The sequence below is a fragment of the Ranitomeya variabilis genome, chromosome 2 (assembly GCF_051348905.1).
Source record: "Ranitomeya variabilis isolate aRanVar5 chromosome 2, aRanVar5.hap1, whole genome shotgun sequence".
In the NCBI taxonomy this organism is placed as follows: Eukaryota; Metazoa; Chordata; class Amphibia; order Anura; family Dendrobatidae; genus Ranitomeya; species Ranitomeya variabilis.
In genome coordinates this window covers 45,032,162-45,104,250 of record NC_135233.1, presented here as the reverse complement: position 1 = coordinate 45,104,250, position 72,089 = coordinate 45,032,162, and the positions used below count along the sequence as shown (strand labels likewise).

The 72,089-nt window shown below is 45.1% G+C and overlaps 1 protein-coding gene and 1 long non-coding RNA gene across 7 annotated transcripts; one reads left to right on the top strand and one right to left on the bottom strand.

Moving 5' to 3' along the window:
- Positions 1-14,750: 14,750 nt before the first annotated feature.
- On the bottom strand, positions 14,751-25,938 carry LOC143804353 (uncharacterized). 6 transcript variants are annotated; one of them, XM_077282372.1, is made up of 6 exons: positions 25,876-25,938; positions 19,159-19,277; positions 17,158-17,217; positions 17,008-17,086; positions 16,084-16,931; positions 14,751-15,972 (listed from the first exon to the last, which is right to left on the bottom strand). In XM_077282372.1, the coding sequence occupies exons 5-6, from the start codon at positions 16,176-16,178 to the stop codon at positions 15,066-15,068; spliced, it is 1,002 nt and encodes a 333-aa protein (XP_077138487.1). In that variant the 5' UTR covers positions 16,179-16,931; positions 17,008-17,086; positions 17,158-17,217; positions 19,159-19,277; positions 25,876-25,938; the 3' UTR covers positions 14,751-15,065. The 6 variants fall into 6 exon arrangements, with proteins under 6 accessions (XP_077138487.1, XP_077138485.1, XP_077138483.1 ...); XM_077282370.1 differs by having other exon boundaries at positions 16,084-17,086; XM_077282368.1 differs by having other exon boundaries at positions 16,084-17,217.
- Positions 22,020-51,963, top strand: LOC143804355 (uncharacterized). Its single transcript, XR_013221014.1, has 3 exons — positions 22,020-22,821; positions 41,639-41,825; positions 50,683-51,963. It is a non-coding gene; the product is annotated as an uncharacterized LOC143804355 (long non-coding RNA).
- The last annotated feature ends 20,126 nt before the right edge of the window (positions 51,964-72,089 follow it).

The window sequence follows — 72,089 nt, the reverse complement described above, 5'->3', positions numbered from 1 at the left end:
CTTTCGAGAGGACACTCCTACATATAATAATACCCGGAGAAAAACAGAGTACTCAATCCAAAAATTGTAAAAGATGTATATAAATTTTATTAAACAGTAACAAACCAAATCAATATAACGAGCATGTACATAAAGAGGGATCAGATCAACCTCGGGTATCCTGGCCTAATATCATAATAATATAAGGTGCTCTTGAAAAAGAGCAGCGAAACGCTCGGCGGTGGCGGCGGGACACGGGTCCTGCGGTGTACTGCAATATGGGTAAGCACTCCTAAAAACAATGGTGTGTATATATATATATATATATATATATATATATATATATATATACACACTCACCGGCCACTTTATTAGGTACACCATGCTAGTAACGGGTTGGACCCCCTTTTGCCTTCAGAACTGCCTCAATTCTTCGTGGCATAGATTCAACAAGGTGCTGGAAGCATTCCTCAGAGATTTTGGTCCATATTGACATGATGGCATCACACAGTTGCCGCAGATTTGTCGGCTGCACATCCCAAAGATGCTCCATACAAGGCAGGATGGATCCATGCTTTCATGTTGTTTACGCCAAATTCTGACCCTACCATCCGAATGTCGCAGCAGAAATCGAGACTCATCAGACCAAGCAACGTTTTTCCAATCTTCTACTGTCCAATTTCGATGAGCTTGTACAAATTGTAGCCTCAGTTTCCTGTTCTTAGCTGAAAGGAGTGGTACCCGGTGTGGTCTTCTGCTGCTGTAGCCCATCTGCCTCAAAGTTCAACGCACTGTGCGTTCAGAGATGCTCTTAGGCCTACCTTGGTTGTAACAGGTGGCGATTTCAGTCACTGTTGCCTTTCTATCAGCTCGAACCAGTCTGCCCATTCTCCTCTGACCTCTGGCATCAACAAGGCATTTCCGCCCACAGAACTGCCGCTCACTGGATTTTTTTTCTTTTTCGGACCATTCTCTGTAAACCCTAGAGATGGTTGTGCGTGAAAATCCCAGTAGATCAGCAGTTTCTGAAATACTCAGACCAGCCCTTCTGGCACCAACAACCATGCCACGTTCAAAGGCACTCAAATCACCTTTCTTCCCCATACTGATGCTCGGTTTGAACTGCAGGAGATTGTCTTGACCATGTCTACATGCCTAAATGCACTGAGTTGCTGCCATGTGATTGGCTGATTAGAAATTAAGTGTTAACAAGAAGTTGGACAGGTGTACCTAATAAAGTGGCCAGTGAGTGTATATATATATCATCTAACTTATTATGTGGTATGCCTTGGATGCTTCCTGAATTACTATGAGCACTGAGAACTTTATTTATGTATGATATTAGGCCAGGATACCCGTGGTTGATCTGATCCCTCTTTATGTACATGCTCGTTACATTGATTTGGTTTGTTACTTTTTAACTGTTTAATAAAATTTATGTACATCTTTTACAATTTTTGGACTGAGTACTCCGTTTTTCTCTGGGTATTATTCCCTCATTTATTTGTACATTGCAAATAATGAGATGCCCGTGCTCCGGACTGTAGGCAGAGTGTTAACTTCCTGTTCTAGGCCAGAGAAACCAAGGAGAGGCCTGGCCACAGGCTGCCCCAACGCACAAACAGTATGTATGATGAGGAACATGTTTGTGCTTCAGGGCGGCCTGTCAGGTCTTTCCTTGGTTTCTCTGGCCTACAGTAGTTCACCAAGAAAAGACTCTGCCTACAGTCCTGCCCTGGAGCATGGGCATATCATTAACTGAAAACTAATAACACTGATTACACAAGAACCACAAGACGGATTTCTTGAACCCAGGTATCATTTTAATCAGTATAACAGCGCCAACCTGACAATGCCTCTAGTTTACTTAGCAAAATCCTGCTGACAGGTTCGCTTTAAGGAAAATTTGGAAACAAAGTCTGTGATGTAGGAGAAGCCACCTCTTCCCTGCATGAAAGTATCAACATTTTGATTGTTTGATTTACTGCACTATATTATGGAATGATCAGGATTAATCTGTGCAATAAATATCAGCGGTAGACCGGATTACTGGTTGTCATGGAGCATAAACATATCACGTAACACAGAATTCGACAACTTCCACAAGCAATCACTAGGTATGAAACACAAGATCTTTTTGCTTTCGTTATAAAAAAAAAAAAAAACTTATCGCCTATCCTGTGGATAAAATGGTGATCACCGGTGGTTTGACCACAGCACTATATACCTAGCTACCCTGAATCCAAGGCTTCGCGAAGCCCCATCTTGATTACCATGGAATCGTGCACGCTTGCACTCTCTTCCATTCCTTGTCTATAGGGCTGTTGGCAATGGCCAAGCGCTGTACTTAGCTTAGGCTACTTTCACACTAGCGTTAACTGCATTACGTCTCAAAACGTCTTTTTTCCGAAAAAACGCATCCAGAAAAAGTTTTTGCTGGATGCGTTTTTTCCCCATAGACTTGTATTGGCGACGTATTGCGACGGATTGGCATACGTCGTGTACGTCGTACAACGGATGCGTCGAAATTTGGCCACACGTCGGCAAAAAACGTTGATTGTAACGTTTTTTGTCTCCGCCTAAAAAACGTGTCGCGACGCATCCTGCGGCATGCGTCATTGGCTACAATGGAAGCCTATGAGCGACGGATGCGTCGGGACACGTCGTACGACGCAATGCAGCGCTGCAATACGTTTTTTTACACTGAGCATGCTCAGAAGCTGGATTTTGTTGCCAATTGGCCAGACACCCCCTGGCCTGGGCCTTCAACCCCACATATGCCAGCAAGACCCAGAGAGAAGACTGCCAGCCACAAGACCCCAGCCAGCCACGTATTTAAGTGCCACGTATTTAAGTGCCACGTATTTAAGTGCCACGTATTTCACGTAAATGCCACGATATTTCAGTGCCATGTATTTCAGTGCCACGCATTTAAGTGCCATGTATTTACGTGCCACGATATTTCAGTGCCACGTATAACCACGTAGTTATAGTATTTATAGTACGTGGCACTTAAATACATGGCACTGAAATATCGTGGCATTTACGTGAAATACGTGGCACTTAAATACGTGGCACTTATATACGTGGCACTTATATACGTGGCTATGACTGTCAGAAAATGTTCATTAAACGGTTAGGGGTGAGGTTAGGGGTAGGGTTTGGATCCCTTTATCATCATCCGTAGTTCATTAATCGGATGTATCCAGAGTCGCCTCCGTCTCCATTGCTGCAGAAGCATCCTCCGTTTTTCCGCTGCCGCCTCCTTCTCCCGCACTAGGATATCCAGGCGATTCGTCTCAAAGATAACGTCGGTAACCAAACTCGCAATCCTCACAAGAACACCTTCCATCGCTGCCACAAAACTAAAACCCTCAAAGATGGGCTGTAAAAACAGTAACTATATAGTTTTCCATATTTTCCAGTAGCCAATCAAATTTGGGAGCCTCCCATTTTAAAAACGGATCCGTCGGAAAAACGGATGCAACGTATGCAACGCATCCAGTATTTTGACGGAAACGTTTAGACGGATTTGCGACGGATCCGTCGAAATGCTGTATGCGTTGCACACGTTTTTCACTTTTTTGACGCATCCGTTTTTTTGGCCAAAAAGACGTTTTGAGACGGTTTGCAGTTAACGCTAGTGTGAAAGTAGCCTTAGGGGGTAGCTTGCTATTTGGGAAAAACCCTGTAGTCAGAAATCAAGAATTTGGTCACCCAATGTTGTTTGCCCCTACATTGTAGAATAGAGCCCTGATCAGACAGCCACACATGTGCTGGGTTTATGCGGAGCATGGAAAATAGTTGCTCAGATGTTTATTATGAATGATGCAAACATTACTGTTTTGACTCACACTTGTATACATTTTCAGCAAGAGAATTACCGTGTGCTGCGAGCGTCATGCAAGAGCATTTACCATCCAGTGCACAACGGATGGCCATCCGTCACAATCCGTCGCTAATACAAGTCTATGGGAAAAAACAGGATCCTGCAGAAAAATTTGCAGGATCCTGTTTTTTCAAAACTCGACGGATTTCGATGTGAGACAAAAGACGGAAGTGTGAAAGAGGCCTAAGAAACAAGTAAGCGCGGCTCTAAGTAATTCTTTAGGGAACAACACTTGTTTTCTGTGATCACAAGTGGAAAGTTTCTACTTGTCAGATAATACATAGGATAGAATTACGCTGTGCCCAGGACTGTTAGCACGCGGGGCTGTGAGCTTGTAGATACTTAGATGACACTGGTTGTTGTTGACATGCAGGAATTTAGGAATGTGCCTTCGGGAGCGTATTGGCATTATTTATGTGTTTCTTATATAGCACCATCATATTCCACAGCCTTTTACAAACATCATCACTGTCCCTATCGGGGCTCACAATCTAAATTCTCTATCAGTATGTTTTTAGTATTGGCAGGAAACCAACACAAACATGGGAAGAACATGCAAAGTCCATGCAGATGTTGTCCTTTGTGGGATTTGAATCCAGAACCTCAGCGCTACAAAGCTAGAGTGCTAACCACTGAGCCACCGTGCTGCCCAAAACTATAAGTGATCCATTCCCCACTGAAGTAAACATGCATGCTTTTTTGAGCAGATTATGTCTCTAGGGTAAATGGAAGATGGCTGGTAGGTCAAAAGGTCACACATTTTACAGTCAATTTAAGGATTTTTTACTAGCGCTGAAGGGTCTATTGGCAACAAGCAGATCACAAAGTGTTTCCCTGAAAGAAGCGCCAACGATCAACTGTGATCTGTGGAGAAACCAGGTAATAAGTGTTTACCGTAATTTCCTTATAGCACCACCACCACGGAGAAATTAAGAATTACACCATAACTATTCAAATCAGTGGGATGTCTGTGCAGTGCAGAATGGGACATGACCTCCAGAGCGAGACACTCTTACCATCTAACTAACAAGAAGCCATGGTATCTCTGGAGAACTTGTGCAGGATGTGCCATTAATGAGGAGAAACTGCCATCTGCTTGCCAGCCGAAATAGAGAGGAACCAAAGTGTGCTGGACGATTTGCAGGGGGAGTGACCTCTGGTGCTGGACTACATCAGGCGACCCACAGGAAGGACTTCCCTGATATAAAAGCCCTGCGCTCCCAACCAAGAGGAGATTTGGGAAGAGAGCAGGGCAGGCGTGCTCCAGAGATACCGTTGGCACCAATGCGGCAGGCCTCAGCGGGTAGTCTGCACCACCCAGGTGCCAGTCCGGATTCCCCAGAGGATATCCCCAAGTACCACATACGCTTGTCAGAGCCAGGCTTTGTGCCATGTGCTGGTGAAACCTCCGAGACCCGACTACGCCTGTCAAGAGCTGAGGCCCAGTCCTCTCTGCCCCGAGCCTGAGAGACGTCCGCCGACGATCAAGCCGAGAAAAGCCGTGCGGAGACTGAGACAGGAGAGGCACGCCTGCGATTGCGGAGGAGCTGCGCGAGTAAGCAGGGCCATCCCTTCCAGCTATCACCTAGGGTACCGGGGTCGGCTAGAACTATGATTACAGGTTGGGAGGAGGCCGGTTGGTGCGTGGGAGGTTTAATGAGCTTTAATAGACTACATTACTTCAGGAAGAGACTTCTTGTGGCCTAGCGGGAAAACCCAGTGACCCCCACTTGGGCCAGAGCTTCAGAGAGAACCTACATGGTGACTCCCATGACTGGACGCACCATGGTTGTGAAAAGGACATTAATGTGAAATAGTAAAAGACTTTCTTGATTATTCTAAACTGATTGTTATTCCTTTTACTGTTGATTTGCATAATTACTAACACTAATTGTTTAAAGTTACTGTTGTATATAAGCAGCATTATGTCAACCCCTGAGTGTTTCCGCCTCGTGATCTCTGTTCGTTGTATCCAGACACCTGCATTACATAACCACTCTGTACAGAGATGAGAATCCTAAACAGAAAACCCATCATTTTAATTAATTCCTAAATCAGATACTATATGCAAATGAGTTTTCGCAATGACCACAGTACCCCATGTATCAGTCTGGGTCATGCAGTAAATTATTTCACCCCATATGTACTTCTTCGTTATTAGTGTCTGACCTAAAAAACATAAAAGTTAACCCAGTGAAGCTACCTAATAACCAAAAAAAAAAATCTACATTGTGAATTATTTCCAGTGCCAGTGATTTAAGATTACACAAGAGTTAAAGAACATTAGATTTCTGGGGGAAACTTAATAATCCGATAATCTGCATCCACTTGATCATCAAATAAACCAAACTCAGAATAAAACTTTATCTTATTTTTTTTTGTTTTCATTCCAGATAAACAACATAATCCTCCAAATAATCCCTGCTAGACGATTAAGCAAATCTAATGATGGCAGATTCCTGGTGCGTTGCAATAGTTTGGAGAATCAGACTGAGAAAATCTGATCCAATGCTAAAATATAGAATAATGTCCTGTATTAGATGCTCAGATCGAAACTGCATTCCCTTATGAAAAGCAAATCGCTAAAAATAAGAGGTTTAATCCAGATTTTGTCCTCCTGTCACCTGCAAAATTCAGGAATGCAGAGCAGAGGGGTCCCATAGCAATAGCCAACATGTGGAGGACCCCATAGTCTGCGTGCTCAGATGTGCCCTTCTTTATTTTTGCTTTTGGCTTGAGATGTCACGAGATGATTAGCGACAGATGGCCAACTTTGAAAAAGAAAACCTTTTGGGTTACTCTCTCAGACATTGTAAGTAATGCAAAAATTCTTTTTCATAGTTGAACTATTCACCTGGGGATCTCTCAGATGAAGGCCACATTCACACGGTCAGTATTTGGTCAATATTATACCTCAGTATTTGTAAGCCAAAATCAGGAGTGGAACAATCAGAGGAAAAGTATAATAGAAACACGTCACCACTTCTGCATTTTTCCTCCACTCCTGATTTTGGCTTACAAATACTGACATGACGTGAACATGGCCTAAAAGGAAGAGTAGGAAGAACGAATCTGAGTTTACATGCTATGGATGGTTTCCCCCAGTGAAGCATTGTTAGCATGGAGAAATATAGGGGGGAATTCATCAGGAGTGTCGCAAGATATTTGTCACATAAGACTTCAATCCAGAACGGGTTTTCCACTTTTTATTGCACCTGTTACTGGAGTGAATTCGTAATTCATAAATCTGCCTAAACGGTGTTGTCTATTACCTAAAATGTGTTTTCTAAACATCTATCCTTACACCCTAACCACTTTTGAAATTTACTTTATTACAAAGTGCCCTACACCAGAGGTGTCAAACTGCATTCCTCGAGGGCCGCCAACAGGTCATGTTTTCAGGATTTCCTTAGCATTCCACAAGGTGCTGGAATCATTCTGTGCAGGTGATTAAATTATCACCTGTGCAATACAAGGAAATCCTGAAAACATGACCTGTTGGCGGCCCTCGAGGAATGCAGTTTGACACCTCTGCCCTACACCTCTTCCTATCTAGCTAATCTCTAAATTTTTTTTTTTTTTTACTATACTTCGTGTGACGTTTTGTTTGAGAGCAGTTTCAAATGTGACATCACAGGAAGCTGGAGCTGCACTCACGCCTCAAAGCATCCATCGCCTCTTTTGGAACATGACGTCACTAGGAGGCTGCGCTTCAGTTATTTACTAGATTTGTGCATTGCAGCCCTCTCTGAAGACGTTCTGGATCCTGGGTGATTCACGCTGTGGGAGATGTGAGTGCAGCCCCAGCTTTGGACAAAAATTGGGTGCAACAACATTTTTTTTTTACAAGAAAAGGCTAATGCAAAATCATTGACAAAGCCCTACAGCCTGATCAGTGATTTTTGTAGAATGCAAAAAAATTGACCGATTTTCATCAGTGTTTTAGATCTGCTTTCTAGGCATTTTTTGGATATGGACACGTAAACACTCCCGTAGTCTATAACAAGTAGATGTTCTGTCCTTGAAAAACGTGTACATGAAAAAATTAATTTAGACCCAATTCTACAAATTTACTGTCAGACTTTGATTTGACAGCCTTGTAAAGAACATTTCGCCAAATTTTTCATTTTAAATTGGACAAATGATGTAATGGCAGCTGCAGAGCATAATAAAGCCTTTTTTGTTTCTCCATTGCGGAGATATTATCCATCAAAGTATTGGCACGTAATGAATTAAGACCAAGTGGGTGATATCAGGGACTTCTCCCTGTAGGAGTTGCTATCTGGTAACAGCTACTTGGATTTAGGCCAGTCTCACACGTCCAGATAATTCCGGTACCGGAAAAATCGTTACCGGAGTTATCCGTGTCCGTGTGCTCACGTGGCACATCAGTGTGGCACACGTGCGGCAGCCGTGTGCCGCCCGTGAGCCGACTGAGGACCACACGGACCGTGCAGGAGACAGTGCTAGAGTTAAGCGCTGTCCCCTGCTTTGGGTGCTGAGTATTGGTTTTGAGTATTTTAATGCAAGCGGGCGGGCACACAGGGGGTGGGAGGCGGGAGGTGACCACAAACTTTATTTTAAACACACAAAAAAAAAACCTTGATTTTTCATTCCTTCTCTCCAGCGAACGCTGCTGGGGAGAAGGAATGCCGGCTTCAGCACCCAAAGCAGGGGACAGCGCTTAACTCTAGCGCTGTTTCTCCTGCGGCGGTACGTGCATACGGAGGAGAGTGCACACTGTTCTCCGTGTGCACGTGTGCGGGACACTTTGCGGACCGTGCTGCCGGAGAAAAACGGACATGTCTCCATGTTTTGCACACGGTCCGCGAAAAATCACTGACATGTGCAGAGACACATTGATTTTAATGTATCTACGTGTGTCAGTGTCTCTGGTACGTGAGGAAACTGTCACCACACGTACCGGAGCCACTGACGTGTGAAACAGGCCTTACCAAAAGTTAACTCATTAGGTATAAAATACTTTTGATTGCTAAAATCTCTGCAAAGGAGAGATGAAATTTAAAGAAAAAAGTTACATTCTGCTCTGCAGTCACTACTACATCCTGTGTCCTCTGAAAAAATTGCTGAAAGGTCCTCTTTAACCAAATGAGAGCAGGTGAATCAAAAACGGGTCTTATACGCATTCTTTTTGTCTGTTCTAATGATCGCGGGGGTCACAGCAGTGGAGCCCCCAATAATCAGATACCTTCAAGCAAAACCAACACTTGGCAACCAAATAATATCTCCATAAATAAAACTAATCTAATAACAATGCAATCTCATTTATTTTTCTCACTAAACAATTTTAAGATTACCGGTGACCATAAATATTCGATGCCAGGTCTTCTGTTGTGCCTCATTTATCAGGGGCACCCCCTAAGGCTGGCCACCATGTGTTTAATATTCCTCCCCTCGTTTTATGAGACAGAGTGCACATGCCAATACATTTACTGCGAGCTCTCCCACATGCCTTCAATATGGTGAAACATCGTCTTAATTAATATGTCTTTAAGCAATTTGTCTTGTGTGCATTCATTTTAATTAGTCCAATTTTCCCAAGTTCTGCAGAACGGCTTCAGAATTAAAAGTTTCGTCTGGAAGTATGTGTAACTAAGAGAGACTCGTCATTGTAAGCTAATAAATGAATGGAATAACGTTAGATAAAATGGATTATACAAATATTAGAGCCGCCATGGAGTAAATGACGCAAAAATACCATCCATTACTAAGCAAATATTAGTACCTTGCACAGGATGCCAGCAATGTTATATTTTTGCAGGAGGGGAGGCTACAGTAAATAGTAATATATTCAGGGGACACAGTAGCTAGTTATATATTTGGTGGGGCACAGTAGCTAGTTATATTTTCAGGGGGGCACAGTAGTTATATATTCGGGGGCACTAGCTAGTTATATATTCTGGGGCACAGTAGCTAGTTATATACTCAGCTGGCACAGTAGCTAGGTATATATTTGGATACAGTACAGTGGCTAATTTGATATTTAAGGAGCACAGTGGATAATTTTAATTTTAGGGGCGTATTGTCAGAACTTTATATTCAGGGAGTATCAGCCAATTCAAGGGTTATAAAAAATGCCAAGGCATTGGATATACCATTGAACACTGAAGATTTGACTAGGATTTTCCTGCTAATTTCTTAGTTGCATTTTACAGCAAAAGCCATGGTCTAAAAACAGCTTACAACACAGCAAAGGGATCTCATTGTTGAAAGTTATCAGGAGAAAGGTACAAAAAAATTTTTCAAGATATTAGATATACCATGGAATACTGTGAAGACGTCCTCAATGAGTGGTGTAAATTTAACACAACAGTGACATTACCTACAAATGGACTTCCCACAGAAATAGATGAAAAGGCAAGGAGAAAATTGGTTTGAGATGCTGTCAAGAGGTCTACAGCAACATTAAAGGAGCTGCATCTATTTGTGGTAAATACTGATTGCGTACTACATGTAACAACAGTCTCCCACATTCTTCATATGTCTGGCCTGGGGTGTAGGCTGCAGAGACGGAAGCCTTTTCTAACAAAGAAAAACATTCAAGTCTGGTTTTGTTTTGATAAAACCTACATCAAGTCTGTCAAAAGCATGTGGCAAAAAGTGTTATGGTTTGATGAGAGCAAAGTTAAACTTTGGCCATAATTCCAAAAGTTATGTTTGGCAGAAAGCCAACACTGCCTATCAACAAAAGAACACCATACCCACAGTGAAGCATGGTGAAGGCAGCATTATGCTTTGGGCTGTTTTTTGGCAACTAGAACTACTGAGCCACCATTCTTTGAACTGTGAGGACTTCATAGCTGTTGTAAACATGGACCAATGAGTGACCTGCACTGTATCAGGGTAAGTGCTGTGAGGTGATTATCACTTGGTTTGCTATTTTTAACATACCAAGCCATCAGGAAATTTTTTATTTTGCCCGGATAACACCTTTTAGTGGACATAATGAGTAATTTATTCAGGGGGAAGAATGTGGTGAAATTTCTATTTAGTGGAACATTATCGAGCAGATTTGTTATTCTAGTAACATTTGAGTGTTCGGGGGCACAGTGTGGGGAATATTTATATTTAGAGGTAATAAATCAAGCATTTTTCATTTTGGGGACATATATAGTATATGTTGCACTGGTTTGTTCAAGGGCACAATGTGTGAATCTGTGACAATAGGAATCAGCCAAAGTTATTTGAGCTATGAACTCTGCAGAGACGAAACGTGGCAGGGAGAAGTAATTATGAATGCCTGGAACAGATAGAGTATAAAATAAAACAGAAGGAAACCTGATTAGGCATAACCTGTAAGCGTAAGCAGTTTCCTCTCTTAGTATATAAAGCATTGCTACTTATTACATGCAATATCCTACCCTAAAACTATATAGAGTGTCATCCCTTAATTTTGTATGCAGTTGTACCTTATTATTCTATACAGTGTCTCCCCTTATTATGTATAGTGCCATTCCTTATTTAATAGGTCCCCAACCTTTTTGACTTTGAGAGCCATATTTAGCTCTGAGTGAGGGTCGCAGACCACATTCAGCTCCTGCCCTACTCACAGTAGTGACATCCAGAGCCCATTATTAACGGTATAATGACAGCCAAAGCTTTTCCACTGAAATCACACCAAGGCAGTATGCCAAGCTCCAGGGTTTCCTATCTTACCCCCATTCAGATCCGCTCTTCTGTGCAGGGGGGCTACACACAAAAGTCACCATCTAGAGAGCTACTCTTAATAGCCATTTGCTACACCTGGTAATAAATCAACCAAGCCAGTAGACAGTCGTGAGCCACATGCGGCTCTCAAGCTACAGGTTGGGGAACCATGCCTTATTACATAGTGTCCTCCCTTATTATTACATATAGAAACTGATACTTCTGTGTGCTTTGCATTTATTTAGGGAATCTGGGACGTGGTATATCTTTATTTTACAGCGATTCATTAAAGAATACATACCGGTACCTCCTGGATACAGGGAGGTGCTTGGATAATATTCTGGCCCCTCAAAGTCAAGTATTGAAGAGAATCTGGCACTCAAAAGTAGGTATGGTGAAGAAATAGCTTTTAGTTCAGTGGTCCACTAATGGTGTATATACAATAGGTAACATTTCGGTCATTACAGACCTTTATCAAACCAAGACTAATAGTGGATCGCCACAGGACTTGGATGCAAAGGAGAAGCTGCTCTGACATGAATGCGACCACCATTGCTTGTCAGGAGAACGCTGTCCTGTCATGCGACGGTGGTTTTATAAAGGTCTACAATGACCGCAAACGTTGCCTGTTGTATATATACCTCATTAGTGGAACACTAAAATAAAAGCTATTTCTTCCCCATAATTACTTATGAGTGCCGAATTCTCTATAATACTTCATTTTGCAGCATAATCAATCTGGTCCTATATACTGTCAAGTACTGTTGGGCTGTAGACAACGGGCAAATGGGTAGCTTAAAAAACTGTAAATGTGACACTGCAGAATCTCCGAGATGTCCCCTCCAAAAGTTTTTTATATGCCAAGTTACCATAAATGCATGGTCTCATATGTTACATGGTAGTTTAGTGTAGAAATTAAAGCTATGGAAGCACAGAGTAATAATTGCATTGCTTTCATGGCTTTTGGATGCACATACAACCACCATCATATATTACTTTGCACACATGACTTGTCTCGCTCGCTATGGCCCTCAATCCCTTTGCCCAATTTAATTTTTTGGGTACCACCAACATCTGGTAATGTTATGACATCGCTGGTACCATCAGTATTCCCAGCTGAGAAGCCACATTCACCGAGAGGCACATGTGGATCTTCCGCCACTGGTTGGGATGCACCAGTCTAAGGCTACTTTCACACTAGCGTTAACTGCATTACGTCTCAAAACGTCTTTTTTCCCGAAAAAACGGATGCGTCGAAAAAGTGAAAAACGGAGACAAACGTATGCCACGCATACAGCATTTCGACGGATACGTCGCAAATCCGTTAAACCTTTCCGTCGAAAATACTGGATGCGTTGCATACGTTGCATCCGTTTTTACCATCCGTTGCATACGTTTTTATGACGGATCCGTTTTTAAAATGGGAGGCTCCCAAATTTGATTGGCTACTGGAAAATATGGAAAACTATATAGTTACTGTTTTTACAGCCCATCTTTGAGGGTTTTAGTTTTGTGGCAGCGATGGAAGGTGTTCTTGGGAGGATTGCTAGTTTGGTTACCGACGTTATCTTTGAGACAAATCGCCTGGACATCATAGTGCGGGAGAAGGAGGCGGCAGCGGAGAGGCGTAGGATGCTTCTGCAGCAACGGAGACGGAGACGACTGTGGATTCATCCAATTAATGAACTACGGATGACCCGGGGTGTCCAGTCCACTCTGTACCTGGAGTTGCGGCACAATCCACACAAATTCTACAATTACGTGCGGATGAGGATGGAACATTTCGACTTTTTGCTTCAAAAACTGGAGGATGTCATCCGAAGGCAGGACACAAGGATGAGGCTTGCTATCACACCGGCGGAGCGGATGATGGTGACCCTGCGGTAAGCCTCTATTTTTTTTATGTTATTGGTGATTTTTTATGTTATATTACATGCTGCAGACAATAGTGTGCTGACATACTGCGCACTATTTTCTGCAGCATGTAATTTTGGTTTTCTGGGCGGACATTCCACTGCTTTTTTTACACCGGTTTCATGCTTGTTTGATTGTGTCCCGTCCTTAAAAAAAAAAAAAAAAACACAGTGAAATTAACAGTGCCATATTGAAACTTGTTGGTCTGTGCAATTTTTGCTAATTTTTTTTTTTTTTTTTTTTTTTTTTTTACAGTTTCCTAGCTACGGGTGAATCTATGACTTCGCTCCATTACCAATTCCGGCTGGGCATTTCCACTATCTCTGGAATAGTGAAGGACACATGTCGGGCTGTTTGGACCACTTTACAACCAGAGTATATCCCCCAACCATCCATGGAAATCTGGTTGCGAAGTGCTGAAGAGTTTCAGCAAATTTGCAATTTCCCTAATTGTGTGGGTGCAGTTGACGGGAAACATATAAGGATTTCGAAACCGGCAGGAACAGGATCGGAGTATTATAATTATAAGAAGTATTTCTCCATCGTCCTTATGGCTATTGCAGACGCCAACTGCAGGTTCCTTGCCGTGGACATCGGAGCGTTTGGACGGTCCAACGATTCCCAAGTGTTTAAAAACTCACCAATGGGTCGTTGCCTTTATGGAGAGACCTACGATTTCCCGCCAGCCAGACCACTGCCAGGAACAACTGAACCAGCCCTGGAATATGTCTTTGTAGGTGATGAAGCCTTTCAACTGTCGCTGCACCTACTGAAACCGTACAGTAGCCGGAACTTAAACCATACCAAGCGGGTCTTTAATTACCGGCTTACTAGGGCACGAAGAGTAGTGGAGTGTTCTTTTGGCATATTGACAGCGAAGTGGCGAGTTCTGCTGACGGCTATAAAACTGAAAACCACAACTATAGACGAGGTGGTTAAAGCCTGTGTGGTGCTCCACAACTTTGTCCTTTCAAAGGAGCCCATTTCCTTGGATGATGAAGAGTTGGAGACCACCTTGTGGGACTACCGCAGCAGCTCGGTTCGCTCTACAGGTTCTGTTACAAGGATGAGGGACCAGTTTGCCGATTATTTTGTGTCACCTGTCGGGCGGATCCCGTGGCAAGACATGATTGTGTAACCTGTTTTCCATGTGTTTGTTTATGTAAAAAAAATGTGTTTCTTCAGAAAAAAAAAAAAAAGACCAAAAGCGTGGTTTTCTTGTTAGTAAAACCAATATTTTATACCTTTCACAAGTCTGGTGTTTATTTTTATTTTACCTTTGTTATTAGTTACCATATGACCTTAATAAATCCACACACACACAGAGTAGAATTGTAATCCAAAAAAATTTTAATTTGAACTCTTTTATCGATTTTTTTTTTTTTTTTTCAAAAAACATACATATTTTTTATGTTCAAACTTTTTTTTAAATAAATAACTTTTGAACAAAATTACAAATCTTGAAAGTGTGGGGTGGAGATACGAGGGGAGGAGGGGCTGGAAGGTTGGACCACGTCGATAGGTGGGGAAACCCTACTTGTTTGGGGTGCAGTGGAAGGGGGGGTAAAACCAGGAGGCTGACCAGAGGGGGGTGGTGTTGGGGTAGGGCGAAGACTTACTGGGGAAGAAAAGCTTGGCAAGGAGGAAAACATTGGGGAAGAAATTTGGTTTGGGGGCCGGGATGGGTGTGGGGACTGGGTTGGGTATTGGGACTGGGTTGGGTATTGGGACTGGGTTGGGTATTGGGACTGGGTTGGGTATTGGGGCTGGGTTGGGTAATGGGGCTGGTGTGGGGATTGTGGCTGTGTTTGGTATTGGGGCTGGTGTGAGTATTGGTGATGGGTTTGGTAATGGGGGGTATGGTGTGGAAATGGGGCCCTTGGTGGTGCCTGGGGTGGAATTGTAGTGGAGGTGGGTGGGTAGATTGGGGGTCATTAACGGCCTGCAGTAGAGCATTATGGCAGGTATTCATTACCCGCATCTGTTGCTCAAAAGAAAGTTTCTCCATGGTCCTGAGCATGGAGTTAAAAAAAATATTGGCCGGATCTTGACTTACAGCTGAATGCAGCCTATCCAAGCGACTGCTGGTTTCCTGGCTTGTTTCACTGATGCGTGATTGCACCATGTTGAAACCAGCAGTCACTTGCTCTCCCAAAATTTTGAAAGAGCCTTGGAAGGATGCATTCAGGTGTAAGAACTCAGGAGCATAGCTCCTTTCCTGACCCCTCTGTCGCTGACGCCACGAACCTAATGGTGGTCTCAAGGTGGCAGGATCAGAGGGGTGGGGTAAAGGGAACGCTAACTGTTCAGCATCAGATGCGAGCAATGAAGGCTGCAATAATGCTCCACTGCTTGGGGCGGATGAAGTGGAGGGGACAGAGGGGTCAGAGGAGGGGACAGAGGGGTCAGAGGAGGGGACAGTGGTGTGGGGCCTACCGACGTGGCCCTCAGTGGCGGACTCAGGAGGGATCGCTCCAGAGGGTGCAGAGGAAGATGCAGGCGCCCGGTGGCTGGAGAAGGTGCTGTGAAAGAAAAAACAAAAGGAATTAATACATTGATATGAAAAAGCCCTGACTGAAAGCAAAATAAGTAGACAGTTTAACATGGTTATTAGTGGGCTGTAGAATACTTACACTCTGCTCAGCATGGTTCGCCTCAGGAAGGAGAGGGCCTGGCCATATTTGTATTTGCTCCTCTTCCTTCCTGCAGAGCCACTTGGGGCCTGCATCTCCAGGTTGAATTCCCTCTTAAAGCGATCCCTCAGTGACCGCCACCGCTTCCTAACCTTTCCACCTGTGAAGACAAGAATCAAAAGAAAAAAAAAAAATTTGGTAAATGCAATACATTACAGTCAGCTCAAAATATCACGTGAAAGTGAATACTTACATAGTTTGCTCAGCTGCTGAGGATGAAGGCTCTCCCACCTTGGAAAGAGGTTGTGACACACTTCGTCCCAGAGCCGACGGGTGACACCGGTATTGGCATGCCTGCGGTCAGCCATGTTCCACAGCGGCTCCCGCTCGCGAACCTCCTCGATCAGACTATCGATGTCTATGTCATCATCATCATCATCCTCTTCTGCGGAAGCACGCTGTGAAGCCTGTGCCAAAAAAAAAGAAGAAAAACAAACAAATTAGTACACTGAAACACTAAAGTACCAATAGAATCCCCCTCCCCCCAAAAAAAAAACTCACTGATGGCCGACCGCGGCGACGAGTCCGCCGACTCTGGGAGTGTCTGGGAGAACCTTCAGCGGTAGCAGCAGGAGCAGCAGCAGCAGCCTGAAATAAAGGAAACAAATTCTCAGTTATGTAGGCATATATTTTCGGTGTTTAGCTATGTATGAAAATCTGTTTTGTGTATGGTGCAGTGTGATGTGCGAAGCAACTGTTTCACCACTACTTACACTTGGTTCCTCCTCCACTTGCATCTCTCCACCCATCTTGCCCCCTTCTGACAGCTCCTCATCTGATTCAGCTTCCTGTTGAAACCTAATTTATGCATGTAGTGATCAAGATAAATATAAATTATAAAAAAAAAAAAAAAAATTTACTTACCGATACACGCTGTTGCTGTGGAGGAGGGCTGTCAGAAGAGGACATTGTTGTAAGGCCGGCGGCTGTGGTCCTGGTGTCTCTGTAAGTTAAAAGACACTTGCAATCTGCTCTACACATTGAAGCAGCAGATTTGGGGTCTTCAAAACTTACTTAGAAAGATGTGTGGCTGTGGTCCTGGTGGGCTGGTCAGTGGCTGCGGTCCTGGTGTATCTGTAATATGTGTAATTGATTTATAGTTAGACCACCCCTGAACTAGGTAATGTTTAACGATAAACACCCTGCTAAAATGATGTCAGAAATGTTCATTACAGGTGAACACCAAAACCCCAAAACAGGTGCACGTTATAGTATTCATTTCCATGTCCCAAAAAATAACACTTTGAAATGTTAACCCACCATGCAAAAATATATTTGCCACATTTTATTTTAAAAAATAACCTCCACCCCCTAAAAAAAAAATGTACAGTATAACCTTTATTAAAAAATAAGCCCTCAACCAACTCTGTATTGTATGTGTAACCATTGTTACATACACCAGTTTTAAATTTACCTTTATGAAATGATACTACGGACATTTTTTTTAACAAACATTTTATTATTTTCTTTTTTTCTCTCTTTTTTTTTTTTAAAATCACAATTAGGAGCTGAAATGCTCTTTATTTTAAATACAAGTACATCAACTGCAAATGGTTTTAACAGTAAAATAAAATCAACACTTTTAAATAGAAAAAAAAAAAAAACACACTCACACATTCAAACCACAAGCTGCAGACCACTAGACTTTTAAAAAATACATCAGATTTAAAAAAAAAAAAAAAAAAAAAAAACTAAATCACATGCTGCACAGACCACTATACAGTCAATACATCAGAAAAAGGCAAATAACCAATTAAAGCCTGGACAAATGCACATGCAATCAACAAGACGCACACAAACATGCATGGTATGTGTCCACATTCCGGATTGCATCAGGATTTGGTCAGGATTTTCCATCAGTATTTGTAAGCCAAAACCAGGAGTGGAACAATTAGAGGGAAAGTTTAATAGGAAAACAGGCACACTTTTGCTTTTATCACCCACTCCTGGTTTTGGCTTACAAATACTGATGGAAAATCCTGACCAAATCCTGATGCAATCCTGAACGTGGAGACATACCCTCCCACATGAACAGGCATAAGATTGGCAAAGGCATAATAAGGTGCAGGCACATGATATACTTACAAAAGCACACAGCCGTACAAAAAAAAACAAAAAACACACATGCACGCACATAGGCTTTATGCAAATACACATATATACAACAAAGGCAGAAAGGTGAACCCAATCAGAAGACACATACACACACACACACACACACACACACACACACACATACAAAAGGCTGACAATCCTTTGGCTGGAGCTGCAGGTCTTCACAGTGGCTGGCATCAGGGTGGATCTGGACTCTAGCATGGCACTGGCTGGTGCAGGACGATGGCAGGCCTCAGGTTCTCTTCAGGTTTTAAGCTCTTGCTGTAGTCAGTAGTACCTCATACACACAGAAATGCACACAAAAATTGCAATACTCACACTGGCTCTATGGTGGCTGGAGTCTTGCTGGCAGCCTGGAGTCTTGCTGGCAGTCTTCTTTGCTTCTCTGGGTCTTGCTGGCATATGTGGGGTTGAAGGCCCAGGCCAGGTTTATATAGATTTGGGGGTGTCTGGCCAATTGGCAACAACATCCTGCTTCTGAGCATGCTCAGTGTAAAAAAAACGTATTGCAGCGCTGTATTGCATCGTACTTCGTGTCCCGACGCATCCGTCGCTCATAGGCTTCCATTGCAGCCAACGACGTATGCCGCAGGATGCGTTGGGCAACACGTTTTTTAGGCAGAGACAAAAAACGTTACAATCAACGTTTTTTTGAGACGACGTGTCGCCAAATTTCGACGCATACGTCGTAAAACGTACACGACGTATGTCAATCCGTCGCAATACGTCGCCAATACAAGTCTATGGGGAAAAAACGCATACAGCAAAAAAATTTGCTGGATGCGTTTTTTAGAAAAAAAGACGTTTTGAGACGTAATGCAGTTAACGCTAGTGTGAAAGTAGCCTAAGGTATTATCAGCTGCTCCCCGGTCAGGACATAGTTAAAGAGAAAATAATTACCATAATCCTAGAGTTGTGAAAATCCTTAGAAGATGTCTCACGTCGTATTGACTTTCTGCTTCTGATACTCAGATCCAAGGGCATTTTATATCACAAACCCTTTCTTCTCCATATGAGCTCTGAAAAGAAAGTCACAGTCATGGCCTTTGTAAGTAATGGAGCTTCGGATTAATTTCTTCCTTTTTGCGATGTCACATACGTTTATCCTTTTTCACAGACTTAAAAAGAATCACAATCTTGTTGCTTTAAGCTTTGTATGTAAGCAAATATATTACTGATCTAATATGTTCCATCAGATTTTGTAACTGGAATTTCTGATTAAACCTTAAGTTTAGAAAGACTCGCTTCTCACATTGCAGTCTGGGCTAAGAAATTACACTTGACTGCAAACCGCACCTCAAAAACTGACAGCCATTTGCTTGCTACATAAATTTCCACTATTTAACAGCAAGTTCAGATGAAGCATTTGTGCTTTGAGCCATCTGAGCTCATCATAAATCAAATCAGAGACATGAGCCCAGCGGCTGCTGCAGCTTAAACATCACTAACTTGATTTATGATGAGCTCAGAGCACTGGAGACACTGCAGAAACACTCATTCCTGTGATAAAACAGGCAGGGAAATGTGTTACTTCACAGAAAACAGCAGCTGCAAGCCACAGTTGTCATCTATGTACTCACTAATGCTTCGTCGCTTGGGCATAAGCTGTAGTATGTGTAGACCATGAACTGGAGCAGCTCTGCATGGTCAGACACAGCCATTACACAGTACACAGCAGGGGATCATTTATAAGATTATCTCAGCACAGGAACAGTTTTTTAAATACATCCAATTGTAGAACTTATTATTATTCCAAGATCTGTTGCTTAAAATTTACTTTGTTAGTGGTATAACCCCTTTAATTTAGAAGATGGACGCAGAATATATTTAGATATTTATCCAACTTGATGAAACAGGATAAAATCAAAACAAAGAAGGGAGAAATTGATGGGTTTTGGAAGAGTGTTGTGGAATATTTAGTTCATGCTCAATGAATAGATCCTTTTAAAAAGTGGTCACAAGATAACATCTGTTTATATGTCCTATTAGGACACGTCAATGTCATATGGGGGCAGCTCAATTTCTTGTGACCCATCTGTAGGAGCTACAGATGGCTATGTAGCTTTGACATTTAGGGGATTCTGACTCTCTTGCTCTTTTTGGTTACAATCATTGCAAATTTGAAGCTTTTCCTGGACCAAAACGTGGGTAGTCTTGTCCTGTTTTGGGACTAGTCCTGAGTGAGGTCAGGACATGCTTTAAAGACAGGACTGAGAGGCAAGTCTTAAACATCCCTATTCTAGCAAAACCAATATTACTAAGTATAAGAACAGAGAACTTTTCGGCACATCAAATGAATCCAAGTGGGGCTTATTATTAGTCTTTGGGTTCAGTTTGGCACCATTTTTGTGGATTGTGAAACAGCTCTTACGGCATCTTTTATAAACAGAAGTTTTAATTCGAGCAGATCCCATTCTGGTGGATGCAACCGGTCCATGACCTCAGTAGATGTCCATCATCTAAAAGGGCAGATCTACTGTGGACAAAGTGGGGTACATGGGACTCCAGTTGGAGTTGGCAAGAACAGTTAATTACCAGGGACAGCTATCAAGAGTAGGGTCTATCCTCTACAAAACCCCTTCATTGTATCCAAACTGGACTCAAATCCCAATAGGCCAAAAATGTGATTATAAAAGTCATCGACGAGGATAAAAAAAAAAGGCAATGAATTGCTTTAAGGATCATGTCCTTGTAGCAGTCTTGCCGCAGTATGACATGAATGAAAATTTTGCAGCAAAAGTGTTAAAAGAAATAAATGGTTGTCTTGATAATCATCTCCAATGCCCAAAACCAACTCAAAAGGGAAAGAAAAACAAACTGTCATTTACTGATTTACATTCTGTTCAGCAGATTCTTGGATGCCAAGAACATCGGCTCTCCTAAAACTATATGGCATCGTACTGATGCTTTCTTGGCGTTCACAACGTTCTAGATGGGATTACGGTAATTAGTATTTTGTGCCAAATTTACTGCTAAAGTTACGACAGGCGAATTTGAAGACTGTTTATGATCTAGATCGTGTCAGTTTTCTCATCTATTTTCAAAGTGATTATTTTTAGTTTCCTGCTCTAATTATTTGATTAAGTTACAGATTACTAAATGTAAATTTATCATTAAAGGGATTGTCACTCAATCATGTCCCTTCTCACTTTACCCTATCGTTAAAGAAGCACTTCCATCATTATTTTTATCCTCTAAATATATTGCAGTCATCATATTAATGTATTTTTCAAACTGTAAGGCTTCTTTTACACTTACCAGGTACTTTTGTGGCCTGTTATTGTGGGCCTTTTTTGCAGGCCGTATCGTCGCAATTTTCACGGTCTGCTGCAATAATGGACTGAAAAAACTTGGGGATCGTCGTTTTTCGGGTTTCCAATACTATGGAAAAAGCATTGGGAAAAAAACCTGACGTTAAGCAAAACCGTAAGTCACGGTGCACCGAAAAAACAAGCTTCCATTGTTTTCGCGGCCCCATTGATTTTCAATGGGGGCCGTGTCCGTAAGCCGTGAAAAAGATCGAGCAGACTCAAATTTTTTTCACAGCCGTAAGTACTGCGCACCGTGGAATCATTGCGGCCCCATAGAAATCTATTGGGGCCTGAAAAACGGGCCGCAAAATCACGGTAAGTGTAAAAGAAGCCTAAGATGCACTTTTCCCCAAAATTTGGGAGGAAAATTGGGGGTGCGTCTTATAGTCCAAATGTAGATTACCGTGGGGGTGCAACAGCGGAGGAGCGGGGTCACAGGAGGCAGGGATGCTGCTGCAGGAAGCCTGCGGAGGCGGCAGGAGTGTGGCGATACTGCAGACCCCAGGCTGGGTGAGAGGTTGTGCCAGTGGTGCGAGGCTACAGGCCCTGGGCTTCAGCAAGATGCCAGCAGTGAGGCAGGAGCAGAGTCTCCACTCTTCCAATGGATTTCATGGCGGTGGACTTCAGGAAAATGGCATCTGGAGGCGGCATGTGCGCAGATTAAAATCTTTGCTCAATGACAAGCCGATATCTCAATCTGTGCATGGCGCCATCTCCGGGACGCGCACTGCCACACTACACGGACCAGATATTGTACCTGGATGTGATGTATTCCCTGCTAGATAAGCCGGACGGCACTGTCATTTCGCACAATCCACCACACCATAGGTGGACGCTTTACTAGCCGACAGATCCAACCACAGATAACCTTTGCATAGATTTTTTTTTGTATCCGGTCTAATATAGCGCTATGCTGGGTGTCACTCAATCAATCTGATCACTAATTATGTTCCCAAGGAGGTCATTTCTGTTTTATATGGTCAACGAATAGGCCTCTCTGTTATTCTTATATTTTTCCTATCTGGACCAGCTCTATTTACTCATCTCCTTTTCTCATATTTATTTATGATGCTCGCTTATAAAGCACCAACATATTGTCATAATTGTCTGTGCACATTGGGGCTCACAATCTAAATTCTCTTTCAGGATGACTGGAAGGTGGAGAACCCAGAGGAAATCCATGTAAACTCCTTGCAAATGTTGTTCTTGAGGAGATTTGAATCCAGGACCACGGCACTGGAAAGCAATAGTGGTCAACATAACAATGGATTTAATAAAGCTTCATTCTCTTACCTATTGCCTCATCTTCAGTGCCAAAAGTTGTTTTTTGTGAGGGACATGTGTCCTGCAGCCAATGTAGTGACTAGCCGAGCAGGTAGCCAACAGCCTCCACCCAGCAAGAGAAATTTGCCAGACCGCCATTGGAGAATTGGCAAAATCCCAACCCTGGTGATACAGAAGTACAAGTTTTTTGCACTACGAAGACAGATACTTGGTGCCATGCAATGCTTCGGAGCGCCATAATTAAGGGTGAACTATTTGAATAAGATGAACACCCATATCTCCCATGTGAAAAAGTGATTGCACCCGCTATATCTACACCACACATAGTTTGACATGGTTATTTTACATATTTGAAAGATGAGATCCAGAAGTGTCACTCAGTATGGGGTAGATCACTACATATAGGGGCTATAGGGATGGTGGAAAGAGAAAACAGTGGAAGAAGAAGTGGACCGTCCTGGTTTGTTACATACCATCCCAGAAAATTTGGAGCTCTCCTGGCACAATGATGTGGCATGAGTTCCTGGCGGTGGTGGGGATGTTCCCAGATGGAGCTTAGGTCAGGACTTAAATATCCCAACAATATTATTTGTAAGAAATTGATGAGAGGGTAGGTGGAGAACAGTGGTGTAACTTAAAGCTCATGGGTTCCAAGCATCATGGACCTTTAAAAGTATTGGTCTTTTCTTGTTAGCCAAAGGGTCCTTTTGGGCTCCAAAAGTCTCCAGGGCTTGGTTACACCTGCTACCCCTGCGTCCACTATAGTTTTGCCCCCGGTGATTGAGGTATGGCAATTGTTATTGTCTGGGAGGGCAGGGTTACTTTTGCTTCCGAAGTGAGGGATTTCCCTATATTAACTGTGTGCCTCGGGGGTCTCTCTCTTAGGAAAGTTCCCATAACGTAAAGTTTTTTTTTTACTTTTAATTTTTTTTGGGGGAAGTGGAGTACTCACCTGATACGATAGTACGTTATCTAATGCAGAATATTTTTAAGGCCCATATCCCAGTATGTTTTGGTTGTTGTGTTTTTGTAGGTGACATTTTTAATACTGATGCTCCATTATACAATGACGAAGAACCCAACGTGTCCAATGTTACGATTCTTCACGCACTTAATGTTCTTTCTAATGACTTTGTTCTTCTGAGACTCCTGCGAAAATGTTCATGCTCATATGAGGAACATCGTCTCGTTTAGTCGCGGAATAAATGAATACATCATCCCAGGAATAAATGAATAAATTCATTTAAAATCATGTTTTTCATAAAGTCGGAGCAGTACATTTCTGGGCTTCCATATTCATTTCTTCAAGTTTTTAATGCATATTTTGTTCTATATTCTACAAAATTTACAGCATAGTTGTCTCGTAGTGAGACAGGCTGATTTTTTTTTTTTTTACATGTCCTATCTGTGTGCAACGCTATGAACGATAGTCGGATATCTTCTTATACAAATGTAAGGAGAATGACTCATGAATTAAACATGACAATTTCCCTTAAGACATTGGAGATCATCCAATGTCCGTATTATGGGACCTGAGTCACTACATCATTTTACATTAAAAGGGGTTTTTTTTTACTTCTATTTTTATTTTACAGAACTTAAAATTCTAAATGTGATGTAAATTGTCTTATACCATTAGTCTTTTATTTTACAATTGCGAATAATAAACTACTTTGCATTACATTCCTGCTGTTTTAATGGAGACTTGGCAGCTCTTCTGACATAACAGTTTTAGTAAATACTTGTATTCCTGGTAAAATATCAAATTCTAGGGGTTAATGTTTCTCCTTACGGAGTCTGACATGTCAAGTATGGCATGCCAAGGTGAGGAGACTTAAGTCTTGCAATGCTCCTCTGGGAAATATGCAAATTGTCTCTTCAGAGAGGACGAGGACTTGAACGCTAGTGCCATCTATTGGAAGTAGCAATCCTAAAAGTCAATATTGACCCTCTAATGAGCCTTGCCACATGACTTAGGATAAAATCCCAAACTAGATCTCACACTTTGCACTAACGAGGAGCAGAAGCCCGAAACACAGTGTCTGCAAATTGAGATTTTGTGATGAAACTCTAATCAGAGTGTTATTAGCATAATCTGAGCGATGTTCTTGGATGAGAAAAAATACAGTCGTGTGACCCTAGTCTTACGGTAGGTCATCAATATCAGGTCATGAGGAGCTGACACCCGGACCTCCACCCAACAGGATCTCCACCCAACAGGATCTCCACCCAAGGAGCTGAACAGCTCAGCTGTGCAGTGTGTAGTGGTCACTGCCAGGTACTACAGAACTGCTCCTCATTATGAGAATAGGAGTTGTGCAGATCTGAGCAGCAAGAAATCCTAGAAGATGCGAACTCAACGGTGAATGATGGTGCTGGCTGGACTGGGATCAGGACCTGATATCTCAGAGTATATGGTTAACAGCCGCACTAATGAGAGATAGTTCAAGGTATACAATTTTATTCTTCACCACAGTGGTAAATAACAATACAGTGAAGGAAAGGCAAAAAAATTCTTTCAAGTGATTTCTTTACCATTTCGACCCGAGCCCGGGTCTTTCTCAAATTCACAAGTATAAGCAGAGATAAGCGCTCCACAGTGGACGTGCCACACACTGCAACATTATCCTGATGACACCGGCTCCATTGAGGCCACCAGGCAACCCACTACCACCATGTAAATGCATTCATTTCTTTACTTGGAGCCCTTTTGGCAATTTACAGGATACCAGTCCATCGTTATCTATGCTTATACTTGCGAATTTGAGAAAGACCCGGGCTCGGGTCGAAACTTTAAGGAAATCACTTGAAATAATCTTTTTGCCTTTCCTTCACTCATGGGCGGACATACCGCCTGTTCAACCTGTGCAACCGCACAGGGGCCCAGAGTGGGAGGGGGCCCCTGACGGCCATACAAAGCAATGAATGTGAATGACAGCCGGCGGTAGTATTACTGCTAACAGGAGAAGCCCGCTCTGCTGCGCGCATGTGATATGACAGTTAAACGGGCCCCCCTCCTCACCTGCTAGCATATATTATGCTGCTGTCACTGCTGAGGTCTGCGGTGAGGTGACGGGTAGCAGAGGCTGGACCAGGGAGGGGGAGGGCCTCTCAGTCACAGTGAGACACTGAAGCTTGCTCAGGGCTTGTGATGAGGTCACAGGAGGGGACGAGTCAGGAGTCACATGATCAAGGGCCTCCGTGTATTGCAGGACTCTGTGCTGTGCTGTCATGGTGCTAGACGGTAGGCTTGTGTGTGGGGTCAGGAGTTGTTTACAGGGTGGATGTAGCAGAGCCGTGTGTGTACGAGGTGTACAGAGCGGAGCCGTGTGTGTATGAGGTGTACAGAGCAGTGTGTGTATGAGGTGTAAAGAGCGGAGCCGTGTGTATGAGGTGTACGGAGCGGAGCCGTGTGTGTGCGAGGTGTACAGAGCTGAGCCGTGTGTGTGTGTATGAGGTGTGCAGAGTGGAGCTGTGTGTATGAGGTGTACATAGCGGAGCCGTGTGTGTGTATGAGGTGTACAGAGCGGAGCCGTGTGTGTATGAGGTGTACGGAGCGGAGCCGTGTGTGTGTATGAGGTGTACGGAGTGGAGCCATGTGTGTATGAGGTGTACAGAGCGGATCCGTGTGTGTTTATGAGGTGTACAGAGCGGAGCCATGTGTGTATGAGGTGTACAGAGCAGAGCCGTGTGTATATGAGGTGTACAGAGCGGAGCCGTGTGTGTGTATGAGGTGTACGGAGTGGAGCCATGTGTGTATGAGGTGTACAGAGCGGAGCCGTGTGTGTGTATGAGGTGTACAGAGCGGAGCCATGTGTGTATGAGGTGTACAGAGCGGAGCAGTGTGTATATGAGGTGTACAGAGCGGAGCCATGTGTGTGTATGAGGTGTAAGGAGTGGAGCCGTGTGTGTATGAGGTGTACAGAGCGAAGCCGTGTGTGTGTATGAGGTGTACAGAGCGGAGCCGTGTGTGTGTATGAGGTGTACAGAGCGGAGCCATGTGTGTGTATGAGGTGTACAGAGCGGAGCCGTGTGTGTATGAGGTGTACGGAGCGGAGCCGTGTGTGTGTATGAATTGTACGGAGCTGAGCCGCGTGTGTGTATGAGGTGTACGGAGCTGAGCCGCGTGTGTGTATGAGGTGTACAGAGCTGAACGGTGTGTGTGTATGAGGTGTACGGAGCGGAGCCGTGTATGCAAGGTGTACAGAGCGGAGCCGCATGTGTAGGAGTAACTGTGCTTCATACTGTATAATGGCCACACATGATGCTCCATACTGTATAATGGCCACACAGTGCTCCATACTGTATAATGACCACACATGATGCTTCGTACAGTATAATAGCATTATACTGTACGCAGTATCATGTGTGGCCATTATACAGTATGTAGTATCATGTGGGGGCCATCATACAGTATGGAGCATCATGTGTGGCCATTATACAGTATGTAGCATCATGTGTGGCCATTATACAGTATGTAACATCATGTGTGGCCATCATACCGTATGTAGCATCATGTGTGGCCATTATACAGTATGGAGCATCATTTGTGGCCATTATACAGTGTGGAGCACTGTGTGGCCATTGTACAGTATGGAGCATCATGTGTGGCCATTATACAGTATGGAGCATCATGTGTGGCCATTATACAGTATGGAGCATCATGTGTGGCCATTATACTGTACGCAGCATCATGTGTGGCCATTATACAGTATGGAGCACTGTATGGCCATTATACAGTATGGAGCATCATGTGTGGCCATTATACAGTATGGAGCATCCTGTAGGGCCATTATACAGTATGGAGCATCATTTGTGGCCATTATACAGTATGGAGCATCATGTGTGGCCATTATACAGTATGGAGCATCATGCGTGGCCATTATACAGTATGGAGCACTATGTGGCCATCATACAGTATGTAGCATCATGTGTGGCCTGTTGTGAATTCGGTTTGTGGGCTCCCCCGGTGGTCTGTTATGGTAGTGTCTCTTATGTGCCTTCCTCCATCTCTGATTACCTGTCGCCACCCTCTTGGGGAGTTTCCTATTTAAGGCTGCTTGGCTGTTAGTCACATGCCGGCCAACAATGTGCTAGTAGCATTCTGTTGCATTCACCTGCCTCAAGTTCCAGTTCAGCTAAGTTGAATTTTGTTTCTTGTTTTTGCTATTTTTGTCCAGCTATCTGCAATGTGACTCTTCAGTGCTGGAAGCTCTTGTGGACAGAAAATTACTACTCCAGTGGCATGAGTTGTCACTGGAGTTTAAAGTAATTTCTGGATGGTGTTTTTGAATAGTGATTTTTAGGTCGACCGTGAAGTAACTCTTTCCTGTACTTCTGCTATCTAGTAAGCGGACCTCACTGTGCTAAATCTGCTGTTCATCCTACGTATGTCATTTCCTCTGAACTCACCGTCAATATCTGTGGGGGTCTACTATCATCTTTTGGGGTTCCTCACTGGAGGTAAGGCAGGCCTGTATATTCCTCTTATAGGGGTAGTTAGATCTCCGGCTGGCGCGTGGTGTCTAGGGCATCGTAGGTACATCCCCCGGCTACTGTAAGTGTTGGGTCAGGTTCAGGTCACGGTCGACCTTAGTTTCCATCACCCGAGAGCTAGTCCGATTTGTATTTTCTTTCCCATGGTCATTGGGGTAACCATAGAGTTTGGCCGGCCTATAAAAAATCTATGTGTTAAAATATGCACTAAAGTAGGAAGGAGATGAAAAGGTTTTTTTTTTTTTTTTTTTTCTGTGTTTGAAAGTGTACCTTAGTTTGATCATTTGTATTCCTTGCTTAAACTGCAGTCTTCAGACTTTTTTTTCTCTCCTCTCCTCTTAACCTCTGAATGCTTGGGTTACACCCATTTGAAACATGGATCCACAGAGTTTAGTTGCAGGTTTGAATAACCTTGCGACAAAAGTACAGAACCTACAAGAGTTTGTTATACGTGCTCCAATGTCTGAACCTAAGATTCCTCTGCCTGAATACTTTACCGGAGACAGATCCCGGTTTTTGAGTTTCAGAGAAAATTGCAAATTGTTTTTGTCTCTGAGATCTCACTCTGCTGGTGATCAGACTCAACAAGTTAAAATTGTTATCTCTCTACTGCGCGGCGACCCACAAAGTTGGGCATTTGCATTATCGCCAGGGGATCCTGCGTTGTTAAATGTAGATGCGTTTTTTCAGGCTTTGGGGTTGCTTTATGAAGAACCTAATTTGGAGATTTTGGCTGAGAAAGCCTTGATAGCTCTTTCCCAAGGGCAAGATGAAGCTGAGATATACTGCCAGAAATTCCGTAAATGGTCGGTGCTTACTAAATGGAATGAGTGCGCTTTAGCAGCTAATTTCAGAGATGGTCTCTCTGATGCCGTGAAGGATGTCATGGTGGGGTTCCCTGTGCCTACAGGTCTGAATGATGCCATGAAATTGGCTATCCAGATTGATCGGCGTTTGCGGGAGCGCAAATCTGTGCACCATATGGCGGGGTCTTCTGAGGAAGAATCTGTGCACCATATGGCGGTATCTTCTGAGCAAAAACCTGTGCACCATATGGCGGTGTCTTCTGAGCAAAGACCTGTGCACCATTTGGCGGTGACCTCTGAAAAGGCATTAGAGCATATGCAATGCGATCGTGTTTTGTCTAGAGGCGAACGTCAAAATTACAGGCGCAAAAATGGATTGTGCTTCTACTGTGGAGATCCAGCTCATGTTATATCAGCATGCTCTAAACGTATAAATAAGGTTGATAAAAAGGTTGATAAATCTTTTTCTACAGGTACCTTGCAGTCAAAATTTCTTTTGTCCGTGACATTGATTTGTACCTTATCATCTGTGACTGTGAATGCTTATGTGGATTCTGGCGCCGCTCTGAGTCTCATGGATTGGTCCTTTGCCAAGCGTTGTGGGTTTGATTTGGAGCCGTTGGAAGTTTCTATTCCCCTGAAGGGTATTGATTCTACACCTTTGGCTAGCAATAAACCACAATATTGGACACAAGTGACTATGCGTCTTACCCCAGACCATCAGGAGATTATTCGTTTCCTTGTATTATATAACCTACATGATGTCTTAGTGCTTGGATTACCATGGTTACAGATTCATAATCCCGTCTTGGACTGGAAATCTATGTCTGTGTTGAGCTGGGGATGTCGGGGTATTCATGGGGATGCACCTTTGGTTCCTATTTCTTCATCTACTCCCTCTGAGATCCCAGCATTTCTGTCAGATTTTTATGATGTCTTTCAAGAGCCTAAAGTTGATTCTCTCCCTCCCCACAGAGAGTGTGACTGCGCTATTGAATTGATCCCCGGTAGTAAGTTTCCTAAGGGTCGCTTGTTTAATTTGTCTGTGCCCGAACATACTGCTATGCGGGAGTATATCAGAGAATCCTTGGAAAAGGGTCATATTCGCCCCTCGTTGTCTCCACTAGGGGCAGGATTTTTCTTTGTAGGTAAAAAGGATGGTTCATTGAGACCTTGTATCGACTATCGACTTTTGAATAAGATTACAGTTAAATACCAGTACCCGTTACCTTTACTTACTGATCTGTTTGCTCGTATAAAGGGGGCTAAGTGGTTCACTAAGATCGATCTACGTGGTGCGTATAATTTGGTGCGGATTAAGCAGGGGGATGAGTGGAAGACCGCATTTAATACGCCTGAAGGCCATTTTGAGTATTTGGTAATGCCTTTCGGTCTCGCAAATGCCCCTTCCGTTTTTCAGTCCTTTATGCACGATATTTTCCGTGAATATCTGGATAAGTTTATGATTGTGTATTTGGATGATATTCTTGTTTTTTCGGAGGACTGGGAATCTCACGTTCAACAGGTCAGGAGAGTTTTTCAGGTTTTGCGAGCTAATTCTCTTTTTGTAAAGGGTTCAAAGTGTAGTTTTGGAGTTCAGAGAATTTCCTTTTTGGGATATATTTTTTCCCCTTCATCTATGGAGATGGACCCTGTCAAGGTCCAGGCTATTTGTGATTGGATGCAACCTACTTCTTTGAAGAGTCTGCAAAAGTTCTTGGGTTTTGCTAATTTCTATCGCCGATTTATAGCGGGTTTTTCTGCCATTGCTAAACCTTTGACTGATTTGACCAAAAAGGGTGCTGATGTTGCTAATTGGTCCTCTGCGGCTGTGGAGGCCTTTCAAGAGCTTAAGCGCCGCTTTTCTTCCGCCCCTGTGTTGCGCCAACCTGATGTGTTACTTCCGTTCCAGGTTGAGGTGGATGCTTCGGAGATCGGAGCAGGTGCAGTTTTGTCGCAGAAAGATCCTGACTGCTCAGTAATGAGACCATGTGCGTTTTTCTCCCGAAAGTTTTCGCCCGCTGAGCGAAATTATGATGTGGGAAATCGGGAACTTCTGGCCATGAAGTGGGCGTTTGAGGAGTGGCGTCATTGGCTTGAGGGTGCTAGACACCAGGTGGTGGTCCTCACTGACCACAAGAATCTAATTTATCTTGAGTCGGCCAGGCGTCTGAATCCTAGACAGGCGCGCTGGTCGTTGTTTTTCTCCCGATTTAACTTTGTGGTGTCATATCTGCCTGGGTCCAAGAATGTGAAGGCGGATGCCCTCTCTAGGAGTTTTGAGCCTGACTCGCCTGGTGATTCCGAACCTACCGGCATCCTGAAGGATGGGGTGATATTGTCAGCTGTCTCCCCAGACCTGCGGCGTTCTTTGCAGGAGTTTCAGGTGGATAGGCCTGATCGCTGTCCGCCTGGTAGACTGTTTGTCCCTGATGATTGGACCAGTAGAGTTATCTCGGAGGTTCATTCTTCCGCGTTGACAGGTCATCCTGGAATTTTTGGCACCAGGGATTTGGTGTCTAGGTCCTTCTGGTGGCCTTCTTTGTCTCGAGATGTGCGCATGTTTGTGCAGTCTTGTGATGTTTGTGCTCGGGCCAAGCCCTGCTGTTCTAGGGCCAGTGGGTTGTTGTTGCCCTTGCCTATTCCTAAGAGGCCTTGGACGCACATTTCTATGGACTTTATTTCTGACCTTCCGGTTTCTCGTAGGATGTCTGTCATCTGGGTGATTTGTGACCGTTTTTCCAAGATGGTTCATTTGGTACCTTTGCCCAAATTGCCCTCCTCCTCTGAGTTGGTTCCTCTATTTTTTCAGAATGTGGTGCGTTTGCATGGTATTCCTGAGAATATAGTGTCTGACAGGGGTACTCAGTTTGTGTCTAGATTTTGGCGGACGTTCTGTGCCAGGATGGGTATCGATTTGTCTTTTTCGTCTGCATTCCATCCTCAGACTAATGGCCAGACTGAGCGTACTAATCAGACCTTGGAGACTTACTTGAGGTGTTTTGTGTCCGCTGATCAGGATGATTGGCTTGACTTTTTGCCATTGGCAGAGTTTGCCCTTAACAATCGGGCTAGTTCTGCCACTTTGGTTTCTCCATTTTTTTGTAATTCAGGGTTTCACCCTCGGTTTTCGTCCGGTCAATTGGAGTCTTCGGATTGTCCTGGAGTGGATGCTGTGGTTGATAGGATGCATCAGATTTGGGGACAGGTTGTGGACAATCTGAAGTTGTCCCAGGAGAAGACTCAACAGTTCACTAATCGTCATCGGCGTATTGGTCCTCGTCTTGGTGTTGGGGACCTGGTGTGGCTGTCTTCTCGATTTGTTCCTATGAAGGTCTCGTCTCCTAAGTTTAAGCCTCGGTTTATCGGCCCTTATAGGATTCTGGAGGTTCTTAATCCTGTGTCCTTTCGTTTGGACCTCCCAGCATCTTTTAATATCCATAATGTTTTCCATCGGTCATTATTGCGGAGGTATGAGGTACCGGTTGTTCCTTCTGCTGATCCACCTGCTCCTGTGTTGGTTGAGGGTGAATTGGAGTATGTGGTGGAAAAGATCTTGGACTCCCGTGTTTCCAGACGGAGACTTCAGTATCTGGTTAAGTGGAAAGGTTATGGCCAGGAGGATAATTCTTGGGTGACAGCATCCGATGTTCATGCTCCCGATTTGGTTCGTGCATTTCATAGTGCTCATCCAGGTCGCCCTGGTGGTTCTGGTGAGGGTTCGGTGCCCCCTCCTTAAGGGGGGGGTACTGTTGTGAATTCGGTTTGTGGGCTCCCCCGGTGGTCTGTTATGGTAGTGTCTCTTATGTGCCTTCCTCCATCTCTGATTACCTGTCGCCACCCTCTTGGGGAGTTTCCTATTTAAGGCTGCTTGGCTGTTAGTCACATGCCGGCCAACAATGTGCTAGTAGCATTCTGTTGCATTCACCTGCCTCAAGTTCCAGTTCAGCTAAGTTGAATTTTGTTTCTTGTTTTGCTATTTTTGTCCAGCTATCTGCAATGTGACTCTTCAGTGCTGGAAGCTCTTGTGGACAGAAAATTACTACTCCAGTGGCATGAGTTGTCACTGGAGTTTAAAGTAATTTCTGGATGGTGTTTTTGAATAGTGATTTTTAGGTCGACCGTGAAGTAACTCTTTCCTGTACTTCTGCTATCTAGTAAGCGGACCTCACTGTGCTAAATCTGCTGTTCATCCTACGTATGTCATTTCCTCTGAACTCACCGTCAATATCTGTGGGGGTCTACTATCATCTTTTGGGGTTCCTCACTGGAGGTAAGGCAGGCCTGTATATTCCTCTTATAGGGGTAGTTAGATCTCCGGCTGGCGCGTGGTGTCTAGGGCATCGTAGGTACATCCCCCGGCTACTGTAAGTGTTGGGTCAGGTTCAGGTCACGGTCGACCTTAGTTTCCATCACCCGAGAGCTAGTCCGTTTTGTATTCTTTTTCCCATGGTCATTGGGGTAACCATAACAGTGGCCATTATACAGTATGTAGCATCATGTGTGGCCATTATACAGTATGGAGCACTATGTGGCCATCATAAAGTATGTAGCATCATGTGTGGCCATTATACAGTATGGAGCATCATTTGTGGCCATTATACAGTATGGAGCATCATGTGTGGCCATTATACAATATGGAGCATCATGCGTGGCCATTATACAGTATGGAGCACTATGTGGCCATCATACAGTATGTAGCATCATGTGTGTCCATTATACTGTACGCAGCATCATATGTGGCCATTATACAGTATGGAGCACTGTATGGCCATTATACAGTATGGAGCATCATGTGTGGCCATTATACAGTATGGAGCATCATGTGTGGCCATTATACAGTATGGAGCATCATGGGTGGCCATTATACAGTATGGAGCATCATGTGTGGCCATTATACAGTATGGAGCATCATGCGTGGCCATTATACAGTATGGAGCATCATGCGTGGCCATTATACAGTATGGAGCACTATGTGGCCATTATACAGTATGGAGCATCATGTGTGGCCATTATACAGTATGGAGCATCATGTAGGGCCATTATACAGTATGTAGCATGTGTGGCCATTGTACAGTATGTAGCATCATGTGTGGCCATTATACAGTATGTAGCATCATGTGTGGCCATTCTACAGTATGGAGCACTATGTGGCCATCATAAAGTATGTAGCATCATGTGTGGCCATTATACAGTATGTAGCATCATGTGTGGCCATTATACAGTATGGAGCATCATGTGTGGCCATTATACAGTATGGAGCACTGTGTGGCCATTATACAGTATGGAGCATCATGTGTGGCCATTATACAGTATGGAGCATCATGTGTGGCCATTATACTGTACGAAGCATCATGTGTGGCCATTATACAGTATGGAGCACTATGTGGCCATTATACAGAATGGAGCATCATGTGTGGCCATTATACAGTATGGAGCATCATGTAGGGCCATTATACAGTATGGAGCATCATGTGTGACCATTATACAGTATGGAGCATCATGTGTGGCCATTATACAGTATGGAGCACTGTGTGGCCATATTTTTTGTTTATAATTATTGTTTATGAAACAGTGTGATCAGCAATGCTATATGGCTGTGGTTGGGATGTGGATATGAGTGTGACTAGTTGTGAAATGGGTGTGGTCAGAGGCGTGGCTTAAAATTTGACGTGCCGCGCTGCGTGCGCCGCAAACTTTATCCCTCTTTCCCCTCTTCAGAAGTGGGGACCTACTTGTATATGTTTGAAGAAAAGGTTCATACACTTCAAATTTATGTTAAGGACCTATAACTCTGCCCTTCACCTTGCCAAACAGACCTACTTCACCACTCTGATCTCATCACTATCCAACAACCCCAAGAAACTTTTTGACACCTTTCACTCCCTCCTCAGGCCAAAAGCACAAGCCCCTATCACAGAAATTTTTGCTGATGACCTGGCCTCCCACTTTATAGAGAAAATAGACAATATCCGTCAGGAAATCCGCTCCCAGACACCAAGTGCAATGACTCCCATTCCTCCCTGCATCTCCCCTGGCTCACTCTCCACATTCGATCCCATCACAGAAGAAGTCTCCAAGCTCCTCTCCTCTTCTCGTCCAACTACATGCACCACCGACCCCATTCCCTCACACCTCCTCCAGTCTCTCTCTCCAGTCATCACAACTTACCTAACTACAATCTTTAATCTCTCCCTCTCCTCTGGCATTTTCCCCTCCTCCTTCAAACACTCTATCATTACTCCATTACTAAAAAAACCCACCCTTGACCCATCATGCGCAAACAACTACAGACCGGTCTCCAATCTCCCCTTCATCTCAAAACTCCTGGAGCGCCTAGTCTACTCCCGCCTTACCCGTTACCTCTTCACTCATTCCCTCCTAGACCCTTCACAGTCCCGGTTCCGCCCCCTAAATTCAACAGAAACTGCACTCATTAAGGTGACCAATGACCTTCTGACAGCAAAATGTAACGGTGACCACTCTCTGCTCATTCTCCTCGATCTTTCTGCAGCTTTCGACACTGTTGACCACCCTCTCCTACTCTCTAGGCTCCAGTCACTAGGCATTAAGGACACTGCTCTCTCCTGGTTCTCCTCCTATCTTTCTGAACGCTCCTTCAGTGTTCTGTTCTCCGGCTCCACTTCATCTCCTCTTTCTCTCACTGTCGGGGTACCTCAGGGCTCAGTCCTTGGCCCCCTTCTCTTCTCCCTCTACACGGCCCCAATTGGACAGACCATCAGCAGATTTGGCTTTCAGTACCATCTTTACGCTGATGACACACAACTATACACGTCAGCCCCTGACCTTACCCCCGCTGTACTACAGAACGCCACTGACTGTCTGTCTGCAGTCTCTAACATCATGTCCGCTCTCTATCTGAAACTCAACCTCTCCAAAACTGAACTTCTTCTGCTCCCGCCTTCTACTAACCTCCCTAAATCTGACATTTCCCTCTCCGTGGGTGGCACCATAATAACGCCTAGGCAGCAGGCACGCTGTCTGGATGTTATGTTTGACTCCGATCTCTCCTTCACCTCCCACATACAATCGCTTGCCCGCTCGTGCCGCTTACACCTAAAGAACATCTCTAGAATCCGCCCTTTTCTCACCATGGAGACAACAAAAACTCTCACTGTCGCCCTAATCCACTCCCGTCTGGACTACTGCAACTCTCTATTAATTGGCCTCCCCCTCACGTGACTTTCCCCTCTCCAGTCTATCCTTAATGCAGCAGCCAGGGTCGTACATCTGGCTAATCGTTACTCGGACGTGTCCGCTCTTCGCCAGTCGTTACACTGGCTGCCCATTCACTACAGGATACAATTCAAAGTACTTGTTCTCACCCACAAAGCTCTCCACAGTGCGGCACGCCTTACATCTCCTCCCTCATTTCTGTCTATCGGCCTAGCCGACCGCTGCGCTCTGCAAACGACTTTCGACTAACCTCTGCACTAATCCATACCTCCCACTCCCGACTCCAAGACTTCTCCCGTGCTGCGCCAATCCTCTGGAATGCTCTACCCCAAGATATTAGGACCATCCACAACTTGCATAGTTTTAGGCGCTCGCTCAAAACTCATTTGTTCAGAGCGGCCTATCACGTTCCCTAATCAGTCATTTTATGTTTGTGTGTGTGTAGCCCATTCACTATCTCCATCTACCCCCCACCCCCTGAAGATGGCTGGACCATCATTGTAAATACATCATTGTAAATACACACCTGTACTTTGTATCTCCCCACATTATTGTAGATTGTAAGCTCTCACGAGCAGGGTCGTCTTATATCGTCTTATTTTGCTTTATTACTGTATTGTTAACATTGTTACCTATGACTGTTGTGTTTGAAACTGTTAAACTGTAAAGCACTGCGGAATATGTTGGCGCTATATAAATAAAGATTATTATTATTATTATTATTATTATTATTATTAAAAGGTGTGTGTAAATGGGTGTGGCTTAAAAAAATGGGTGTGGTTTTCCTACACACAAACACAGAACCTGTTGTTAAAAATGTGAATCCCACCCCTGCCTATATGTTTAAATAACTTTTTTGCGCTATGGAGGGGGGGCCCACGAAGATTTCTTGCACAGGGGCCCTCTGCAGTCTGTGTCCGCCCCTGCCTTCACTGTATTGTTATTTACCACTGTGTTGAACTGTTGTGCAGAAGAATAAAACTGTATACCTTGAAGTATCTCTCATGAGTGCTGTTAACCATATACTCTCAGATCTGAGCAGCAGCCGCTACACAATGAACAGAAATGAGTTGTTCAGCAACTTTTAATATTTACATCTGGCTACCACAGGACCTAATATTGGTTGATTGGTGGGGGTGCCAGGTGTCATCTTCCCAGGATCTGATGTAGATGACTTATCCTATGGTGGTAGTATGTGGACTCAACATGGAGCTATCATGTTGGTATTATCCTTCAGTATCGCTATATGGCAGTATTATTTAAAGGGGTACTTCCATTTTGGAAATGTATAAAATATTCACAGGATATGCCGATATATTTGGTCCCCCACCAATCTCTAAGCCTCCATCCGCCACCGGGAACTGAGAGGTGCCAAGACATAGCTCGATTTTTACAACTGTGCGAACCCTCTAGTTTGTTCTAAGAGAGATCATGACTTCAATAGAAGGTAAATCAGAAAAATAATGAAAAAAATGGAGCTAAATAATGTACAGGTTATCAATAGACAGAGGTAATATAGAGCTGTTAACCCTTTATGTTGCTTCTCCTGACATCGCTGATGAGCAGATTTGCCATGTCCGTTCTCATAAGAGGCTAATGATATTCTTATTTGCATTCCCGCCATATCTTTCTACACTTATTAACGATAAACCACATTTATTGCACAAAAAAAGGTATAGACCCGGATTTTGCATTGACAAGATTTACTATGAATTGTAATTTATAAATTAAAGTGCGTCACAAACGTGGAAAAATATGATTCCCATTAATCAAAGCACAGCCGGAAAATATCTCCACGAGGCCTAGGCAATAAACATAAATACATTAAGATGACTTTCTCAGAGAATTATGCTTTATTAGCACAAAAGTACAAATTATTGGTTTCATTCCGAGAGACAAAGGAAACAGCAGAAGACAAAAATAAAATAAAAAAAATAAGAAAAAAAAAAAAAGGAAAAAAAATAAATTATGCTAAGGAAAAGGGGAAATATCCCACCTGTTAAAAGTAATGAAGTCTTAAAATAATTAAAAAAAAAAAAAGCACAAAAGAAAATCTCCCACAGAAGCATTATTGTTTGTGGATGTAGAATATTCTTGTGCTCCGTGTTTCTTATGACTTTAATAACTGCTGAGAGTCATGTATTGGTTACTAAAGTGCAATGTCTTCGGTTTAACCTATGAATTATACATTACTGCCTAATTATTATGCTTCGTAGAGGTTTCATTTACCCTGAAAATATTTACTAATGAAATACTAATGCAGTTACATGTTTAAAGTATGTATTAAAAGAGTAAGTAAACTTTTTTCAAATTGATTATCCTCCAGGCATCGCAACATTATACATTTCTGTAATATACTGAACATTGTTACTTTATTTTGCTTCCTTCTCTCCCCAGCACTATATAATAATCACCGAAGGAAGTGTAGCGTCAGTGTCGCTGCACGCTTCCTCCTTCCCCCATCAGGGACGCCGACTTACCGCCGTGGCCCCCATCTTGCACTCCCTCCTCCCCCTGCTGCTGCTGCCTGGGGTCTGCACACGGCTTACAGATCACCGGGTATTGTACTTAGGGCGGGCCCACTCTGTTAAAGGGACAGCATCCATCATCCAATGGCTGGGAGACACTTATTATTTAAGGCACCTCCACCTGATGGAAGGTGCCTGAGCAATGTGTTTAGTCAGTTAGTTTGCACGCATGATAGTTCTCAGGTCCCCTGTGTATACCCGCCAGTATCCGCTATTACATGCCTATACCTGCAAGCTCTGCTCAATCCTGCTTGTGCCTTCCAGTGTACCAGCCTGCACCTGCTGTGCCAGTCTATACATTATAATGGGTTCCACATAGTCCTCCATACAGTATAACAGGGCCCTTCATAGCGTTCCATATAGTATAATGGCCCCACATAGTGCCTCGTACAGTATAATGGGCCCCACATAGTGCTCCATGCAGTATAATGGACACAAAAAGTGATCCGTACAATATAATGTGCCCCACATAGTGCTCCATACAGTATAATAGACCACACATTAAAAAAATATATTTATCTCTGCCTGCTCCCCTGCTACTTTGGTTTTTTCATGGTTTCTTCAGGCCCCCTGTACATCTCAGTACAGTGGGTGCTTTGTAATGACCAAATATATGGACCAAATATAGTTGGGGGACCTGCCAGGCATCGAGGCCAAATATACTCACCCTGAAGGCCAGATTTGACCCATAGGAAAGATCTCTGGTATTAACATCAGCACAAACACTTCGCCCCCACCAAGATCTTCATGGCTGAGCAGCTGCATACAGCCTTACATCACCAAGCACCAATGCCGAGCGTCGGATGGGGTGGTGTAAAGTCGCCACCACTTTACTCTGGATGAAATGTGTTCTATGCAGTGACTGATCACACTTCTCTATATGGTTTCTGATGGAAGAGTCTGGGTTTAGTGAATTTGAAAAGGACATTACCGCCGGGCTGCATTGTGCCAATTATATAGTTTGTTGGAGGAGGGACAACACTATGGGCTTGCTTTTCAGGGGTCAGCCTCAGCTCTAGTGCACAAGGTCCATAAAGTCATGGTTGGGGGGAGTTTGTTGAAAGAACGTGACCGACCACACAAAGCCTGGACCTCAGCTTCATCCATCACCTTTGGGTTGAATTAGAAGGGAGAATGTGATTCCAGCCTCTCCCCAACATCAGCGTCTGACCTAACAAATGATCTTATGGATGAAGGGGCCAAAATCCCTACACGCCTCTCCAAAGTCTTGTAGAAAGTCTTCTCAGAAGAGCGGAGGCTGTTATCCCGGCAAATGATGTAGAATGGGAGGTCAGAAAAGCTCCCGCATGTGAACAGATCATCTATAACCAACAAGTAGTGTTGAGCGATACCGTCCGATACTTGAAAGTATCGGTATCGGAAAGTATCGGCCGATACCGGCAAAGTATCGGATCCAATCCGATACCGATACCCGATACCAATACAAGTCAATGGGACTCAAGTATCGGAAGGTATTCCTGATGGTTCCCAGGGTCTGAAGGAGAGGAAACTCTCCTTCAGGCCCTGGGATCCATATTAATGTGTAAAAGAAAGAATTAAAATAAAAAATATTGCTATACTCACCTCTCCGACGCAGCCTGGACCTCACGGAGGGAACCGGCAGCGTTCTTTGCTTAAAATTCGCGCGTTTACTTCCTTCCGTGAAGTCCCGGCTTGTGATTGGTCGCGTGCCGCCCATGTGGCCGTGACGCGACCAATCACAGCAAGCCGTGACATAATTTCAGGTCCTTCAGGATTTTAAAATTACGTTCTGGCTTGTGATTGGTCGCGTCGCGGCCACATGGGCGACGCGACCAATCACAAGCCGGGACTTCACGGAAGGAAGTAAACGCGCGAATTTTAAGCAAAGAACGCTGCCGGTTCCCTCCGTGAGGTCCAGGCTGCGTCGGAGAGGTGAGTATAGCAATATTTTTTATTTTAATTCTTTCTTTTACACATTATTACATTAATGTTGTTTAGATACCGATACCCGATACCACAAAAGTATCGGATCTCGGTATCGGAATTCCGATACCCGCAAGTATCGGCCGATACCCGATACTTGCGGTATCGGAATGCTCAACACTACCAACAAGAGGTCTTGCCATTATCTTCATTGTCTGTAGAACATTTCAGAGCTGATGCTATAATGGCGTCTGCCACAGTGACTGTAGTCCTGCTCCCCTTGGTCCTATTTTTTTACTTCTGTCTGTTCTTACCTACTTCCATGACTCCTCCATGTTTTTATCATATTTTGGTATGTGTCTTTTATCTTAATATGTCTGTTATTTTTGTATTAATAAAATTTCCCTAGCATATAATGTTTAGTGGTTTATGGGTTACTCCATTATTTTGGGGAGTACTCCGCTTGCCCTTTGTGCTTTGGGAGAGCTGCATTCTTAACAAGCACTGATTATATACATGTCAGGTCAAACAAATGATCTTGGTTAATGAGAAAGTTGTCACTGGTTACGCACTGGAGATGAAATGTGTATAGAAGTCAGGATGCAAAAGGACAAGAGGGAAAGAACTTCATTAGTGGAAGAGCGTTCATTATTCCTCTTCAGAGCAAAAAGGTCACAAAACACTTAGTATGTCACACTAATGACCACACGGCACAAGGAACAACACGCACCTTACTTTTACAGTCATACAGCTTATCCTAGAAGGTTTTCACCGTCACCTGTTCATAGGCAGTACTGTTGCTTTAAGGTCTTATTATTAGGCGATTTTAATGATTTTTTTTCTTTTATCACAGGTTCCCTTCAGATGTTCAGGAGATGAGAAACTGCTTCATGTCACAATAATGCCACAATAGCATTATTATATCTTAATCCCACATACAGATCTCGGTCACTAGTCAGAGCAATTATAGGGTAAATTGCACTGTTCTCATTGGATAAACTATTTCCTATACAGACTTCATTGTCAAAAATGACATATATGTAAGTTTATACTTGGACTGGTTTTACTGGGGTTATAGCCCATGTCCTTAGCATTAATGTAGAAAATGTAATGTATCACTCTTTCCTGTACATTCAGAATTCTTGATCTCATTTGATAGACAATGTTGTAAACAAACATGTTACGCACCTGTCCCAGATCTGGGCTTTCCTCCCTTCATCCCGGTCCGCTGAATTCTGCTATGCGCCATGTCGGACTTTGCAGATGACCTGGGGTGTTCCCATGTGATCGTCTGCCTGGGCCTATACATGGCCTATCAGGACAGACACCTGTGTCTTGGTATTAAGACATCTGCTACCTGTTCCAAGAGCGCTGCCTGCCTGCTCTCTCCAGAACCTCTGCTACCTGTTCCCATTGCGCTGCCTGCCTGCTCTCTCCAGGATCTCTGCTACCTGTTCCGTCTCCTGTCTGCCTGCTCTCTCCAGGACCACTGCTAATGAGTCGCCCCGCCTGGGCCGTGGGGTACTCGGTACCGGGTCCGGTGTTTCACAGGGGGATGTCACAGTGGCGACCCGGTCCGTGACCCTGGGTGCCCATGTAAAAGGGAAAGGTCTTTAAAGGGAATAAAGTTTATGTTCATGACGCTACCTGTGGTATTCGGTCAGTGGGGACCGACGCTGCTTTAAGGGGTCCTCTGGGGTGATGTTATGGCGGCTAGATGGTATACCTTCCCACAGGAGAAGTGTGTCCCCAGGGCTCCCGGTGTGTAGATGGAAGATGGTGAATGGTGCAGTGAAGAACGAGGACACGTTTGCAGTCTCTTTACCTTGTTTACTGAAGACTTCAGGCAGCCACAGTCCAGGGCACCAGATCACAGGACAGGCAGGGTCCGGCCGGCTTGGAGGCAAGTTAGGAGTCCCCTTATCCAGGTGGAAATCAAAGTCTTCCTCTAGCGCCGTGGTGTTGTAGTCCCTTACTGCCTATGGCTTCAGATAAGGTCCTCACAGATGTTCTCTCTCTGTCCCCCGTATAGGATAGGACATAACCCGTATGACTGGTGACTTGAGTCTGTTTATCGGGACTCTAGCACACTCCGGGCTCTATGGGTGTCACCGTGTCTCCTGGGTATTAAGGCGGACAGGTAACTTGGAGTTCAGCTGTCCTGCCGGTCTCTGATGTAAGTCGTAGAGGCCCTTACAACCTCGGTGTTCCGGCTACCGGTCTCTGTGCCTCAGAAGGAGGCAGCCTGCTGGTGGCTGGTCTCCCACTGGTGTTCCTCTCCTGTGCTTCACTCTCCTACACGCTCACTGCAATATATTCAGCTTTCTGTATGTCTCTTTCCAGGAGCTGCAGCACTGTGGCTACACAGCTCCGTACACCCTCTTCTGCCTCAGAGTGATCCAGTCTGCTTCCTGGCAAGAACTGACTAACATTCCCTACAGACTACCATATATATGGGGAGTCACCTAGTAAATAGGATCAAAAGCTCCCCCTGGTGGCCCGGAGTGTGAATGTGTTGCATGCTTGTGTTTACCGGGTGACAGTTATCCCTTCTTGCCTCCAAACTTAACATCACTCTCCCCGTGAGGAAAGCAATGCTACTGTGACGACCAGGACCCTGGAGCGCCACCCCCCGTTAAATCCAGTACTCCCGGACTGGGAAAAGAAGAACAATATTTTAGCAAAAAGACATACAATTTTTGAAATGCTATAAAACATGTAAAACAAGTTAATAAATTGTAACTGGAGCTTCCCTTTATGGGAGGTGTGGACCCTTGAACGTTACAAGAACATAATTACATGGTATGCGTACTTTTAACAATAGAAAACAGTATGGTAACTAACTATGAAATGCGATAACCCTTACGGGTATACTATCTCTTAAGGCTTCAAGTGCAAAGCAAACATTATCTTTATTCAAAGTGCAGAATTTCCCTACTAACGGAGACTACCCCTACGGGTATACTACATCAGGTCCATTCGATTCAAAAGTGCAACATTAGACATTTTCACTACTTCCTGCACATAACACTATCTAATTTCAAGTTTCAATTTTATTCTTATTCACTATATTAACTCACTAATATATTAACTAGCTGGCATATAAAGTACAGTGCTAACTAACTTTGGATATTATTTTAGCGAAGTGCAACAAGTCAACATTCCCTTTAAGGGTACAAACAATATTCAAGTCTTTTAATATGGAGGTAGTGCAATTTAATACTCAAGTCAATCAATAACTTTATAACAGCAGCAATGATGCGAGGAGCCCGTCATTAACCCCCAATGTTGAACTTGGGTGGGCTACAAGGCGTGTATCCAGACCCGGAATCCTGTCGCGCCAAACGGGTTTTTCTTCAGGTCTCTGTAAAACAAAGCAACTTTGACAGCAAGAGTAGGAAGCACCTTTAAGAAGGTGCAAACTATTTACAGGAAAGTTTGTGAACCATTCGCTGTCCATGATTCAAATGTCCTTTTAACGAATGAACTCTGTAAACAGAGGATCCCTTTAAATGGGGGACCCTTTTAAATTAAAACCTGGTCAGGTTTAAAGAATATATATATATTTTTTTAATTGTAGCAGTCATTTTAAACTTTCAGCAACGATGGGTTAACTGTGATCTGGCCAGATCAAAGGGGAAATTTGTAACTTGGATAACAAAATGTAACCTGCAGCGCCCCAGAGTCCTGGTCGTTGCAGTACTGATGCTCCGCCGCTAAGGGGAGTGATGGTACGTCTGATGGCACTGAAGGGGTTCACCTGACCAGGTATCACAGACGCCAATACACTTCATAGTCTGGCCTCCAGGGGGAGCTAAGGGTGCTATGTATTAGGCCACTCCTCACAATCTGGTAAAACTGGGGGTTAGATAGAAAGTTAGTCAGAAGCTGACTGGGTTGGAACCAGGCAACATCCTGTGGCAGAGGGTGTTGCAGGGGAAGATTCAGGGGGGTTCCTGTCAGGGGTGGGTTCCTGACAGAGGCCTAGCGAACAGGAAAGAACGTTAAGGAACCGCGCCTGCACTACATCGCGGCGGTATCTCAAGAAAGGACAAGAAGCGAGGTTTATTGTGGAGAGTGAGAAACGAGATCAAAGCAAAAAGGAGATAACACCAGTAGGAGTCGTGCTGTAAGATCGAGGCAACATCCTACTGAGGCGCGTAGCCGGTGGCCGGGAACGCCGAGGAAGTATTGGGCTCCAAGCATTACTTCAAACCAACGGCAGGGCAGTTAATTATAGGTTGGCTGTCTCACCTAAATCACCTAAGCAGACATAGGGGGCAACTGTGGGAGAGGGGTGTCACTAGGGTCCCGGAAGAACTCCAGGCCTACCCGTCATACGGGTGCGTCCTATCCATATCATCTGGGGGACGGAGAAGAACATCAGAACAGACATAAGTTGTGGGAAAGAACATCAGAAACAGACACAACAGTTGTGAGGACTATCCCGTGGTGCTCAGCAGGGAAGTACTACAACACACAGGCGCTAGAAGGTAGGCACAGATTTCCACCTGCAAAGGGAACTCTGGAGGTGCCATGGGACCGGCCGGTTTCAGACAGCCCTGTTAACCATACTCTGGATTGAGGACCTTGAAGCCTTCAGTAAAGAGGTAAAGAGACTGCAACCCTGTGTCCTCGTTACTCACCGCGACCTGCACCACGCACCACCACTTGCAACTTTCATTGGACGCCCCTTAGCAGGGTCACGGACCGGGCCTAGCCACCGTGACAACCCCAGAACTGAGACAGAGAGGCCCGGTACCGAGTACCCCGTGGCCCTGCGTCTGGGGGCGCTCCAAACTTGGCGTCACGAACAGGATCTACTTAAGCCTGAAGAATCAGGTCATGTGTGCCTTGGAACTGTGATTTATTGTGCTTGAACTGTGACTTATTGCAAAGACTGTGGATTGCCACTTGCCGCCAAAAGTTCCCGCCAAAATCGCCGCCATTACAGCACTAAGAGGAGCGCAGAAGAAGAAGGGCGTGGAAGTGGGCGTAGACAAGCTGAAGAGTGCGAAAGACAATGGCCGCCCAGTCTAAGTATTTCTGTACCATGAGGACGTGTCCGTCAGCGGCCGAGATCCGCCTCCTGATTCTCAATGGTGGGCGGAGGCAGAGAAAACGAAACCGCCCACGAAGGAGAGAGCGGGAAAAATACCAGGAAGTGACCCACGTCGAGGATGAGATGGCTGATCGCTCAGACCCAGAATGTGGGGTTGAAGTGGAGAACTCCCCCAACTACCCGGAGGAGCGTAGCGGCCCCGTCTCCACAGCCGATGTGGGTCTCCTGCAACTCGAGATGGAGGACCTGATTGAACAACTTCTCCAGCTGCGGGTGGAGGCCAAGACTGCATCCCAGGGAACGTCAGCGGAGGATCCCCTGACCTCGGTCCCTGCACCGCTGCTCGGGTTGCTGCCGACGTCTCCACCGATGTCACCACCAGCGGAGCCAGCCGCGCGAGAGGACGTTGCACCGGCCGGTAAGCTCTCCGACCCTGCCCCATTAGCAGAGGACCTGCTGATAGGCACAGTTGCAGCGCCACCTCCCCCTGGGACCTACCGACTCCAGCACCTCCTTCCCTGGGACCAGGCCACTTGCATGGAGCACCTTCTAAAGGCCCCGATCGTACCAGTCACCCTGCCGGGCGCAGTTTATGCCGAGCGCACGGTGTGCCACTGGGTGAACCCCGGGTCTGACTTTATGGGGTTCTCCGGGGTGGCGACCCAGGAAGGGGAGATGGTGCAAGCCCTCAGCTGGGAAGAATTTCAGGCCCAGCTAGAACGGCAGTGGGCAAAGCATGAGGAGGCGTACCAGGCCGGGCTGGAGGCCCATCACCAAAAAGACTTAGCTGTGAAGGACCGGGCCCGCAAGGACCCCACCACTCATTAGGCCCCGCGCAGGCAGGGCATCGTCATCGCCTTTAAGCTCCGTGGAGGCTGGGGCTTTATTAAAGAACCGGACTTGTACGCCGGAGGGATGTCGAGTCCCACCTGAGGGAGGGTCATCCGGGCCGGGACCTCTACCCGGGGGACCAAGTCACCTATACTCGGCACTTTGGGGAGAAGGGGTGGTTCGCTTTGAATGTCCACAAGAAGCAAGACCCCATGACATCCTCGACCAAGGTGCCAGCAAGACAGCCCCCCGCGGTGAAGACGCCCTGCTGTGACCGATCCACCGTTACTACCAAGACCACGGTGGTTACTCCCACTTGCACCGTGGTAAAGACCACAACCTGCACCGTTGTTACCACCACCACTGTGGTGGCCGGAAGCCTGGCCGCAGTGGTAGCCGGTGCCCAAGTTGGTGTTGGAACCAAAACGGTGGCCACCCAGACCCCTGTCTGGGACAAGGAGGCCACCCTCTGATTAGTAAGGATGAAGCCCTAAAGTTCTGCAAATGTAAATAGTTAACTGTTCGTCTTTTTGTGTTTTTCTGCTGCTATAACCCGACCAGGGTTATCTCTTAAAGGGATCCCTTAGTTGACATCGGACCGGCCGGTTTCAGACAGCCCTGTTAACCATACTCTGGATTGAGGACCTTGAAGCCTTCAGTAAAGAGGTAAAGAGACTGCAACCACGCACCTGCACCATGCACCACCACTTACAACTTTCATTGGACGCCCCTTAGCAGGGTCACGGACCGGGCCCAGCCACCGTGACAACCCCAGAACTGAGACAGAGAGGCCCGGTACCGAGTACCCCGCGGCCCTGCGTCTGGGGGCGCTCCATAACCCAACAGGGTCAATTTAACTCTAGTAGCAGTCTATTGTCAACGAACATTTAGAAGTTCTTCTTCCAAGGTAGTACCTGTGGATTTGGGCAGTTACCAGGTACCACATAAAGTGCGTCAATGCTCTGGATAAGAGTCTGAGTGCTTATTGACCTCTGATCAATTGTAACCTGTGTGGATTTTGAGCACATGGTGGCGGGTGCTCTGCCAGAAGTGGGTTCAGGTGTCACTTTGCCAGATGGGAGCGCTGGTGAGTAAAGAAGGGCAGTTTCTGGTGGTTCAAGGTCACGAGCTGGTGGTTTGGTGAGTTTCGGCACACATTTATGTACATGCAGGGCATACCACCCTTTATCTCCCCAGTGCCTGGTGTAATTGACGTGGTCACCGGGGTATAGGTCCCTATCTGGGTGTCCCTCCCACAGGTGGGCCTCCACATCACGCCTGGTGACAAACACCTCTGGGTAGAGGTCGGGCTCCTTGATAAAAGCCCCAACCGGAGTTGATGCGAAACGCCACAACAGTCCAATATCTCCGTGGGCCTCTATCCTCCTGACTGACTTTCCTGGCTCGGGCCTTGGCCTGCAAGTCCTTTTCTTTTGCGGCCTGGCATCAGAGATCCCGCTCCTTTTCCTCCCATTCTCACTGGAGCACCAGCTGCCGTCGGTACTCATCCCAGGTAACTATTTCCAACTGCTCTCCCTCAGCTTGGGTCTCCCCGGGGAACCCAATCAGGTCGGTGCTGGTGTGTTTCCACCGAAAGGTCACCCACTCTCCATGCACGTCTAGGGCCTTTCTCGCCGGCTGCAGCGGGACATTAGTGGTCTGTAAGGTCTCCCAGGGCCATTCCCACTCGAGACTACACACTCGGCCCGGTGGTAGCAGTGGAGGGGCATCTATGGGCACTAGCAGGGTGTCCTCGATGACCGGGGCAGGGCTGGTGTTCTTACTTGCCGCCGTGGCGTCTCCGGTGCCGGTCTTGTCTGCTGCAGGCTTGGGGTCCAGGGGCTGGCTGCGCTGCTGCTCCAGGACGTTTGCCAGGATCGCCAGAGCTGATGACATAGTTCCTCCAGCTCTGCGCCAAGAACCTCCTGGTTCATCAGCGACGGCGGGGTCTCCTCCTCGTCCAATTGCCTGGAACAGAGGCGGGCTTCCTCCCCCTCCTCCGGGTGACCTCCGCTCACCATCTTGCCAATCAGGTTCTCTTCGGCGTCTTCCTGTTCTGGGCGGTCTCTTCTCCTTCCCCTGCCATCCCAGACTAGGAGGCGGATCTCTTTCATTGATGGGCATATCTTTCAGACATAGTAGTATCTATAAGGGTCGGCTACTACTTTCGCGCCATTTTTCCAAGCTCCGCCCATGACAACACGCCCCACTCCTCCTGCACGCCAAATGGTGCTCTAATGGGGGCAGTTTTGGCGGCAAATTACATTACACAGTCTCTCAATAAAGCACAGTTCAGGCACAGTCTTTAGGTGCACATGACCCGATTTGCTGAGTCAGTCCATCCTGTTCGTGACACCAAAATGAGTCGCCCCGCCTGGGCCGTGGGGTACTTGGTACCGGGTCCGGTGTTTCACAGGGGGATGTCACGGTGGCGACCCGGTCCGTGGCCCTGGGCGCCCATGTAAAAGGGAAAGGTCTTTAAAGGGAAAAAAGTTTATGTTCGTGATGCCACCTGTGGTATTCGGTCAGTGTGGACCGACGCTGCTTTAAGGGGTCCTCTGGGGTGATGTTATGGCAGCTAGATGGTATACCTTCCCACAGGTGAAGTGTGTCCCCAGGGTTCCCGGTGTGTAGATGGAAGATGGTGAATGGCGCAGTAAGGAACGAGGACATAGGTTTGCATTCTCTTTACCTTGTTTACTGAAGACTTCAGGCAGCCACAGTCCAGGGCATCAGATCACAGGGCAAGCAGGGTCCGGCCGGCTTGGAGGCAAGTTAGGAGTCCCCTTATTCAGGTGGAAATCAAAGTCTTCCTCTAGCGCGGTGGTGTTGTAGTCCCTTACTGCCTATGGCTTCAGATAAGGTCCTCACAGATGTTCTCTCTCTGTCCCCTGTATCGGATAGGACATAACCCGTATGACTGGTGACTTGAGCATGTTTATAGGGACTCTAGCACACCCCGGGCTCTAAGGGTGTCACCGTGCCTCCTGGGTATTAAGGCGGACAGGTAACTTGGAGTTCAGCTGTCCTGCCGGTCTCTGATGTAAGTCGTAGAGGCCCTTACAACCTCGGTGTTCCGGCTACCGGTCTCTGCGCCTCAGAAGGAGGCAGCCTGCTCATGGCTGGTCTCCCACTGGTGTTCCTCTCCTGTGCTTCGCTCTCCTACATGCTCACTGCAATATTTTCGGCTTTCTGTATGTCTCTTTCCAGGAGCTGCAGCACTGTGGCTACAGAGCTCCGTACACCCTCTTCTGCCTCAGACTGATCCAGTCTGCTTCCTGGCAAGAACTGACTAACTTTCCCTACAGACTACCATATATATGGGGAGTCACCTAGTAAATAGGATCAAAAGCTCCCCCTGGTGGCCCGGAGTGTGAATGTGTTGCATGCTTGTGTTTACCTGGAGACAGTTATCCCTTCTTGCCTGCAAATGTAATATCACTCTCCCTGTGAGGAAAGCAATGCTACTGTGATGACCAGGACCCTGGGGCACCACACTAACTGTTCCCATTGCGCTGCCTGCCTGCTCTCTCCAGGACCTCTGCTACCTGTTCCTATTGCGCTGCCTGCCTGCTCTCTCCAGGATCTCTGCTACCTGTTCCAAGTCTCCTGTCTGCCTGCTCTCTCCAGGACCTCTGCTACTTGTTCCCAGTCTCCTGTCTGCCTGTTCTTTCCAGGACCTCTGTTACCTGTTCCCATTGCACTGCCTGCCTGCTCTCTCCAGGACCTCTGCTACCTGTTCCCAGTCTCCTGTCTGCCTACTCTCTCCAGGACCTCTGCTACCTGTTCCCAGTGCATTGCCTGCTCTCTCAGTACCTGTGCTGCTACCTATTCCCAGTGCGCTGCCTGCCTGCTCTCTCCAGAACCTCTGCTACCTGTTCCCATTGCACTGCCTGCCTGCTCTCTCCAGGACCTCTGCTACCTGTTCCCAGTCTCCTGTCTGCCTGCTCTCTCCAGGACCTCTGCTAACTGTAACCATTGTGCTGCCTGCCTGCTCTCTCCAGGATCTCTGCTACCTGTTCCCAGTCTCCTGCTTGCCTGCTCTCTCCAGGACCTCTGGCTCTGCTACCTGTTCCCAGTGCGCTGCCTGCTCTCTCCAGAACCTCTGCTACCTGTTCCCAGTCTCCTGTCTGCCTGCGGTCTCCAGAGCCTCCACTGCCTGTTCCTGGTCTCCTGTCCGCATGTGGTCTCCAGTACCTCTACTACCTGTCTCCCACATACCTCACCTGCCTGCTACTCTGGTGCCACCTTCTATCTAACTTTATGTTCACTCTCTTTGTCAAATATAATCTGCCTCAAAAAAATACTTGAAAGACTCAGATTATTCTTTTCTATTGTAAAACTACTTTGCTGTTTCTATGTTCAGTCTTTTGAGTGTTTTTCTTCCACTTCAAATTTTTAAAGGGAATCTATCAGCAGGTTTTTCCTATGCAATCTAAGGCCAGCATGAGCTAGAGACTGCAACACTGATTTCAACGATGTTCCACTTATTATGCTGTGTGCTGTTGTTTCAGTACAATGAGTGTTTTATCAGCAGAAGGTTATCACTAGAAGACTACAGCTCATGCGCATTCTGGTCCGAATCTGCAATGTACACATAAAACTAGACATGCTACATCTAAAAACTTTCATTACATCACAACTGCTGCTCCCAGTAAACTAAGTGATACATTGTTGGAATTAGGGTCTCTGCCCCTACATTATGCTGCTCTCAGATGAGGTAGCAAAAACTTGGTGACAGATTCCCTTTAAATATGCCTGGTGAAAAGAAAGTGCATGTTACTTATTTGAAATATCTCCTTATGGAAAATGCTTTAAACTAGGAGGTTTTCAATAAAAAGGCTGCAAAACAAAATGTTTCAGGGAAATAAAAACTTTTCAAAAAAGCTTGAGAAGTTCTCCAACACCACATCTGATCACTAGCCGGTGCTCATAGCAATCCGGCTATGACAACCATAGAGGTCTGCTGGAGACCTCTGGTTGTCATGCCAACCCATCGGTGACCCGGACGGAGTCACTGATGGGTTGGATTTCCGACGCGCCTCCGGTAAGCGCGAGTTAAATGCCGCTGTCAGAGATTGACAGTGGCATTTAACAGGTTAACAGCCGCAGGTGGATCATGATTCCACCCGCGGATGTTAGAGGCACATGTCAGCTGTTCAAAACAGCTGACATGTGTTGGGAAAGATGTAGGTTCAGAGCCGGAGCCCACATCAAAGGGAGGGATTCCGACTTGGGCGTATTATTACCCCCAACGTCAATCTTGTGTCAAGTGAATGAGTCTGTATGAGCTGTTTTTATAAGAAAAACAAATGAGAATAATTGGATATAAAGAAATTAGAATTCTTAGGTTACATATACACACCGCATATGCATCTATCCATCCATTTATTCCGGTAATGTGGGTCACTGTGAGAGAATGGATTTCTAACATCTCGCAGGTAGCTCAGCTTTTTTCTGCTCTAACCTCCTGGGATTTTAGTATGTTGATAAATTTTGCATATGGTTGTTCAGTCTGTGATGAATCATAGAGTGACTCACACAGAACGTCCTCACTCAGAATTCATTCAGTGTATAATATTGTTCATCATGTCTCATTGTACGGATGCAAAAATACAGGTACCGTGGTTCTGCACCTCCACGTTTAACTAGTGATAGTACCATGCGTAGCTCATAAAGACGAGGGTCCACCGGCGATCTGTCACCTGCCAGGAGAATGCATCTGTCCTAGTTTCCTGCAGCGCCTCCACAGGAGAAATTAAACATTAAAGGTTTGATTTAAATAAATTTGGTTATTTCTGTTATGAACTGAAGTGCTGCCGAGTCCTCCAAATAGGGATGTAGCTATAGAGGGTCACACATGGCACAAGCAGACACCATCATTCTTATAGGAGTCCTTTTCACAGATTTTACATCGAGGCTCAATATACTAATTGTCTCTTGAGAAAGAAAGAGGACTAGAACTCGTCCCTCTCTGAACAGATTTAATTTCCCAGAGGAGCATGCATGGCCTAAAAGTCTCCTCACTCTGTCATGCGAGGCTTGGCTTGTCATTCCCCACAAGGAGAAATGTTACCCCTTAGACTCCTCATCGAAGCTCAAAAACTCCAACTGATAAATCTGTCTCCAGAAAAAGGGACGTTCCTTTCAGCAGTTCATTATGCCGAGTGTCGCGGTGCTTTTGAGCACTCTACTGAGGGTTTGAGTCTTATCCTCTGCTGTATATAAAAAGTATAAATGATCTCTGGAGTATAATCTGTCATGTTTCCCAATGGCAAGGGAACAGGGAAAAAACGGACTAGCTCTAGGAAGATGGTAACTGTTATGACCCCAATGGCGAGGGTCTCAGAGATATCAGCAAGTCTGCAAAGTACAAAAATCCAGCTCATAGGGCAGTGGTAACTGGGTTGACCATATATCTACTCCTAACGCCAACCCTAGAAGTAGCCGGGGAACATGCCTACGTTGGTCGCTAGATGTCTCGCGCCAGCCGGAGAGCTAACTACCCCTAGAAGAGGAAAACAAAGACCTCTCTTGCCTCCAGAGAAAGGACCCCAAAAGTAGGATACAAGCCCCCCACAAATAATAACGGTGAGGTAAGAGGAAATGACAAACACAGAGATGAACTAGGTTTAGCACAGAGAGGCCCACTTACTAATAGCAGAATATAGTAAGATAACTTATATGGTCAACAAAAACCCTATCAAAAATCCACGCTGGAGATTCAAGAACCCCCGAACCGTCTAACGGCCCGGGGGGAGAACACCAGCCGCCCTAGAGCTTCCAGCAAGGTCAGGATACAGATAATATACAAGCTGGACAAAAAATGCAAAAAATAACGAATTGCAAAAAAGCAAAAAAGCAGACTTAGCTTAATCAAGCAGGAACCAGGAACAGTAGACAAGAGCACTACAGATTAGCTCTGATATCAACGTTGCCAGGCATTGAACTGAAGGTCCAGGGAGCTTATATAGCAACACCCCTGACCTAACGACCCAGGTGAGCATAAAAGGAATGACTGACAAACCCAGAGTCAAATCACTAGTAGCCACTAGAGGGAGCCAAAAAGTAAATTCACAACAGGTAACTAAGGTAACCGCGATGCTGAACCTACCACGCAACTAATAGTAGCCAGGGGGTGTTCCTACGTTGTTTCTAGACACCTCGCGCCAGCCGGAGATCTAACTACCCCTATCAGAGGAATACACAGACCTGGCTTGCCTCCAGGGAAACCCCAAAAGTCATAGTAGCCCCCCACATATAATGACGGTTAGGTAAGAGGAAAACACAAACGCAGTATGAATATAGATTCAGCACAGTGAGGCCCTCTAACTAGATAGCAGAAAAATACAAAAGAGGACTTCACGGTTACCTAAAAACCCTAAGTAGCCATCCTGAAATTACCTTAGCTCCGTTATCAACTCATGACACCGGAGTGGCAATTTCAGCTCACTAGAGCTTCCAGCAGCACAAGAAACATAAATGCATGCTGGACAAAAAACAAACGTTCAAATGCCAAAGATTCAACTTAGCTGAATTGCAGACTTGGAGCAGGTAGCAAGCAACAGGAGAGCTCTGGTAACATTGATTGCCGGCACTAGAATAACTGAGAAGCCAGCCTAAGTCGGAAACTCCCAATTGCCTGATGAAAACAGGTGCACTAGGAACCCAAGCCACAAGTCAGCCAATACCACAAGTAGCCACCAGAGGGAGCCCAAAAAGCCCCCTTTATACGAGCAAACAAATCAGTAAGCAGTGGTAACGGATATTGATATTTAACCGTGATTTTATTCAAAAGTCGATAATCAATACACGGCCTCAAAGAGCCATCTTTCTTAGACACAAAGAAAAAACCGGCTCCTAAGGGAGATGACGAAGGACGAATATGTCCCTTTTCCAAGGACTCCTTTATATATTCTCGCATAGCAGCGTGTTCAGGCACAGACAGATTAAATAAACGACCCTTAGGGTATTTACTACCCGGAATCAAGTCTATGGCACAATCGCACTCCCGGTGCGGAGGTAGTGAACCAACCTTGGGTTCTTCAAAAACGTCACGAAAGTCAGACAAGAATTCAGGAATCTCAGAGGGAATAGATGATGAAATGGAAACCAAAGGTACGTCCCCATGAGTTCCTTTACATCCCCAGCTTAACACAGACATAGCTCTCCAGTCGTGGAGTCAATCCCTTTCAGAGGTATCGGAGCCTCCAATGGCTCCAAATCATACCCACAGCGTTTGGCAAAGGACCAATCCATAAGACTCAAAGCAGCGCCAGAGTCGACATAGGCGTCCGCGGTAATAGATGACAAAGAACAAATCAGGGTCACAGATAGAATAAACTTAGACTGTAAAGTGCTAATTGAAACAGACTTGTCAGGCTTCTTAGTACGCTTAAAGCATGCTGATATAACATGAGTTGAATCACCACAATAGAAGCACAACCCATTTTTTCGTCTAAAATTCTGCCGCTCGCTTCTGGACAGAATTCTATCACATTGCATATTTTCTGGCGTTTTCTCAGTAGACACCGCCAAATGGTGCACAGGTTTGCGCTCCCGCAGACGCCTATCGATCTGAATAGCCATCGTCATGGACTCATTCAGACTCGCAGGCACAGGGAACCCCACCATAACATCCTTAATGGCATCAGAGAGACCTTCTCTGAAAATCGCCGCCAGGGCGCACTCATTCCACTGAGTAAGCACAGACCATTTGCGGAATTTTTGGCAGTATATTTCAGCTTCATCTTGCCCCTGAGACAAGGACATCAAGGCCTTTTCCGCCTGAAGCTCTAAATGAGGTTCCTCATAAAGCAACCCCAAGGCCAGAAAAAACGCATCCACATTGAGCAACGCAGGATCCCCTGGTGCCAATGCAAAAGCCCAGTCTTGAGGGTCGCCCCGGAGCAAGGAAATTACAATCCTGACCTGCTGTGCAGGGTCTCCGGCAGAGCGAGACTTCAGGGACAAAAACAATTTGCAATTATTTTTAAAATTTTGAAAGTGAGATCTATTCCCCGAGAAGAATTCAGGCAAAGGAATTCTAGGCTCAGACATAGGTGCATGAACAACAAAATCTTGCAAATTTTGTACCTTTGTGGCGAGATTATTCAAACCTGTAGCTACACTCTGAAGATCCATTTGAAACAGGTGAACACAGAGCCATTCAAGGATTAGAAGGAGAGAAAGAGAGGAAGGCTGCAGTATAGGCAGACTAGCAAGTGATTCAATTAAGAGCACACTCAGAACTAGAGGAAAAAAAAAAAAAAAAAATTGTAGCAGACTTCTTTTTTCTCTCCTTTCTCAGCCAGTAATTTAACCCTTTTTTGGGCCGGTCAAACTGTCATGATTCTCAATGACGAGAGAACATAGCCCAGCATATATGAGAACTAGCTCTTGGAAGATGGAAACTATACTGACCATGAACTAAACCTGCCGCACAACTAGAAGTGGCCGGGTAGCATGCCTACGTTTTTTAACCCTAGATGCCCAGCGCCAGCCGGAGAACTACCTAATCCTAGCAGAGGAAAAGACAGTCCTGGCTCACCTCTAGAGAAATTTTCCCAAAAGGCAGACAGAGGCCCCCACATATATTGGCGGTGATTTTAGATGAAATGACAAACGTAGTATGAAAATAGGTTTAGCAAAATCGAGGTCCGCTTACTAGATAGCAGGAAGACAGAAAGGACACTTTCATGGTCAGCAGAAAACCCTATCAAAACACCATCCAGAAATTCCTTTAAGACTCTAGCATTAACTCATAACACCAGAGTGGCAATTTCCGATCACAAGAGCTTTCCAGACACAGTAACGAAACAGCAGCTGTGAACAGGAACAAAATGCAAAAACACACAAGGACAAAAGTCCAACTTAGCTGGGAGTTGTCTAGTAGCAGGAACAAGCACAGAAGGCTTCTGATTACATTGTTGACCGGCAAGAAACTGACAGAGGAGCAAGGTTATATAGCGACTCCCACATCCTGATAGGAGCAGGTGAACAGAGGGGATGATGCACACAAGTTCAATTCCACAAGTGGCCACCGGGGGAGCCCAGAATCCCATTTCACAACAGTGAGGGGTCACCGAACCCTCACCAAGACCACCAGGGTGATCAGGATGAGCGGCGTGAAAGGCACGAACTAAATCGGCCGCATGCACATCAGAGGCGACCACCCAGGAATTATCCTCCTGACCATAGCCCTTCCACTTGACCAGGTACTGAAGCCTCCGCCTGGAGAGACGAGAATCTAAGATCTTCTCCACCACGTACTCCAACTCGCCCTCAACCAACACCGGAGCAGGAGGCTCAGCAGAAGGAACCACAGGCACAACGTACCGCTGCAACAAGGACCTATGAAATACGTTGTGAATGGCAAACGACACTGGAAGATCCAGGCGAAAGGATACAGGATTAAGGATCTCCAATATCTTGTAAGGACCAATGAATCGAGGCTTAAATTTGGGAGAGGAGACCTTCATAGGAACAAATCGAGAAGACAGCCATACCAAATCCCCAACACGAAGTCGGGGACCCACACCGCGGTGGCGGTTGGCAAAACGCTGAGCCTTCTCCTGTGACAACTTCAAGTTGTCCACCACATGATTCCAGATCCGCTGCAACCTATCCACCACAGAATCAACCCCAGGACAGTCAGAAGGCTCCACATGTCCCGAGGAAAAACGAGGGTGGAAACCAGAGTTGCAGAAAAATGGCGAAACCAAGGTGGCAGAACTAGCCCGATTATTAAGGGCAAATTCAGCCAACGGCAAGAAGGTCACCCAATCATCCTGATCAGAAGAGTCAAAACACCTCAAATACGCCTCCAGAGTCTGATTAGTTCGTTCCGTTTGTCCGTTAGTCTGTGGATGAAAAGCGGACGAAAACGACAAATCTATGCCCATCTTACCACAAAAGGATCGCCAGAACCTGGAAACAAACTGGGATCCTCTGTCCGACACAATATTCTCAGGAATGCCGTGCAAACGAACCACGTTCTGAAAGAACACAGGAACCAGATCAGAAGAGGAAGGCAGTTTGGGCAAAGGAACCAGATGGACCATCTTGGAGAAACGATCACATATCACCCAGATGACAGACATGCCCTGAGACACCGGAAGATCCGAAATGAAATCCATAGAGATGTGTGTCCAAGGTCTCTTCGGGACAGGCAAGGGCAAGAGCAACCCGCTGGCACGAGAACAGCAAGGCTTAGCTCGAGCACAAGTACCACAGGACTGCACAAATGACCGCACATCTCTTGACAAGGAAGGCCACCAAAAGGACCTGGCCACCAGATCTCTGGTGCCAAAAATTCCCGGGTGCCCTGCCAACACTGAGGAATGAACCTCGGAAATGACTCTGCTGGTCCATTTAGCAGGCACAAACAATCTGTCAGGTGGACAAGAGTCAGGCCTACCAGCCTGAAATCTCTGCAACACACGTCGCAGATCTGGAGAAATAGCTGACAGGATAACTCCTTCCTTTAGAATACCCACAGGTTCAGCGACTCCAAGAGCATCAGGCACAAAGCTCCTAGACAGAGCATCGGCCTTCACATTCTTAGAACCTGGTAAATACGAAACCACAAAGTCAAAACGGGAGAAAAACAATGACCAGCGGGCCTGTCTAGGATTCAGGCGTTTAGCAGACTCGAGGTACATCAGATTTTTGTGATCAGTCAAGACCACCACACGATGCTTAGCACCCTCGAGCCAATGACGCCACTCCTCAAATGCCCACTTCATGGCCAACAACTCCCGATTGCCCACATCATAATTTCGCTCTGCCGGCGAAAACTTCCTAGAGAAAAAGGCACAAGGTCTCATAGTAGAGCAACCAGGGCCTCTCTGCGACAAAACGGCCCCTGCCCCAATCTCCGAAGCATCCACTTCAACCTGAAAGGGAAGTGAGACATCAGGCTGGCACAAAACAGGCGCTGAAGTAAACCGGCGCTTCAACTCCTGGAAAGCCTCCACGGCAGCAGGAGCCCAGTTAGCCACAATCAGAGCCTTTCTTGGTCATATCCGTCAACGGTTTAACAACGCTAGAAAAATTAGCGATAAAACGACGGTAGAAGTTAGCAAAACCCAAGAACTTCTGAAGACTCTTAACTGACGAGGGTTGAGTCCAATCATGAATAGCTCGAACCTTGACTGGGTCCATCTCCACAGCAGAAGGGGAAAAAATGAACCCTAAAAAGGGAACCTTCTGTACACCAAAGAGACACTTTGAGCCTTTAACAAACAAAGAATTTTCACGCAAAATCTTGAAAACCATCCTGACCTGTTCCACATGCGAGTCCCAATCATCAGAAAAAAACAGAATATCATCCAGATAAACGATCAAAAATTTATCCAGATACTTCCGGAAAATGTCATGCATAAAGGACTGAAAAACTGAAGGTGCATTAGAGAGCCCAAATGGCATCACCAAGTACTCAAAATGACCTTCGGGCGTATTGAATGCGGTTTTCCATTCATCTCCTTGCTTAATGCGCACAAGGTTGTACGCACCACGAAGGTCTATCTTGGTGAACCACTTGGCACCTTTAATCCGGGCAAACAAGTCTGACAACAACGGCAAAGGATACTGAAATTTGACAGTGATCTTATTCAAAAGGCGATAGTCAATACAAGGCCTCAAAGATCCGTCCTTTTTAGCCACAAAAAAGAATCCCGCACCAAGAGGGGAAGAAGAAGGACGGATATGCCCCTTCTCCAGAGACTCCTTGATATATGAACGCATCGCGGTATGTTCAGGTACCGACAGATTAAACAGTCTTCCCTTAGGAAACTTACTGCCTGGAATCAAATCTATTGCACAGTCACATTCCCTATGAGGAGGCAATGCACTTGACCTAGACTCGCTGAAGACATCCTGATAATCAGACAAATACGCCGGAACTTCCGAAGGCATAGAAGTAGCAATAGACAAGGGCAGGGAATCTCCATGAATTCCATGACAGCCCCAACTTGACACTGACATTGCCTTCCAGTCCAAGACTGGATTATGGGTCTGTAACCATGGCAACCCCAAAACAACCAAATCATGCATCTTATGCAGAACAAGAAAACGTATCACCTCCCGATGTTCAGGAGTCATGCACATGGTAACCTGTGTCCAAAACTGCGGCTTATTTTCTGCCAATGGCGTAGCGTCAATACCCCTAAGAGGGATAGGATTTTCTAATGGCTCAAGAACAAAACCGCAACGCTTGGCAAATGACAGATCCATAAGACTCAGGGCAGCACCTGAATCTACAAACGCCACGACAGGATACGATGACAGTGAGCAAATCAAAGTTACAGATAGAATGAACTTAGGTTGCAAATTACCAATGGCGACAGGACTAACAACCCTAGTAAGACGTTTAGAGCATGCTGAGATAACATGTGTAGAATCACCACAGTAGTAACACAAGCCATTCTGGCGTCTATGAATTTTCCGCTCATTTCTAGTCAGGATTCTATCACATTGCATTAAATCAGGTGCCTGTTCAGATAACACCATGAGGGAATTTGCGGTTTTGCGCTCCCGCAACCGCCGGTCAATTTGAATCACCAGGGCCATGGAATCATTTAGACCTGTGGGAATGGGAAAACCCACCATCACATTCTTAATGGCTTCAGAAAGGCCATTTCTAAAATTTGCAGCCAATGCACACTCGTTCCACTGGGTCAGCACGGACCATTTCCGAAATTTTTGGCAATACACCTCAGCCTCGTCCTGGCCCTGAGACATAGCCAGCAAGGCTTTTTCTGCCTGAATCTCAAGATTGGGTTCCTCATAAAGCAAACCGAGCGCCAGAAAAAACGCATCAATATCAGCCAATGCCGGATCTCCTGGCGCCAGCGAGAAAGCCCAATCCTGAGGGTCGCCCCGTAAAAAAGAAATAACAATTTTCACTTGCTGAGCGGAGTCTCCAGAGGAACAGGGTCTCAGGGACAAAAACAATTTACAATTATTCCTGAAATTTCTAAACTTAAATCGGTCTCCGGAAAACAGTTCAGGAATCGGTATCTTAGGTTCTGACATAGGATTTCTGGTAACATAATCTTGTATGCCCTGCACACGAGCAGCAAGCTGGTCCACACTTGTAATCAAGGTCTGGACATTCATGTCTGCAGCAATCACAAGCCACTCAAAGGTAAAGGGGAAAAGAAAAAAAAAAAAAAAATGAGAGAGAGAAAAAAAAACCTCAGAACTTTCTTTCTTATAATCCCACTTCTGCAATGCATTTAACATTTAGTACTGGGCCTGGCAAACTGTTATGACCCCAATGGCGAGGGTCTCAGAGATATCAGCAAGTCTGCAAAGTACAAAAATCCAGCTCATAGGGCAGTGGTAACTGGGTTGACCATATATCTACTCCTAACGCCAACCCTAGAAGTAGCCGGGGAACATGCCTACGTTGGTCGCTAGATGTCTCGCGCCAGCCGGAGAGCTAACTACCCCTAGAAGAGGAAAACAAAGACCTCTCTTGCCTCCAGAGAAAGGACCCCAAAAGTAGGATACAAGCCCCCCACAAATAATAACGGTGAGGTAAGAGGAAATGACAAACACAGAGATGAACTAGGTTTAGCACAGAGAGGCCCACTTACTAATAGCAGAATATAGTAAGATAACTTATATGGTCAACAAAAACCCTATCAAAAATCCACGCTGGAGATTCAAGAACCCCCGAACCGTCTAACGGCCCGGGGGGAGAACACCAGCCGCCCTAGAGCTTCCAGCAAGGTCAGGATACAGATAATATACAAGCTGGACAAAAAATGCAAAAAATAACGAATTGCAAAAAAGCAAAAAAGCAGACTTAGCTTAATCAAGCAGGAACCAGGAACAGTAGACAAGAGCACTACAGATTAGCTCTGATATCAACGTTGCCAGGCATTGAACTGAAGGTCCAGGGAGCTTATATAGCAACACCCCTGACCTAACGACCCAGGTGAGCATAAAAGGAATGACTGACAAACCCAGAGTCAAATCACTAGTAGCCACTAGAGGGAGCCAAAAAGTAAATTCACAACAGGTAACTAAGGTAACCGCGATGCTGAACCTACCACGCAACTAATAGTAGCCAGGGGGTGTTCCTACGTTGTTTCTAGACACCTCGCGCCAGCCGGAGATCTAACTACCCCTATCAGAGGAATACACAGACCTGGCTTGCCTCCAGGGAAACCCCAAAAGTCATAGTAGCCCCCCACATATAATGACGGTTAGGTAAGAGGAAAACACAAACGCAGTATGAATATAGATTCAGCACAGTGAGGCCCTCTAACTAGATAGCAGAAAAATACAAAAGAGGACTTCACGGTTACCTAAAAACCCTAAGTAGCCATCCTGAAATTACCTTAGCTCCGTTATCAACTCATGACACCGGAGTGGCAATTTCAGCTCACTAGAGCTTCCAGCAGCACAAGAAACATAAATGCATGCTGGACAAAAAACAAACGTTCAAATGCCAAAGATTCAACTTAGCTGAATTGCAGACTTGGAGCAGGTAGCAAGCAACAGGAGAGCTCTGGTAACATTGATTGCCGGCACTAGAATAACTGAGAAGCCAGCCTAAGTCGGAAACTCCCAATTGCCTGATGAAAACAGGTGCACTAGGAACCCAAGCCACAAGTCAGCCAATACCACAAGTAGCCACCAGAGGGAGCCCAAAAACAGAATTCACAACAATAATCATAAACAATCCACATCATAGCCATGTCTAAATTCCACTTGACCTGATTAATAATTTCCCGTATACTCATATAGCTTTTTTTCCCCCAAAAGAAAAACTCTTTATTCATTTAAATTTTTTCCCCAAAGATGTTACTTGAGATAAATATGTAATTTTGATGTTGATTTCTGCATCTGGAATTGTTTTTTTTGTTTTTTGTTCCTGTGCCTCTCCAGTTCTGCGATATAGCCCTCTGTTCCCTTTATATCAATTTAATAAGTTCAGTTAACTGGACCTTATCCTGAAGAAGACTCAAATAGAGAAGAGTTGATCACACCCACTTGGGAAAAAAAAAACAAATTTACATACAGTGAAGAGGATCCGATATCTCAGGAATGGAAAGGCAAGGAACAAAATCAAACCAAAATATGATCCAAGTTAAAAAAAAAATGGCAAGTGACAGGTGCTCCTTTTAGAAGAATTGTGTACTCACGGTTGCTCATTTTGCCTTTCTACCCTGCTAATTCTTCTCTTTTCTCTGCTCTATGTAGAAACAGGAAGTCTCTTTTTTGTGCATGAGTCGTCCCACTCTTGAACTCCTGGCTGCTCCCTCCTCCCCCAGCCAGGGACTTTTTCAGTGATGCCTTATGTAGGGAAAAGAGACTTCCTGTTTCTACATAGAGCTTAGAAGGATTCAGCTGGTCAGTTTTTAATCATGTGATGTCATAGACCTAATGGAAAAGAAAATAATTATCTGGGTAGAAAGGCAAAATGAGCAATTGTAAGTACACAGTGCTATATAATATGATTAGTGCATTATTTTAAGAGGATAGAAACTTTGATGGGAGGAGGAGTGCTTCTTAAAGGGAACCTGTTGTGCTGAAAATTAGGGAAAGCAGGAAAAATATTAATATCACAGTTTATACAAATCAATATACAAATTATAAGTACATCCAAGCTCTTTCCACCTCCTGTTGCCTACAGCTCAAAAATATTTCCAGAATCCGTCCTTTCCTCAACCATCAATCTACTAAAATGCTTGTGCATGCCCTCATCATCTCCCACTTTGACTACTGCGACATCCTTTTCCGTTGCCCCCCTGCTAACACCCTTGCACCTCTCCAGTCCGTCCTTAACTCTGCTGCCCGACTAATTCATGTCTCTCCTCACTACTCCTCTGCTTCCCCCCTCTGCAAATCTCTTCACTGGCTCCCATTCCCTCAGCGTATCCAGTTCAAATTACTAACACTGACCTACAAAGCCATCCATAACCTGTCTCCTCCATATATCTCTGAACTAATCTCCCGATATCTTCCCTCACGTAATCTCCGGTCCTCCCAAGACCTCCTTCCCTCCTCCACACTTATTCGCACCTCACCCAACCGTCTCCTAGACTTCTCCCGAATATCACCCATCATCTGGAATTCTTTGCCCCAACACGTCTAACTATCAACCACATTCGGATCCTTCAGACGGAACCTGAAAACCCACCTCTTCAGGAAAGCCTACAGCCTACACTGACCCCGCTGCCTCCTCACCACTACCGAAGCTACCGCCTCACCAACACCGGAGCTCCTGCAACCCTCAACCTATTGTCTCCTTCCCCACCATCCTGTAGAATGTAAGCCCACAAGGGCAGGGTCGTCACCCCTCTGTATCACTGTCATTGTTAGTTTGCTTACTTTAAGTGATATCTGTAATTTGTATGTAACCCTTTCTCATGTACAGCACCATGGAATCAATGGTGCTATATAAATAAATAATAATAATAATAATAAGTAGTGCCAATGATTAGATATGATATAATTATTATTATACATTTTTATAGCGCCATTTATTCCATGGCCCTTTACATGTGAAAAAGGGAGCAAATATAGACAAATACATTAAACATGAGCAAAAAACAAGGCACACAGGTATAATGATTATATTCCCTTATTGCAAAAACTTGTGAGTGTTAAAAATAAATATTAGTCGGTGTGGACAATTCTGCAGATAAAGTGCGAAAGTGTTTTTAAGAAAATGGCAGTTTCAAAGGCTAACATTTAATTTTATCTAAAAAGTATAATAGTCAACTGATGGAAAGTCACATCCAGCAGGGGTAGCGATAAGTATAACAAGGTTCTATCTTCTCCTCTTGTTTGCGTGGGTTTCCTCCAGGTTCTCCGGTTTCCTCCCACACTCCAAAGTAATACTGATAAGGAATCTAGATTGTGAGCCCCAATGGGGACAGTGATGATGATGTCTCTAAAGCGCTATGATGGGGCTATATAAGTAATGCATAATAAATAAATAATAATAAATAAGTATAGCTGATGTATATAAAGCTTTTCTAAAAGCTGCAAAGTCTGATTTTGGGATCTGGCACTTCACCAGTTTGTATGGTCACAGGTGTACTAGGCCAATTTAACCCCTTTCCAGATTAATCTCCAGTCCTAGGCCAAACTATACCCGGCGGTGTAAAATAGCCTAGGCCAAACCATACCTCTAGGCTACAATACACCCCTTTATTTTATAAGTTCTTGTAAATGAGATAGATGTAGCGCCTGCGTCCCTGCATGCTGCTCCTCTCCCCCGGCAGGGACGCTGACTCACTCACTGCTGCACCCACCATGCCGCGTTTCCTCCTTCTCCGGTTGCTGGAGCACCGTGCTTAGGGTGCGCAAGCTCCCTCCTTCTTAAAGAGGTAGTGCGCATCATCCTAAACTTTTCCCAGCTACTGGCTGGGAGACACTTATCACTTAAGGAACCTCCACCTTCACGTTTGTTCCAAACACGCTTCCTAGTTCTCAGGTCCCTGTCTGTTATTTCTCTCTAGTTCCGCTAGTGTATGTCTGTCCCTAACCTCCATTCCAATACCTGCCTTGTCAGTTTTTATTTCAGCCAGACCCGACTGCACCTGCCGTGCCAATCTGTATAAAGACGGCACTATACATAATAAGTGAGTGCACTATATACTATGCGACTCTGCTAAACATAATAAGTGAGTACACTATATACTATTGGACTCTGCTAAACATAATAAGTGAGTACACTATATACTATGGGACTCTGCTAAACATACGAAGTGAGTGCACTATATGGTAAGGGACTCTGCTAGAGATAAGTGAGTACATTATATACTAAGGGACTGTGCTATACATAGTAAGGCTACATTCTTGTATCATTGTCCTATCCTCACCTCCATCATTGCTCTCTCCATTACCTCCATCATTGCCTTCTCCCAAACCTCCATCATTGCCCTCTCCACCACCCTCATCATTGCCCACTCCACCCCCTATAATTGCCCTCTCCACCACCCCCATCATTGCCCTCTCCACCATCTCCATCATTGCCCTCCCCATCACCTCCATCACTGCCTTCTCCATCACCAACATCATTGCCCTCTCCACCACCTTCATCATTGCTGTCTCCACCACACCAATCATTGTTCCCCCCACCACCTCCATCATTGCTCTCTCCACCACCTCCATCATTACCCTCTTCACCACCTCCATCATTGCACTCACCCCCACCACCTTCATCACTGCCCTATCCCCATCTTCATAATTACCCTCTCCACCACACCAATCATTGTTCTCCCCACCACCTCCATCATTGCTCTCTCCACCACCTCCATCATTGCCCTCTCCCCCACCATCTCCATCATTGTTCTCCCCCACCACTTCCATCATTTCCCTCTGAACCACCGCCATATACACACTGTCATGGACGTGGTTTGTGGAAACAGTGTGCCACAGACCATGGAGAGCTTGGATGGGTGTGACTAAGCGAGCACTGAACTGTTCACTAGAGCCTCTGAGGTTAGGCTTGGCTCCTGATGAATGACAGGTACCACTCCAGGACAGACCAATGGACTTGCAGCAGCTGGACCCAGGAGGACAGACTGGATGGTGCAGCAGACAGAGTTCGTATCAGAGTGTAGCAGGCAGAGCTTGAATCGGAGTGCAGCAGGCAGAGTTCGTATCAGAGTGCAGCAGGCAGGATCTGCACCAAAGTACATCTGGCAGGATCTGCACCAGAGTGCAGCAGGCAGGATCTGCATCAGAGTGCAGCAGGCAGGATCTGCACCAGAATGCAGCAGGCAGGATCTTCACAAGAGTGCAGCAGACAAAATCTGCACCAGAGTCCAGCAGGAAGTAGTACGCAACCTTGTGCAACTTAGAGTGCAGAACAGAAAGGTTGCTCAGGCACCTCCCCAGTGAGGAGGAAGCAATATATACATAATGCCCCACAGCCATTGGTTGGGGAGGAAATAGCAAGTGCACACGCTGGCCATTTAAGAAGGCAGAAGTGCGTGCGTGCCCTAAGGACATGGCTGGGAGCCCGGCTGGGAGCTCTGCTGGACACATGCAGAGCATGGGGAAGGAAGGAACTGACTGCAGCACAGGTGAGTGAAGTGACACGCCGGAGACCCTGCCTGTGAGAGGAGGGATCCGGCATGATGCTAACACACACATATCACCACTCACCTCTCCGCATGTTCACACATATACACACACACTACGACTCGCCTCTCTGCACGTTCACTCACACAAATACCACCGCTCACCTCTCCAGACGTTCCCCAGTAGCCGCAACATCATCATCGCCGGCAGCTTTCTATCTGACACAGATGCGCGCTGAATGCTGACATCGTCCAGCCGCTCATCTTTGTCAGACAGGAAGTGCGGGGAGGAAGCAGAGCATGCATCCCTTCAACTCCGCTTTGCTGCCTTTTTCTCCTGTAGGCAGCAGAGCTAAAGGAATCGCTCCCTGCCTGCCGCACATGAGGGCAATCTGGCCAGGGGCCCCCCACAGCCTCGAGGCTGGAGAACCAGGCCAGATTGCCCTCAGTGTTAGCCACCCTGCAGGGCCCCCCTCCTCCTCTGGGCCCCAATGCAGCGGCACCAGCTGCACATGCGGTATGTCCGCCCCTGAAGATAAGTGCTTTTACCTTAGAATGCAATAGTAACTGGATCTTATCACTTCACTGGTTTGATTTCTCACCCTGTCTCTGATTGGTTGAAAAGTGTACCGATCTCTTTCTACCATACTCAGACACACAACTGCTTGTAATGTGTAACTACTGAGAAGTGCGGTAGGATCCTTTAACTCATAATATCTTTGTGGAAGTCTAATATTTTTACTGATTGAAGTTTTTCTGGCTCAAATAATAAAAGTTTATGTGTTTAGAACTTTAAGATTTAAGTCAGTTATCTTCTCACATAACTTACCTGACAAGCCTGAACCCCCAATAAGAGGCTGAAAAATTAAGTAATTCTAATGTATATCCCTCAACACTGCTGATATCAAGTTGGGTATAATCTGAAGGGGTATTAAATGGCGTAGGCCATAATATACCTGGGGTATAATCAAGCCTTTAACGATGGGTATATTCTGAACTTGGGGTATGCTATGGCCTGTTACACCGGTGCCGGTACCAGCCTGTGCGCATGGAAGCAGCCACTGACCAGTATACAGAGCTGCGGGGTCCACTCCACACATTGTAAACATTTGGGGATAGTGACTGCCTCCTTAATCAGCTGAGCTCTCCCCCCATCAGCCTCAGGTTGGGTGTAGATGACAATATCGTCTCTCGGACCGATTATGCTTTTGATCAGAGTGTGAGCCGATTCTCTCTGATGTAGAGAAGATGGCAAGAAAAAAAAATTCCATCTTCTCCATTCTGTCAGTCTGTGAAAATCAAAACTGCACTCAGAAACCTTCCATGGTGAACTTAAAGAACAAGTTCACATTGTCTCCAAATATCATTTCTCAAGACTTGAAAGCTTCCGTACCTTTCATCTATTCTTTTACCAAACAGCCTACACAAGGTCACTCTACTGCCATTATTCAGGAGCGCATGTGTCTCCTCTGTGCTTATAGAAAGAAGAAAAAAAGAACACAGTGTAATTGCTATTTAAGTTACCACTTATTAACACTCAAGGACAAATGTACGATTATAAGCATATACTGAGCTTCTTCCATAGGTTACATTCTGCAATGATTAGCGGCATGTAGAAGGACGGCAAAGACAACGAGCCAGTGTTCAATTACTGATAAGGTCGTTGTACAGAGCAGCTGCAAAACATAATGAAATCTCAGATTTTGTGCTCAGTGCATATATCAAGGTCAAAACCGCTGACTGCCACAATGTGTGCAAATGTGCTGTTATGAATGTCAGAAAATTCACAATGTATTTATGTGTGGAGAGATAGATAGATAGATAGATAGATAGATAGATAGATAGATGGAATTAGATAGATAGATAGATAGATAGATAGATAGATAGATAGATAGATAGATAGATAGATAGATGGAATTAGATAGATAGATAGATAGATAGATGGATAGATAGATAAAACAGCCTAGCAAGTGACACATCACTGGAATCAGGGTCTCTGTTCCTACTTCATGTGCTCTCTGATTCCTTTTTAAGTAAAGCAATGTATCTGTAAAAAATATTGACTTTTCAGGACTTTTTGATAATTTGTTCAGAAAAAAAAAAACTAAAAATCAAGTTGGCAATCCTGCAGACAACTGGCTTTTTATCTTACTGCATGCTTGAGGTTAATTATGTCAAATATACCATATATGTAGGAACGCTAGACTAAATGTACGACATTAATAAGGGAATTTTTGGCGTACACATCGCCGGTCTCATTAAGATGCTTTTTCAGAATACGCAATTTTATAAAATGTGAATGTTTAGACTAATTCTATGTTAAAGTCTCTAGGATTTTTTGCAGTTAATGTGTTATTTTAATTTAATAAGCATATTGCATCATTTCTTCAAGCTGCATTGCTCAAATATTATTGGTTGATTAACCCCTTAATGACTGCCGATACGCATTAAAACAGTAGCTGCTAAGGAGCCTTATTCCATCATCGCCATTTTAAATGGAACCTGTCACCCCCAAAATCGAAGGTGAGCTAAGCCCACCGGCATCAGGGGCTTATCTACAGCATTCTGGAATGCTGTAGATAAGCCCCCGATGTATTCTGAAAGATGAGAAAAAGAGGTTAGATTATACTGACCTGGGGGGGGCGGTCCTGGTCCGATCCGATGGGTGTCGTGGTCCGGTCCACCGCCTCCTATCTTCATCAGATGACGTCCTCTTCTTGTCTTCACGCTGCGACTCCGGCGCAGGTGTACTTTGTCTGCCCTGTTGAGGGCAGAGCAAAGTACTGAAGTGCGCAGGTGCTGGGCCTCTCTGACCTTTCCCAGCGCCTGCGCACTGCAGTACTTTGCTCTGCCCTCAACAGGACAGACAAAGTATGCCTGTGCCGGAGCCGCAACATGAAGACAAGAAGAGGACGTCATCGTATGAAGATGGGAGGCCCCGGACCGGACCGCGACGCCCATCGGACCGGACCAGAGCGGGACCTGGGTGAGTATAATCTAACGTCTTTTTCTCATCTTTCAGGATACATCGGGGGCTTATCTACAGCATTACAGAATGCACACATAAGACCATTCACACATTAAAGAAGTTGCCCAGTGAAAACAAGTTTTTTAATATTCTCAGGATAGGTGTTAAAGGGGTATGCTCATCTCTAAGATTCTATCCCAATATGTTGTAGGTGTAATATTAATAATACTAGCTAATACCTCCAATTATAAATGTAGTATAGTTTTTCTGATTCACTATATCACTTACCCCATGTGCGTAGCATCACAGTAGCTTAGATATCCATGGTTATGACCACTCATATACACTATGTTCCAAATTATTATGCAAATGACATTTTTCTCTGATTTTCCTAAATGGTCGGTGCAAATGACAGTCAGTCTAATAAAAGTCATCACCCGATAGAGTATACATCGAATTTTATTGAAGAAACCTCCCAATGATAACAGTATAATCTCTAAAATGAATAAAAACTCGACATGCACTGTTCCAAATTATTATGCACAGTAGAATTTCTAGACATTTGATATGTTTTAAAGAACTGAAAATGCTCATTTGTGGAATTTGCAGCATTAGGAGGTCACATTCACTGAGCAAAAAAGCTATTTAACTCCAAAACATCCTAACAGGCCAAGTTACATGTTACCATAGGACCCTTCTTTGATATCACCTTCACAATTCTTGCATCCATTGAACTTGTGCGTTTTTGGAGAGTTTCAGCTTGTATTTCTTTGCATGAAGTCAGAATCACCTCCCAGAGCTGCTGTTTTAATGTGAACGGCCTCCCACCCTCATAGATCTTTTGCTTGATGATCCTCCAAAGGTTCTCTATAGGGTTGAGGACAGGGGAAGATGGTGGCCACACCATGAGTTTATGTCCTTTTATGCCCATAGCAGCCAATGACTCAGAGGTATTCTTTGCAGCATGAGATGGTGCATTGTCATTCATGAAGATGCTTCTGCTCCTGAAGGCACGTTTCTGCTTTTTATACCATGGAAGAAAGTTGTCAGTCAGAAACTCTATACAGTATACTTTGCTGAGGTCATTTTCACACCTTCAGGAACCTTAAAGGGCCCTACCAGCTGTTTCCCCATGATTCCGTCCCAAAACATGACTCCTCAACCTCCTTGCTGACATCGCAGCCTTGTTGGGGCATGGTTGCCATCCACCAACCATCCACTACTCCTTCCATCTGGACCATTCAGGGTTGCTCGACACTCATCAGTAAACAAGAGTGCTTGAAAAATAGTCTTCATGTATGTCTGGGCCCACTGCAACCATTTCTGCTTGTGATCACTGTTTAGGGGTGGCCGAATAGTAGGTTCATGCACCAAAGCAAGCCTTTGAAGGAGTCTACACCTTGAGGTTTCAGGGACTCCAGAGGCACCAGCAACTTCAAATAACTTTTTGCTGCTTTGTAATGGTATTTTGGCAGCTGCACTCTTAATTCAATGAATTTGTCTGGCAGAAACCTTCCTCAATATGCCTTTATCTGCATGAACTCTGTTTCAGTCATAAATCTCTTCATAGTATGATGATCACTCCTAAGTTTTCATGAAATATCTAATGTTTTCATACCTTGTCCAAGGCATTGCACTATTTAACACTTTTCAGCAGCAGAGAGATCCTTTTTATTTCCCATATTGCTTGAAACCTGTGGCCTGCTTAATAATGTGGAACATCATTTTTAAGTAGTTTTCCTTTAATTAGAATCACCTGGAAAACTAATTATCACATGTATTTAAGATTGATTTCAGTGATCCATTGAGCCCTGAGACACAATACCATCCACAAGTTTATTTGAAAAACAAAACAATTAAATCTTTAAGACACTTAAATCCAATTTGCATAATAATTTGGAACACAGTATAGTAACAGTTAGTTGCTAGTGGTCGTAACCATGGATACCTAAGCTACTGCAATACCTGCACATGAGGAAAGAGACATGGCGAATCAGAAGAACCATACATCTCTAATTGGATATATTTGCTAATATTATTATTATACCTACTACATATTGAGATATGATCTTGGAGATGGGTATACCCCCTTTAACTTACTGATCAGTGGGTATCCAACCGCTGAGATTTGCGCCGATTGGCAGAATAGGGAATTTTTATCCCCAATTTGGATTTTTTACCCCTGTTCCAAAATGAAGTAGCAGGTCAAACTCCCAACCACCACTCCATTCATTATCTATGGGGCTGGCAGAAAAAGCCGAGCTCAGCACTCAGCAGCCCTATAGGAAGGTCGCACATGCACACGGCCTTCGATTCTGACAAGGAGTTCAATTGGTTGCGGAGGAAAATTTGGACCTGGGCTGCCACCCCTATGTTCGTTGGAGGTTTG

Coding starts and splice junctions, on each gene's coding strand:
- LOC143804353 (XM_077282368.1), bottom strand. CDS start 16,178: ATGCAGGCCCCAAGTGGCTCTGCAGGAAGGAAGAGGAGCAAATACAAA. Junction 15,973..16,083: donor CGAACCATGCTGAGCAGAGT/GTAAGTATTCTA, acceptor TTTCTTTCACAG/CACCTTCTCCAGCCACCGGG.